The sequence below is a fragment of the Cynocephalus volans genome, chromosome 10, assembly GCF_027409185.1.
Source record: "Cynocephalus volans isolate mCynVol1 chromosome 10, mCynVol1.pri, whole genome shotgun sequence".
Taxonomy (NCBI): Eukaryota; Metazoa; Chordata; class Mammalia; order Dermoptera; family Cynocephalidae; genus Cynocephalus; species Cynocephalus volans.
This window is the reverse complement of record NC_084469.1, coordinates 108716704-108788193: the sequence shown is the minus strand read 5'-3', so window position 1 is coordinate 108788193 and position 71490 is coordinate 108716704. Positions and strand designations below refer to the sequence as shown.

The following is a 71490-nucleotide window of genomic DNA, read 5'->3' as shown; positions in this document are numbered from 1 at the left end:
GGCAGCCCAGTGACGCACACATTTTTAATGCCACTAATATTTTATTTAAAGTACTGTACTAATTATTTTGTTTTTGCGACTATATATATTCCCTTTTGTGTTGAGATATAACACATAGCAAGATGTGTCACATACTTGGGTTTTCAGTGTGTAGACACATTTTTACCTCTGTGTATGCTCAGATCAACATGTCCCTGCCCCTGGGCAGGTTCCCTTGTCCCTTCTCTCAGAGGAAATCGCAATCCTACCAGCTAACACCACTGGTTGGTTTTGCCCATCCTTGAACTTCATATAAGCAGAATCACATGGTGCATCCTGTTTGGGTCCCGGATTCTTTTGTTCAACATCATGGCTTTATGATTCACCCATGTGATTGTGCGCAGTGGTCCTTTATCCTTTTTCGTGGCTGTATACTAGTCTCTTGGGCAACTGCAACACAATGTGTTTCCCCAGCTCTCCTTTTGAAGGGCATTTGTGTTGTTTCCAGAGCGACTAGGACAAAGCTGCACAGAGCATGCCCGTCCAGGTCTGTGGCAGGTGCATGTTTTCACCTCTCGTGGGTGAATGCCAGGGGTGGAATGTGTGCCTTACAGGGGAGGGGACACCCGTGTTCAACTTCAGTAGATGCCACTGGTTGGCCAAGGTGGTTGTACCATTGAACTTCCCAGGCAGCCGGTGAGAGTTCCAGTTGCTCCATGTCCTTGCCGACACTTAGTGTTATCAGACTTTTTAATTTCAGCCCTGCCTGTGAGGCAGTGGTTCATGCACATTCCAACCCCCACTGCAACCCAGACCCTGTGTGCACTGCCAGGCTCCCCGATGGTGAATCCACAGGGGTGTTACCATGCCGTCCTTTCTTCCCTTGGCTTTGAGCAACCATCTCCCTCTACCTTTCCCTCCCACCTCTCTGCCTGCTCCGGCTCCAGCCCCCTCACCTGGGTCCTCATTCTCATTCTTCAAATGCGGATGTCACTCAGGATGGAGTCTCCAGCTGCCTCCAGACTCTCAGGAAATGATGCTAGAGTCTAAGAGGCATCTTCCTCTACTTGCTTCTCCTCCTCACCGCCAGGGGGTGGCCTGTCCTACCTTGGTCAATGTTGGACCCGCTAATCCACGGCACAATCAGGAAATTGAGGCTCACCCTGCCCCATGATGATCCTATGAAACTTTAGCCCTTTCCACCTCCCGGATCTCACCTCCCTCCTGCCCCACTGAACCTAAGCCACCATGTGACACTGCTGGATTAGTCCAGCCTCTGAAAGTTGGCCTTGCTCCCTTCCGTTGACACTTGTACCTTTGTGCAACTCACACCCAAGTGGCACTTCTATGATGACATGGAGCTGGCTTAAAGCATAGGGACTTCCTAGCATTTAGTCCCTGACCAGTCTGCCATCTCCTGACCTCTCCATCCCTGTCCCCAAGCCTCCTTTATAAATAATTCATTTATGCATTAAAGTATCTATGGAGCAACTGCTGTCTACCAAGCTCTGTTCTCAATACAGGGATGCAACTGAACCAGATGGATAAAACCCTAGCCCTGGGGAGCCACAAGGTAGAGGGCAGGGGGGAAAGATGGTCTCAACAGTCACCATCTGGTACAGGGGTATTGAACTGGGCACTGTGAGAACCCGGCCCTGACTTGGGGTGGGAGGACATCCTGGAGAACTCATTGCTGATACTGAGCCTAGGACAGGCAGGGTACAGCAGGATGAGGACCCTGAGCCCTGGGGAAGCGGGTGGGAGCCAGTGGGGCCCTTCAGGGGAGGCGGGCATGCATGAAGCGTGTGTTGGGGAACCATGCAGGGCTTTAGGTCTCACAGCTTCCTCTGGCTGTTGATGGGATAGGGGCAAGCCGGGCAGGAGGGAGGCCAGGGCAGGTTTGCAGGGAGAGAAAATGGGGCCCCAGGCTGGGGTTGTCGGATGATGGAGGGAAGAGGTGAGATCTGGGGTGTGGCCAGAAGGAGCCAAGAAGGCTTGAGCCCAGCAGGGCAGGGGGGGCCAGAGGTCATGGGTGAGAGCAGCTTGGAGGCGCCCCCTCGCTCAGGGCAGTGTAGACATCTGACCAAGGGATTCATTTCCTCAAAAATGCCACAAACGCATGTGCGTGTAAATGGGCACAGCATGCACACGGATATACACAGACACCACACGGAAACACATACAAACACACCAACAACACCCAGAGAGACACACACCACACAGACCACACACAGAGACATACATACCTAAAATACACAGACCACCCGGAGACACACACAGATACACAACACAGACAAATCATATAACACATGGATGCACATACAACACACATACCAACACCCAGAGAGACATGCATATGACACTCAGAGAGACAGAAACACATGCAACACACCATCCCCCAAGCCCAGTCTTCGAAGGCCATGCTCCAGCCGACAACCTGGAAGGCTCATCAGGAATCAGTGCACGGCGGGTCTTCATCATGGACTTCACTGCAATTCCAGCCGAAGGGCGCCTGGTCAGCACAGGGGGCATTTCATCACTGGGGACAGTGGAGGTGGCTTTTCTGAGAAGCCCAGCCCAAGGAGAGAAATTCTTTGCCTATCAAGGGCCATGGGGAATGGGTGACACTCTCAGCCTGCACCAAGAAAGACTCTGGGGAGGGGAGAGAAGGTGGAAGTTTTAAAAAGAAATGTTCCAATAATGAAAATTAAGGCTGGGGGTTGGGGGGATGCGGTGGGGCGATGTGGGGGGGTGGGAGAACTGAAACAGGAGAAAGAGATTGACAGCAAGGGACGCCCCCCTTCTGCAGGCAGGTGGCTCAGAGCCACCGCCACCCAGGCACTGGCCTCTCTGCTCGCCCCCTCGCTGCAGCACTGGGTCCTGCCTCCTGCCTTTGCCTGTACTGTCCCCAGGCCTGGGGCCCACTCCCCCAAATCTCCCCACATGTGGGCCTTTTTAGGGTCTTCACCCCGAAAGGTGACCCTGTCCCCATTAGCAGTCATTCCCTCTTCTACCCTGTCCCCCAGCCCCTGGCAACCTCTGAGCTGCTTTCTGTCTCTATGGATTTGCCTGTTGTAGGCATTTCAGAGCCTGCAGGTCTTGGCTCATTGTCCCCTCCTCGGCAGGGGCCACCAGACCACCCTGACACCCCTCTGGAACCACCCTGCTTGTCTGTCTCTCATCTGTCCCCCTGGCTGCCAGGAGAGTGGATCGGGTGGCTTACTCTCGTCTGTCCTTCTCGTCCAGTGCCTGGAGCCTGGCACGGAAAGGTGCCCAGTAAATATTTGTTGCCTGAATAATCGGTGTCAGTCCCGTCTTATCTAAGAGGCCGTGTTATCAGCCTGGCTTGGGACCAGGCAGCAGCTCAGACTCCAGTTTGCTTTTGGTTTCGCTGTCACTTCTATGAACCACAGTTTTAACAGTTGAACAATGGGGTCTGGGGTGACACTTCTTACAGGAGTCCCAGGAGATACCCCATGGCACATAGGAAGGTGGGACTTGGGAAATCCAAAACAGCCACAGTCATCTCCTCCGGGACTTACACCACTGCCCACCCCTGCATGTGGCCCTTTTGTCCACACTGAGGGAAGAGGGAGCAAAGGGGACCATCAGAACTCTCGGGGTGCTGGCTGGCTCCCCCACCTCGAGCTCTTTCTACAAAGACATCAGTGATAACGTTCTCCCAAAACAGGAACCAGAGGGTTGGGCTGGGTGTTGCAGAAGCCTCCGGTAAGGTTGTCCCCACAGTCCCCGACCCCATGGGCGGCTTCAGGGCCCACTGGGCACAGCCTGGAAAGATTTTTATGTAAAAGTGGCCAATGCAAATCCAGGGGCCCAGGGACCACTTCCCCGTCTACCACTCTGGCCTGGGTTGCAGCCACCTGGGCGCAGCAGGAGGGCCACTGGACACCGGCCACCCCCACTGGGCTGGCTTCCAGCACCCACCCTGCTTAGACTGCTCTGAGCATCCGGCGGCCCAAATCCACCCCCATCGCTGGGCCAGAGGAAGGGGGAGGGGACAGTGTGTGTGGACCCCCATGTCCCCTGGTCTTAAGCAGGAATGATCAAAGCAACTGGCCTTTTTTTTTTTTTTTTGAGATAAAATTCACCATTTTAACAGTTGTAAAGTGTATAATTCAGTGGTTTCTAGCACATTCACAAGGTTGTGAAACCATCACCAGTATCTAATTGCAGAACATTTCATCACCCCAAAAGGAAACCCCGTCCCCATCAGCAGTCACTCTCTAGTCCCTCTCCCCCAGCCCCTGACAACACTAATGTGCTTCTGTCTCTGTGGATGTGTCTGTTCTGGACACTTCATAGAAGCGGAGTCATACACTATGTGGCCTTTGGTGTCTGGCTTCTCTCACTGCGCATCATATTCTCGGGTTTACCCACGTTGTAGCCTGTGTCAGGGCTTCATTCCTTTCCATGGCTGCGTAATATTCCACCATGTGGATGGACCATGTTGTGTTTATCCAGCCTCCAGTTGAAGGGCACTTGGGTTGTTCCCGCTTCTTGGCTATTGTGAATAGCGCTGGTACTAACATCTGTGTACACGTTCACGTACACAAAACTTTTCCTCTCTCTTCAGTCTCTACCTAGGAGTGGAATTGCTGGGCCATGTAGTGACTCTGTGTTTAAGTCTGAGGAATTACCAGACTACTTTCCACAATGACTGTTTTACAATCTCTCTGGCAGTGCAGGAGGGTCTGATTTCTCCACATTCTCACCAACATTTGGTCTTTTCTATCTTTTGATTATAGCCGTCCTAGGGTGATATGCTGTGATATGGAAGCCCTGTTTTACAGAGAGGGAAACTGAGGCTCAAAGAGGTGAACTTGCTTCCCCAGTGTGACTCACCTCCTCAGACTGGAATGCAGAGAGGCACAGGGGTGGGTCACAGGAAAATCAGGGCAGAACGTTCTCCAAACAATTCTCCCCAAACCAGACTTAGAGACCCAGACGAGGAGTTTTGGGCCAGCGGTTGTCCCGTTCAGCTTTCCTTTGCAGGCTCAAGGCCCCAGAGAATCTCCTCCAGGAACCCAAAGAGAACCCCTTAGATGCCCCCAAAGATGGGGTGCTCACCACCTACAGGGCAGCCTGGTGGGACCCTTGCCCCAGACAGCTCCCAGGGTCAGAAGACTCTTCCTCAGGTGGAGCCCCCACTCCCCGCCAGCCTGCCTCTGTCCTGGGGGCTGCTCCTTGGGGAGACCCCCCACTAAGGGTCAGCCTCACAGAGGTCTGAAGACACCACCCAGACCCTACTCAGGCCTTCTCTGGCTTTACAACCAGGTCGCCGGTCAATAAAAGCCCTGTTTTGAAAAGAGGTGAGAGACTAAATGCCATGTAGGATCCTGGATGGGATCCTGGAACAGAAAAAGAGTATCAGTGCAGTGACATTCAAGCAAAGTCTGGCTTTGAGTACATCGTAACGTCACATACCAGCGTTGGTTCCTTAGATCTGACAAATGTACCATGAAAATGTAAGACGTTCACGAGGGTGGGGTGTACGGACGCTCCTTGTCAGGTCTGTGCAACTTTTCTAGACGTCTCAAATTATTGCAGAAGAAAAGTATATTTCAAAAGTTAACTGAACATGGATCCACATCAACTTGCCAAAAACGAGAAACAAAAAACAGTATTCTCAGAGCATCAGACCCAAGTGAGGTCTGGGGACCCACGGCTCTGTCCCCAGCCTGGGCTGCACCTACCGGACTTCTCCAAGGAGCAAACTCTTCAAACCTGGTCTCTGCTGTCGGCTGAGAGGCCCCTGTTGATCCCCCAACTCAAATTAGCCCCCAACACACACCATTGTTCAACTGCTGTGTCCCCAGCCAGGGGTACAGCAGTCAGCAAGTCAGACAAGTATTCCTAACAAACGGGAGAAAAGCAAAAAATATGTAAATATCCAAAATAACACGGAGTAAAATCTTTGTGATGTAAAAAAATGGACCAGTGTAAGTAGGTGGGCGGGGTTAAGAGGGTAATTCTAGCCAGGAAGGTACAAGGAGAACCTCTCTGAAGAGGTGACATTTCAGCTGCGACCACCAGGAGGCAAAGGAGCAGGCCAAAGGAACAGCATTCTCAGCAGAGGGAACAGCCCCTGCAAAGGCTCTGAGGCAGGACTGTGCCTGGTGTGATCATGGAATGGCAGGGAGGCTGCTGTGTTGGGATGGGAGGAGATGGGGTCAGAGGCTGGCTGGGGGCAGACCACTGTGCCTAGTAGGCCTCCATGAGAGGGCTGGGTTTTATTCCAGACGTGCCTGTGGACACGCCCAGAACAGGACCCATCACTCCATAGGTGCTCTGAAAATATTTACTGAAAGAAGACAAACCTATTGCACATCGAGCCCTACCTTTGGAGCCTCAGGGCCTTCCCCTTGGTGGCCGCAGGGTGCAGGGAATTCCAGGCCTTTGTGTGCTGTCCTGAGGAAGCCGGAACAGTGTGAAACCACGTGGAACAGCATAGGTGCTCTGGAACCTGAGGCTCTGTCTCCAGCAGGGGAGTTCTGAGTTGGACTCCTCCTGCCAGCCAGCCTCGAGCGTAACCCCAAGAAGGCCAAACTGCCCCCTCCACACACGCACACATGCTTCCCCTTTGTGGTGACTTGACTTTGTGGCAGATAGAGGGCCACCATCCTGGACAGAGGAACCTGAGCTTCTAGCTTCCTACCAGCCCCCCAAACAACGCACACATTACCTCACTCTGTATTGCCCCAGGCTGAGAGGGGCTCACTCCACTATCCCAGACCCCTGTTTATGAAACAAAGGGTGCTAGAAACCCAGATGGGAGGGGATACCCACTTGGCCAAGCCAGACCCAGGAAGGGGCACAGGTACCGACTGGGCCTCAGTTTCCCCATCTGTGAAATGGACATGTGTGAGAATGACCCACTACTGCTTTCGCTGACCACTGGGGGCGCCCAGCCCCACCCTCCAACCCAGCAGCACATGCGCTGCCCTCTGTTCTGACCTGGCTGGGTACAGTTTGATTCTTACTCTGCTCTCCCGACCTGGCACCACACGTTTGGTGCCTGTGAAAACCACAGCTCGGGGAACTGTTATCTGTTATCGGCGGCAGGGCACGGGTGGTTTTGGGGCCTCTCTGTGCACTTCTCAGAAGAGCTGGCCCATGTCATCATGGGTAGTTGGCTCAAAACAGCCCAGTTATCAGTCCCCCTCATCACGGTCCCCACCGATTAGGGCCAATAAGGCACCAATGACTTGTTTGCGGGACTTATTTTGAAGATTCTCAGCCTGGTGCCTCCTGTTTATGCAGCCAAGGGGTCAGGGCTGGGGACGAGGGGGGCGGAGCTGGGCCTGGGGCTTCCAGGAAGACTTCCTGGAGGAGAGAACGCTGGAAGGGGGTCTCCAGGGAGTGAGTGAGGGTTAGTTGCAGAAGGTGGGGTGAGCGTTCCAGCCAGGAGGACCCTCATGGGCACAGGCTTGGAGGTGAGGCCGGCAGGTTCAGGCTGATGAGCTGGGGTCTGGCTCAAGAGCAGCAGGGACTCGGCGGGGGTTAGGCCAGGGAGGAGGGAGGTTAAGCACAAGGGTGAAGTTCAAATCCCGACTGCCCTGGCCCGGGGATGGGCGGGACACACAGCTGCCACTCTCCGAGCCTCAGTTTTGTCATCTGTGTAATGGGGATGGTGGAAGCACCCACCCTGCGGGGGCGGTGTAAGGATGAAGCGAGATCACTCAATGGGCATGAGGGGAGGCCCAAGCAGGGACAGCCGGGAGGGGGCTGGACAGGACACGCCATCAAGAAACGAGGACAGGGAAGCCCACAGGGACAGAAAGCAGAGTCATGGGTGCTTAGGGCAGGGGGTGGGATGGGGGCAGAGGAGTGACAGCTAAAGGACATAGGTTTCCTTTGAAAAGGGTGATGAGAAAGTTCTAATATTAGATTTGGGGGATGGTCGTATGACTTTGTGAATGTACCAGTAGCCATTGGTTGGACACTTGAGATGGGTGAATTGGGTGGTTGGTTTATTCTATCCCAACAAAACTGTTAAAAAGCAGAACAAAAAAGACTGCAGAGGCCTTTTCCTCCTTAGGGCTGGGAAGCCCAGGAGGCAGCTCCCAACCCCCAGGTAGGGGGCATGGTGGGCGGTGGCTGAAGGAAGGAGGTCGCAAGCTCCCCGCCACCCAAGCTGGGACCTGGAGAGCCCCACTGGGAGCCACGACCGCCCCAGCTGCTCCTCCCCATCTCCTGGTGGGAAGGTGCCAGGGGCCGCCCCTCAGATGTGGCATCAGGCACTGGGCCCCCCACCCGCCCACGACACCAGCCAGGCTGGGGTTTCCTCGCCTTTGCTACCTGTCTACCTGCTAAGCCACTTCCTCTGTGGGCGGCCGCCTGCCCGTCTGTCTGCCGCCTGGCACCTGGCTCCCCCCCTCCTCGCCCACATCCCCCTGCCTGGCTTCCTCGCTAGCAGTCCTCGGAGGCAGACCCTGCCAAGGACCCTCCTTCTCGAAAGAGGGGTCCAAGAGCCAGGGTCAGAGCCCAGCTTTGCCTCTGACCCCCGGGGGTCCTCCAGGAAAGCCAAGCCTCAGTTTTCTCTTCTGAGCAATGGGACTAAAAATGACAACCACACAGGATGGCTGTGAGGCTCAGAGCCTTTGCACTGGCTATTCCTCTGCCATGGACACTGTTCTGGAATCTTCCTGGAAGGCCCCCAGCCCCTCTCACCCTCTGGGAGAAGCCCTCCCTGACCCCCCCCCGTACCTCCACCATATGTACGAGTGAAACCTCTATCTCTCATTTTATTTCATTCTTTCCCCAGCACCTCAGTACCTGGAATTCTATTTTGTGTCTGTTCCCCTGGTTCTTGCTTGTCACCCAAAGACAGGGACTCTGACTGTCCTCGGTGCCCAGTAGGGGCTCTGGATCTGTTCATTCGATGATTTGGGAAGTGAGCCTGGGGAGTTGTACGCACAGACTCAGAGGGAAGATCGAATGTGCTTTTATAGCAAAGTTGACAAGAGGAGGTGAAGAAAAAATTTAGGGGGGTTTTCGAAATAAACCTGAAACCTCAAAGATATTCTCTAATGGGGAGGGGTCAGCTCTCCTCCCCCCACCAGGAGGCAAAGTTTCAGCAACAGGACCCTGGGGACCCTCCCAAGGCCTGCAGCCCCATCGGCCATCCCCTCATGCCTTCAGATGGTCCTAAAACTGGAAGAAATAATTTAAAAAGCTCCCTTCCCTCCAGGTCTGTGTGCACCGCTGCCAGAAGTGCCATCCGTGGAGGTCCAGGGACCATCCCTCAGAGCCTAGGCCAGATCAGAGGAATCACCAGGTGGGGAGCAGGTTGCAAAAACATGGGTCCAAGGGGGGCCTGGGATCCAAGCATTTAGCAAGACTCTGCCCTGTGGGGCTGCTTGGCAACAGGTCTAGGTTTCAACACCAACTCCAGGAAGTCCTCCAGGATTGCTGTGCCCACCCTGGCCAGGCTGGAGGTTCCAGGGGCCCTCCCAAGGTTCCCGCATCCCACCACGCCTGAAACCCCCGGGGCAGTCAGTCGTCAAAGATCTCAGCCCCTTCCCCCACCACCACCCCTGAGCAGTTACAGCTTGTCCCATGGTCAATGGGGACAATTTTGTATCCTGATACACAGCGTTATGAAGAGGGGAGCCAGGTGGGTGTTTTCCCCTGTCTACATCAAGAGAACACAGGAGCCTGGGCTGGGGCAGGAGCCCCTGGAAGACAGGATCCAGGGTCGGTCAAGTGCAAAGCCTCGGCGGCCAGATAAGGCCTGGGTTCGAATCCCAGCTCTGTGAGGAACTCATTTAACACAGGCTTGGCCTGTAGTCGGTACTCAAAAGGTTGACGCTGACTCACGTCAGCATTACCGTCATTCGTGGCAGTATCTGTTAGATGCTCTCTCTTTAGAGTGAGGCCGATCGCCTTAGGGGGAGCTTCAGAGGTAGGAGGTGGATGACGGGCCCCAGGAAGGCGGACACTATGAGGAATTACATCTGGATGCCAGTCTGGAGTTTCTTTCTCTGAGCTGATCTCCTGGTTTCCTGAAGTTTCTGGCAAAGCTCCGCTGACCTCCTCAGCCCCACCTCCTCCCAACCCCTGCCTCGGCTACAGCTCTGAGACCCCATGTCTCCCCAGAAGCCCAGCGTGTCTCCACCCCAGGGCCTTTGCACATGCTGTTCCCTCTGCTTGGAGCTTTCTTCCCCCCAAATCTTCTCAAAGCGCCTTCCCTCACCTCCCGTGGGTCTCAGCTCTAAGGACCCCTCCTCAGAGAGACCCCCCACATCTCTCCAGGGACTAACATGCCCCCAGTCCCTCCCTCTCTTACTGCCTGCCTATGCAGTTCGTCTTTATCACTGCTCGTCATCAAATTGTAGGATTCGATTCCTCGTTTATCTTCTGTCTCTCTCCCCTTGAATGTCAGCTCCAGGAGGCAGGACCGAGTCTGTCCTGTCTATCGCTGTGTCCCCAGGGCCACAGACTGAGCCTGACATAATAGGCGCTCAGTAAACTCAGAGTTGCAGCGGATATCAGCGCACCCTCGGGAGCCTGAGGTCTTTAGACAGGGAGGAGCAGGAACACCAGGCAGCTACCCCAGGCTGCAGATGCAGACACGGAGCAGAGTGCAGGGACAGCAGGACTGTGCCCAGGCCCCTCCCCGCTGCCCCCGATGACCTCTCCTTTCTCAACTTCCTCCTCTGACCCACTTCCCTCCCAGGGCCACCTCGACCCAGGGGAGGGGTGTCAAAAACACTTTTCTGCCCTTGGGTTCATTTTGGCCTCAGCCCAGCCCTGCAGAGGGAGGCGACATGATTCTCCTGTGCAGATGAGGAAGACGGTCAGGCAGCCCAGAGAGGGGAGCTCAAGGCTCCGGGGGCCCCACGGTCCAGGCTGGGCCAGGACGAGGCACCTGTCCCATCTGGGGGTGCCACAAAACTCCATCTTCAAGATAAGGAACATGTAATGCAATAGTTTTTAAAACCGAAGCGCATGCAAAATAAAATCCTGTCTGCAGAGACATTTCAAAGTAGCACAATTTTAAGTAAAGATGGGTCCAACCTAGCACTGGAGGGCTTCTCGCTGTCATCAGCTCATTCCCTGAGGGACACCCAGCTCAACAGGGGCATGATGGCTGGTGCGGCCCCCAGTGAAGTCACTGCTCAAGGAGGAGATTGTTGGAGGCTGCACTGGTGGGATGTGCCCATGAAGGACCCCGGCTGATGGCTCAGAGCCAGTGACCCCCGAGTGTCTCAGGGAGGTCAGCCAAGGTGGGGACAGGAGCAAAATCCAGACTTAGGAAAACTACAGGACAAGGGACCCCAGTTCCTCAACAAAGAGCAAGGGGAGATAAAGAAAGGAGGGAGAAGCTATGGGTTAAAGATACGTAGAGACATTTCAACCAATGCCATGTTGGTTCAGTGAACCAACTGTAAAAAATCCATATATATATAATAGTTTTATTTATATAGAAGACATATTTACATGCGTTATGTCTATTTACATATGTGTATTTACATATATTACACGTATTCACACAAATATATGTAAATTGATGTGTTTACATATATTACATGTATTTATACAAGCACATGTAAATATATGTGTACATTTTATATGTGTATGATATATGTAACTTGTAGTGTGACTATAAATTTACATATGTGATATATGTAAATGTGTGTTATATATGTCAATATAGCCTTACAGTTCTATATAAATAATGAAACATATCAATACAAAAGTATATATTATATTTCATATATACAGTCAATTATTATTCACTGCAAATACAGTCATGTGCCACATAACAACATTTCGAACAAGGAACCACATATATCATGATGGTCCCCTAAGGTTACAAAGGGGCTAAAAATTTCCCATCACCTGGTGACGTCATAGCTGTTGTAACATCAGAGCACACTTTATTTTTATATAAGTTCCGTGCAGCCTAAGTGTACAGTGACTGGAAAGCCTGTAGTCGTGGACAGTATTGTCCTAGACCTCCACATTCACGCACTGACACCCAGAGCACCTCCCAGTCCTGCAGTGTCCACTCATGGTTTTGCCCTATACAGGAGACAGCTTTTTGTCTCTTATACCATATTTTTACTGTACCTTTTCTATGTTTAGGTATGTTTGGATACACAAATACCACTGTGTTACAATCAGCTACAGAATTCAGTGTAGTAAAATGCTGCACAGGTCTGTAGCCCAGGAGCCGTGGGCTACACCGTACAGCCTAGGTGTGTAGTAGTCTGTACCGTTTAGGTGTGTGTAAGTACGCTCTAGGATGTTTGCACAATAATGAAATCACCCAACAGCACATTTCTCAGAGAGTGTCCCCGTCATTAAGTGACACATGACCGTACCAGGCCATTGCTCCCAAAGGACAACAGGACTAGTTTCCTGAGAGGCTCTGGTCACAACATTTCATCAACCGATCAGTACACAACCTTATTTTGGGTGTATTTCTGTTTAAGGACATCTTATTTAATATATATTGCAGATTCATTCACACTGAGCTTGCAGCTTGCAGCCAGCAGCACAAAAACTCACACCTGCTCAAAGCTTCTCTAATGCACGCATTTTCTCCCTGAGGCATGTGGCAGCGCTCTAGTGCTCAGGAACACTGGACAGTGCTTCAGCACCACGCCTGGGGATATTTTAAACAGCGAGATCACAAATAAAAAGCACAAAAATGTGGGAAAATTTGCACTGAATAGATCACAAAAAGACACTTGTTTATAGCTTAAGAGCCGAGTGTAACCTCGTTTGACCTCAGCTGGGAACTAGAATTTTTCACAGCTCTGTGCATGTTGGCGAATTGATTTTAGGATTACAAATAAATTTTAGTGAGTGAATAGGGGAAATTGCAAATATGAAATCTGGGAATAATCAGGATGAATCGCATATATTTGTATGTAATCTATAAATATTATGTAAATATGTATAAATATGCATTTATACATAAATATATGTGTGTGTGTGTTTGAAAGTCAGGGATACTGGATATTCACTGGCTGAGAAAAAATAGAGAATGATTACGTTTTATAAAGGTGAGTATACACTAACTATCCTGATTTGATCATCACGTATTGTACACAGGTATTGATATTCAAATCTGTACCCCACAAATATGTAGTATCAATTATGTTTCAATAAAAAGAAAAAATAGAAAGAGGCAAACGGGTCCCTACCATACCTCAGCCTGACCCTCCCCTTCGATTATCCCTTCCCAGAATTTCTCTGGTCACAGCTGAGACCTCCCCATGCAGAAGACCCTCAGCAAATCCTTAGTGGAAGAGAAAAGGGGCTTGGGATGGCTGACTTCTCCAGGCTCACCCAGAGACACCGAGTGGCAGTTCCGGGATTTGAACCTGGTTCTCCGTCACCAAGCCAATCACTCTCACCCAGGCCTTCTGGAGGCCAAGTCCTCTGGCCACATTCCCGGGATCCTCACGACATCCTTGGCAATGCCACATGCTCCGGGTGATGTCTGAGCCTCAGTTTCTCCCTCTGTAAAACGGAACACGTGGAGCCAATGAATTGAGGATGTTTTGTGTCTAGCATGTGGCAGGCACTCAGGAAATGAGGCATTCTTTTGTAACCCAGATCTCTAGGGTCATCAAACTTCGGGGCGTCATCTTCCCCTTCAGCCTTCAGCAGATTCTGTCCAAAACCCCCATCCTTGTACATCAGCAGCTGCCCCGGTAAGGACAGTGTCCATTCATTTGCTCGCTTACTCAACACGTACTAACAGAGCACCTGCTTGAGCCAGGGCTGGTTCGAGGTGAAACAGGCAGATGGCAAATCCCTGCTCTCCAGGATGCGGAGTATCTGGAAAGCTTAGACATTGCAAGGGAATGGGAAAGGGGACAACCACTTTGGAAAACACTTCGGCAGTTTCTTAAAAAGTGAAACATAGTGGGTGATAAAAATGTCCTGGAGGTAGATGGAATTGAACAGACTAAAGCCTCTGCATTGTTCACTGGAGATGGTGAGTTCAATGTTTTGTGAATTTCACCTGCTTTCAAAAGAGAGCCAAACATGCAGATACGATCGCTTGCTCTGTGGCCTAGAATTCTCACTCATTCTGTGCCTAGAAATGAATTTCCACGAGAACTGAAAGCAGACACGCAAAGGAATGTTCACACCAGCTTTGCTTGTAATCAAGACTGTTAAGAGCAGCTCAGCACCCAGGTCAACAGACTGTGTCCATGCACGCCTGGAAGGCTGGTCAGCCGGGAGCAGGAGCCGTCTATCAACACGTGCAGCAACACGGAAGAATCTCAGACAGAACCTCAGAGGGCAGACAGGTGGGGAGCAAGAGAGCAAACAGTGAAGGCGCGCGGTTGTACTCAGGGTGAGCAGAGATGGCTGCTCCAAGGTGACACTGGAGCAGAGACCCTAAGGAGGTGGGAGAGGAGCCACATGGACTCCTGGAGGAAGCGCCTTCCAGGCAGAGGGAACAGCAAGTGCAAAGGCCCTGAGGCACGAAGATATCCAGAGGCTGGTGTGGCCGAAACAGAATGAGACGGGGGAGAAGTGGGGACATGAGGGTGGAGAGGCCAGAGGGACGGCTATGGTGGTCACGGAGGCCGGGGAAGGAGTGGGAAGACGCAGATTCAGGATGCGTTGTAAAGGCAGAGGCAGCAGGAATATTCCCACAGCCTGGACCAGGGAGTGGGGAAGGACGGGGCCGGGTGCCTGTCCTCAGTGTCTCCAGGGCACCAGACCCCTTTCCACATGGCTGCTTCTCTCTTCAATCCACTTGGCCTCAGGTGGCCCTAGGCCCAAGTCCCAGCTAGCCAAGGCTGTCAGACCGATGTCACCAAGTCTTGGTGACAGACGTTTCTGTGTCCTCCCCAGCTCAAAGCAGAGGCTTTCCCGACAGACACATCCCCTCCTGGGCCCAAACAGCAGCAAGTTTATAAAGTTTTTCTTCTGAATCACTCTATAGCCTGCAGATTATTATTCCAGAAAAGTTAGAATAGTGGCACAAAGAGTTCCTATGTCCCCTCGGCCCACTTCCCCCTCCGGTTAACTTTTTATATGATCATGGCACATTTGTCTCAATTAAGAGGTTCATGTTGGAATAATACTATGAACCAAACTCCAGGCTTTATTAGCGTTTCCCCCGTTTTCCCTTTGCTCTTCCCTCCAGAGCACCCCACGCTCATATGACTTAAAGCTTGGGGTCAGGCACATCAGGACTTCAAGTCTCATCCTGGCTATTCCTGCTGTGTGACCCTGAATAAGTCACTTCACTTCTCTGAGCTTCAGTCTCCTCTTCTGTAAAATGGGGGTAGGCAGTGCCCACCTCCTGAAAGGACGCACCTGGCACCCGGTGGGCATTCCACACATGGCAGCGAATTTTAGTTTTGTGTTTGCCCAGAGACCTCAACATATTCCTGTGGAATAAAGAGCAGACATGGTGCTCCTTTGGCTGAAATGAAACTTGCAGGGTTGGATTTCCCAAAAGGGACACATAGACGGGCCAAGACCCCTTCCAATCCCTGAGCCTGACAGTGGCAGAGGCTGGAGGACACCAGTCTCTTCTCTCCCAGAACCTAAAGGCAGACCCTAAGGGGACATCCACCAAGGACATATGGCCACCTCAGCTGGGTCAGGCCCCTCAGCCACCCTGGATACGGACACTGACCTGAGTCCGCACCACACCAGAGCCTTTTCATTGTGAACCCTGTGGTTGCTGAGACATTGTAATAATAAGGTTGCTGCCAAGTCCTGCCCCACTCTGGGTGGGGTACAAGCTGGGGCCTCCCATATGGCATCTCAGCTTTATAAATGGCCCCAGAGAGCAGCCTCACACCCTCAGTTTGCACTGGAGAAAAGTGAGGCACAGAGAGGGTGAGACACTCACCTGGCATCACCCAGCAGGCTGGCAGAGGGAGCCCTACCCCAGGCATAAACGAAATGTCCGTTCACTTCCAGACACACCTCAGAACATGTTTAAATCCCCAGGACCACTCGGAAGCAAAGAGGGTGGCCATAGCCATCTTCCTTCCGGCGAGGGCAGGCAGCTTCGTCAGAAGGCATCTGAGCACCTACTGTGTGCCAGGGTCTCCGAGGGGGTGGCCCAGGCTCTCAACTTGGTGTTCAAGGCTCCTGCCTGCTTCTCCAGATCCTGCCTGCTGCTTGCTATTTGGCACATCTTCACATCCTCACAGTTTTGTGTATGCAGTTCTCTCTGCCTGGCATGCCCTTTCCCCTGCTCAACTGTCCACATAGAAAACTCCTACTCATCCGTCAAAACCCAATTCAAAAATCCCTCCTCTGTGAGGTCACCCCAGCCTACTCCCATTTACTTATCTATTGACACCACACATTTATGCATGGAGCAGACAGCACAAACCAGGACAACACAGCCCCTCCCCCGTGCAGCCCACAGTCTCACCGATGTCAACCCCCACTGCCATCACAGCCCAATAATTCCGAGCTATTATTTACTGTCTGCATCCCTCAGAACCTGCTCTCCTCTGAGACAATATTTACCCACATAGCATTTACTACAAAGCACAGAATTCTCACTATCATGATATGGAAAAGATACTGTCATCCTATTTTACAGATGAGGAAACTGAGGCTCAGCGAGGTTCAGTGGGTTGCCCAAGCTCATGAAGCTGGTAAGTGGCAGAGCTGGGGTTTGAACACCATCAGCCCTGCTCTAGAGTTCACACCGCACCATTTTCCTGGAAGGGATGGACGTTTATGCTTTCTCAGCCCTGCTGAGCCCCTCCCCAGACCCCCTCCTCTTTATCCTGGTCCCTCCCTGCCCGAGATTTAACAACTCCTCAGCTGTGGTTTGACCAGGGCTCAGCGGGACAGAACCCTCCTCCTCTTTCTGGTCCTAATACCTCTGTCGATGTGGCAGACACGTCCCATTCACGCCTCCCCTCCTGCTGAGTCATATCAGGCCAGGGGAACCTTGGAGTTGTCCTCATAGGTGCTGCTGATATGCTGTGAGCTCGCCCACCTGCTCCTGGACACGTCCTGTCTTTGAACCCAAGGGGAGGGCTGAGATTTTTTTTTTTAAGAAGTGAAATTCATATAACATAAAATTTGCCATTTTAAAGTGCACACTTCTGTGGCAATCAGTACCTTCACAGTGTCGTGCAACCACCACCTCTATCTAGTTTCAGAACATTTTCATCCCCCCAAGAGGACACCCACCCCCATCAGCAGTCACTCCCCATCCCCCCACCCCCAGCCCCTGGCAACCACCAATCCGCTTTCTGTCCCTATAGATGTGCCTGTTCTGGACATTTGTATAAATGGAATCACACACCGTGTGGCCTTTTGTGTCTGGCTTCTCTCAGCATGATATGTCTGACGTTCATCCATGCTGTAGCATGTGTCAGAGCTTCATTCCTTTTTATGGCTGCGTGATATTCCACTGCATGGACGTACAGCATCGTGTTATCTATTCGTGCATGGATGGACATCTGGATTGTCTCCATTCTTTAGCTACTGAGAATAATGCTGCTATGAATATTCACATACAAGAATATGTTTATCAGCACCGCACTCTACCGAGTGAGCCACGGGCTGGCCAAGAATATGTTTAAACACCTGTTTTCATTCTTTGGGGGATACACCTAAGAATGGAATTGCTGGATCATATATGTGATAATTCTGTGTTTAACTTCATGAGGAACCACTAATCTTTAGTGACAACACCATTTTACACTCTCACCAGCAATGGCTCAGTATTGTTGAACCCTGTGACTTTCAAATAACTAGGACCCAAGTTCAACTCTTGCCTCAGCCACTGGGACCATGTGATCCTTTTCCTTCCCATCGTGCATCTCACTTTTTCTGTTAGCAACACCCCATTCTGCTTCTAGGAATCACCTGCCTCGGCCCGGCCAGTGGGGCTGCTGCTCCCAGAGCTCCAGTCTCCCCAGGCTGGGGACGGATTTGGGGAACCAGAGACAGCTCAGAAGATCCCCGGGGACAAGGCGTACCCAGGATCTGAGCGGGGGGAACAGAGAGAAGGCGGCTTTGGCAGCTGCCGAGTCCTCCTGAGCCAGCAAGATTTTAAATATGTTTTTGCACAGAAATAGCAGGATAGACCTTCAAACAGGAATGGAAAAGGACCTGTGTTTAGAGCCGCGAGCTGAGTGTTTAGGCAGCTGGCAACATTTAGCCTGGCACGGACGATCCAGAGCAAGTGTGTGCTTACGGTCATGTTCAAAAATACAGCTTCGAAGCATCAAGCTCAGAGCTGGGCCGCTCGCCCTGTAATTCTTTTTTCCAAATAAAAGGCAGAACTATTTCTGGCTCGGCTTGGGGACTTCTGTGGCCGCCGGAGCTCCAAAGAGGCCAACCTGGAATGTCAGGCACAGCCCCACTGCTTGGGAGTTTACACGACGAGTCTGTCGTTGTATGCTTTTAAATTAAACATCATTCCTATGGGGCCCCTCCGAGGCTGCCTAAACCCGGGACCCCGTAACAGGAGCCCCACGGGCTTGCGGTAAAGCGCCAGGGGCGTGTGATGTTTGGCAGCCTGGCCAACTCTGAGCTATTCGCGGACAGGATTTTAAAAAACAAACAAACCAAACATCCTTTGCTGTTTGCCAAATGTAGCATTTTGCATTTCTATACACAAAGCCCTGGTTTTTAAAAAATAATCTACTTGGTCAGCCATAGAAAGAATGAAGTTCTGATTCATGCTGGCCATTGATACAAAATGTCCAGAACAGGTAAATACAGAGACAGAAGGTAATTTGATGGTTGCCAGGGGCTGGGAGGGGGATGGGGAGTGACTGCTCATGGGGACAGGGTCTCCTTTTGGGGGGATGAAAATGTTGTGGAACTAGAGGTGGCGGTCGCACATCGTTATGGGTGTATCAAACGCGCCACTGAATCATTCACTTTGAAACGGTTAATTGTATGTTATGTGAATTTCACTTTAATTTTGTTTTAAGGTAATAAAACCCGGGGTGCTGTGAAAACAGAGGCTCCCGGTCTCCATCCGCCTGGCCTGCTGGTGACCAGCTAGTGGCCTTGGACCTGCCACTTAATGTTCTCAGAGCTGAATTCCTCACCTGTTCACAGAACGGGGAGGCCGGGCTGGGTCTCAGGAAGGCCACCACCCCTACCTCCAGCTCGCTCCAGGCGACTCTCCCCGACGGCCCCAGTCCCATCCTTTACGGCCACTTTCTCTTGCTCGAGTTTCTTTAGCCTCCCGTGATCAGGAGCGGTTTCTCAGCCTGTCCGGGTCTCTCATGACACGGACGTTCTGGGAGAGCTGGAGGCGGTTGCTTTGCAGCATGTCGCCCAGGGGCCGGCCCTCTGGTTCCTCGAGTGGAGGCTCGGGTTGCGCATCGTGGCAGGATCCGCACAAGCGGCGCTGGGTCTCCCCCGGCGCGCTGTATCGGGGGCAGCTGAGGTCGGCGTGTCCGGGTGCCGGGGATGTGAACGGCCCCCTTGTGGCTCAGGTGGTGGGATCTCGGGTTTTAAAATCTCGCTGAGGGGACTCGGACGTGCAGGCCGAGCTGGAAGCAACTCACTTAAACCTCCTGCTCTTCTCCGCAAAGCCCCACTGGCCCCCGCCTCCGTCCTATTTTGGGTCTCCCTCACCCTGACACCTTGTGTGGCCAGGCGGGAAGAGCCAACAGGGTTCAGCGGTGGCTCAGACCCTTCTCTGACCCTGAGGAGGGAACTGTGGGAGGGCAGAGAGGATGCATTCCCGGAGGCTTCCTGAAGGAGGTGGCCCCTGCGCTGCATCCTGCAAATGAGCTGCCTCAGGGGTCCCAGGATCTTATTAAAAAGTCCATAGGGACTTCGTTCTGAGCTCAGCCAGCGGGACAGCCCAGGGCTCATCAGACATTGGTGGCGGGTTCCCCATGCTGCGGGCAAACACACTCGCGTCCCTGTCATCAGGGAGCAGGCCGCTTGTCCTGCTTTGAAGTTTACGATGGCCAGGCATCGGGATTTGGATGTCTTATTTTATCCCTGCAGCTTTGGAGGCTGAACCACAGGCCAGTGTGTTTGGTGGCTGCCTGGGAGGGGGAGAGACAAGGGAGCTATTTTGGGTTCTGAGGGCTGTAATTTCTGCTGCTCGGAGAGGGCCATGGGGGCAGGGAGCAGCAGGACAGATTTCTGGCTTCCCTCACCGAGCCTCAGTTTACCCACCTGACACGAGTGAGTCATTCACCTCACGTGAGGGCAGTGAGGAGTCGGCACGATGCTGCTGCATATGAAATCCCTTCCCGAGTCGGTCCTCAGTCTGCATCTTGTCGCCTTGTGAGGAGGGGAGGCTTGATTCTCTCCCGGCTCCCATCAAACCAGTCCAGGTGGGGTCGATCAGGGGGTGCCGTTAACCTCCAGCACTGGGCAATGCCTGAAGACATCTTTGGTTGTTGCAACCTGGCGAGGGGTGTGCTCCTGGCATCTGGTGGGTGGAGGCCAGGGACGCTGCTCCACACCCTACGGTGCTCAGGACGCCCCCACCCCAGAGAATCACCCAGCCTCAAATGTCAGCAGTGCTGAGGGTGATACTTTATGTCCCATGTATCTGGACAACTTTTGTATGGGTGGGTTTGTGATTTAAAACATGATTCGATGTTACATGCAAAGGACATGTATTGAGTTCTTTCTAATCATGGTATAAAACTGGGAGCAACTATGGTCTGTCAGTAGGAAAACAGTGCAATACACACTGCAAACATTCATAAAATGGATTATTAAACTGCTTTCATAAAAATGAGGTGGCTCTATAGTGGTGGCTCCCACCCAGAGACATTTGGTAGTATCTAGAGACATCTGTGGTTGTCACAACTGGGGGCTGGGTTGCTCCTGGCATCTGGCAGATGGAGGTCAGGGACATCACTCTATACCTTGACCTACAATGTGGTAGATCCATGCATAGGACAGATCCCAGCCCAGGGAATGATCCAACCCCAAATGTCAGCAGTGCTGAGGGAGAGAAATGAACTAAGGGAACCATCTTCCAAGAGTGGCCTCTTTGCAGGTGACATTTGAGCTGGGATCAGAGCACGCCACCCTGAGCGATCTTTCCAGGCCCACAGTAGATACACACACGCCGGCCCAGAATGACCTGGTGCACTTGAGGAATAACAAGAGATCCCTGGGCTGGGGCCACGGGAGAGGAGTGGCAGGAGGTGACATCCCAAGAGCCAGATCCTGAGGCCTACGATGAGATCCAGCGATACGGCAGAAGGTCCCTCTGGCTGCCCAGTGGAGATCGGGCTGTCAGGGCAGGGGAGGAAGCAAGAAGCTGAGGTTGGCATCCCTGGGCAGAGCTGGAGGGGGGCAGGTGAGAAAATTCTAAGTCTGCAGACTTTTCCCGCGAAGAACCAGATGGGAAACATAGTCGGCTTTGCAGGCCCGAGGGTCTCTGTTGCAAAGACTCCACTTTGCCTCCCTAGCCTGCAAGCAGCCATAGATAAGATGTACCCCAACCGGCATGGCCATGTGCTGAGAAAACTGTATCTGGAGATACCCAAGTTTGAGTTTCGTGGAAACTTCACACACCACAGAATATTATTCTTCTTTTAATCCTTTCTCATGAAAAAACGTAAAAACCACCCTTATCAGGAGGTGATGGCTAAGAGCTACAGGGTTTCGTTTTAGGGTAATGAAAATGTTCTAAAATCGATTTTAGTGATAGATGCACAGCTCTGTAGATACACTAAAAGTCATGAATCGTACACTTTAAATGAATGCAAGCTGTGGTATACTAATTATATCTCAATAAAGCTGCTATAAAAAGAAAATACATAATAGCCAAGAAGTGGATATAACCCAAATGTCCATTGACAGATGAACAAATAAACAAAATGCGTTAGATCCATGCAATGGAATATTATTCTGCCACAAAAAAGAAGGAAATCCTGACACATGCTATAACATGGATGACCCTTGAGGACATGTTCAGTGAAATAAACCAGTCACAAAGAACAAATACCGTAGATTCCACTACATACAGAGGTCCCCAGGGTCGTCACAGTCATAGAGACAGAAAGTAGATGGAGTCTTTGCACATGCTGTTCCCTGCAGGAATCAGACCCTCCTACATTGCCAGTGAAATTGTAAAATGGTCAACATGGAAAATAACTGGTAACTCCTCAGACTTAAACACAGAGTTACTACACGGCCCAGCACTTCCAGTCCTAAATACAGACTCAAGAGAAAGGAAAATTTATGTGTATGTGAACTTGTACATGGACATTCATAGCAGCGCTATTCACAATAGCCAAGAAGCGGGAACAACCCGAATGCCCATCAACTGGTGGCCGAATAAACACATGGTCCATCCACATGGTGGAATATTATGCAGCCATGAAAAGGAACAAAGCCCGGACACATCCTACAACGTGGATAAACCCGAGAATATGATGCGCAGTGAGAGAAGCCAGACACCAAATGCCACATAGTGTATGACTCCACTTCTGTGAAGTGTCCAGAACAGACACATCCACAGAGACAGAAGCACATTAGTGTTGTCAGGGGCTGGGGGAGAGGGACTGGAGAGTGACTGCTGATGGGGACGGGGTTTCCTTTTGGGGTGATGAAATGTTCTGCAATTAGATACTGGTGATGGTTTCACAACCTTGTGAATGTGCTAGAAACCACTGAATTATACACTTTACAACTGTTAAAATGGTGAATTTTATCTCAAATAAAAAGAAAAGGCCAGCCGTTGTGATCATTCCAGCCTAAGACCAGGGGACATAGGGGTCCACACATACTGTCCCCTCCCCCTTCCTCCGCCCCAGTGACAGGGGTGTATTTGGGCCCCTCCTGCCTCTCAGCTCCACTTAGATTCCGTTTTGGAGCTTTCTGCTCCCTGCTCCAGCCTCCCCACTTCCCTATTCCTCTCTCTGGCCCAGTCCTGTCCCCACGGGCTGGAGTGTCCGTGTCTGGCTCTTTCTCCCAAGCCTGGAGCTGAGTCCTCCAGGGGGACCCAGCCACAGGCAGCCCAAAGCCCGCAGGCTTGTTGAATGATTTCCGTAGCCCATGACACTGCAGCCTGGCACAGAGCCTGGCACAGGGAGGCTGGGCTGGGCTGGGCAGGACGAGGCTGGACAGCCAGACTCAGTGTCAGGGAAGCATTAGGAGGACCTCCTGGGCTGGCAGGGCTGGCTACAAAGGGTTAGGCATGAAGGGCTGCAGAAACAAAATAGGGTGACAAGAAATAGCTGCAGGCTTAGAAGCTTCTTAGGATATAAATTTAGATGCAACTCTTAAACTTGACCCTCACTCCTGTGGAGATGAGGCTCCCCACCAAGGCCGCTCAGTGAGGGCTGGGAACTCGGAGGATGGGGGCCGGGGGTAGGCAGAGAGAGGACCTCGTCCCCCAGCACTGACAACAGCATCGCCTCCAACTTCCTTTACAGTCTTCTATAATCCAGCCCCACGTCCCTACATTTCTGCCTCTGACACACTGAACTCCTCCTATTTCCCAAATTTGTCCCATTCTCACCGCCAGGCCTTTGTCTATGCCGTTCTCTCTGCCTGGAATGTCCTCCTGCCTCCCCACACCCCGTGTCCGCTGGGCCGTGCCCCCCACCCCCAGCAGGCCCTGCTCCTCCTCTGGTTGCCCCTGTGCCGACTGGGATCCTTCTTCCCAGCCAGTCCTGACCCTGCAGGACTGGGGGTGTCTGTTTCCCCCAGACTGAGGACCTTCCCCAGCTGGGTCCCGATGCAAAGTATCCCTGTGCCCCCACAAAGCAGTGTCTGGCCTAGAAAGGTGTCAACGATGCTTATCTGGTGACGAGCTCCAGATGCCACAGCTGGTTCCCCAGAAAATGCAACTGGCTTTATGGGGACAGCCCACCCACCCCCCTCTCTCCCATCAGCTCTTCTGAACCCCTCTTGGATTGGCCACCTGAGGGTCCTCCAGCTCTCCCATGTGGGTCCTCTCTGGGCTCCCTGCCTCGGTCAGGACAAGATCCTGGCTCCAGAGGCATCTCCACCATCTGCAGACTTAACCAGGTCTCTCCCCTGCAGTCTTTCCTCTCGAACACTTCTCATGGCTCCCTACTGCCCTCAGAATGAAGTCTGAGCTCTCTTGCTTTTTACACAAAACCCCTAACCCTCCCGGGTCCAAGTTTCCTAAGCTGGAGATAATTGATCCCACCTCACAGCACTGCAGAAGGATTGCATGCAGGGGGAGGTGAGCAGGACCCGGACCATGGAAGGACCCCTGGTCCCTCTGTCACAGACATCTGAGCATTCACTGGGCCAGGCTTCTCAGCCTCAGCACTGAGGACATCCAGGGCCGGATCATGCTCTGCGGTGGGGGAATCCTTCACATTGTAGGATGTTGAGCAGCACCTCTGGCCTCCACCCACTAGATGCCAGTGGCACTCCCCTCCCCAGCTGTGACAACTAAAAAGGTCTCCAGACATTGCCAAATGTCCCCTGGGGTGCAGAACTGTCCCCAGGTGAGAACACTGACACAGGCAAAGTCTTTGGGGGTGGGTGACAAGATCCCATTTGAGGAAAAGCCACAGAGGAAGAGACATTGAAACAGGTGGTGACATCAAAGAAGGGACATTGGTGGGCTTCTGTCCTCAAACGGGAGGCTATGTGGGTTGGGGGTGGGTCTGCTCAAGAGGAGACCACCCAAGTAGGGGCTGGGGCTGGGCTTGCCTTCCTATTCATCTTGTACCTGTGAGACTGTGGGTGAGTCACGTGGCCTCTCCAAGCCTGTTTCCCCATCTGCAAAAGAGAGGCCCTCCTTGTGTGTGAAATTCCTGTGTAACCTTGTGAATGTGCTAGAAACCACTGAATCATACACTTTACAACTGTTAAAATGGTGAATTTTATATATATATTAAAAAAAGGGCCAGCTGCTGTGATCGTTCCTGCTTAAGACCAGGGGACATGGGGGTCCACACACACTGTCCCCTCCCCAATTCCCTCCCCCTTTCTCTGGCCCCGCGATGGGGGTGGATTTGGGCCCCCGGATGCTCAGAGCAGTCTAAGCAGGGTGGGTGCTGGAAGCCAGCCCAGTGGGGGTGGCCGGTGTCCAGTGGCCCTCCTGCTGCGCCCAGGTGGCTGCAACCCAGGCCAGAGTGGTAGAGGGGGAAGTGGTCCCTGGGCCCCTGGATTTGCATTGGCCACTTTTACATAAAAATCTTTCCAGGCTGTGCCCAGTGGGCCCTGAAGCCGGCCATGGGGTCGGGGACTGTGGGGACAACCTTACCGGAGGCTTCTGCAACACCTGGCCCAACCCTCTGGTTCCTGTTTTGGGAGAATGTTATCACTGATGTCTTCTTAGAAAGAGCTCGAGGTGGGGGAGCCAGCCAGTACCCCGAGAGTTCCGATGGTCCCCTTTGCCCCATCTTCCCTCAGTGTGGACAAAAGGGCCACATGCAGGGGTGGGCAGTGGTATAAGTCCCGGGCGAGATGACTGTGGCTGTTTTGGAGCATTTCCCAAGTCCCACCTTTCTATGTGCCATGGGGTATCTCCTGGGACTCCTTTAAGAAGTGTCACCTCAGACCCCATTGTTGAGCTGAGAAAACTGTGGTTCACAGAAGTGACAGCGAAACCAAAAGCGAACTGGAGTCTGAGCTGCTGCCTGGTCCCGAGCCAGGCTGATAACATGCCCTCTTAGATAAGACGGGACTGACACCGATTATTCAGGCAACAAATATTTACTGGGCACCTTTCCGTGCCAGGCTCCAGGCACTGGACGAGAAGGACAGACGAGAGTAAGCCACCCGATCCACTCTCCTGGCAGCCAGGGGGACAGATGAGAGACAGACAAGCAGGGTGATTCCAGAGGGGTGTCAGGGTGGTCTGGTGGCCCCTGCCGAGGAGGGGACAATGAGCCAAGACCTGCAGGCTCTGAAATATCTACAACAGGCAAATCCATAGAGACAGAAAGCAGCTCAGAGGTTGCCAGGGGCTGGGGGACAGGGTAGAAGAGGGAATGACTGCTAATGGGGACAGGGTCGCCTTTCGGGGTGAAGACCCTAAAAAGGCCCACATGTGGGGAGATTAGGGGGAGTGGGCCCCAGGCCTGGGAACAGTACAGGCAAAGGCAGGAGGCAGGATCCAGTGCTGCAGCGAGGGGGCGAGCAGAGAGGCCAGGGCCTGGGTGACGGTGGCTCTGAGCCACCTGCCTGCAGGGGGGGGGCATCCCTTGCTGTGGCTTCCTGTCCTGCCAAGATGTTTCCTGCTGATAGCCAGGCCCAGCAGCCTTATCTGTGACCTCGGGAACACCCAGGGGACAGGCTGTCCTGGCCTGAGCAGGCACTGCAGGGAACCAGGAGGGGTCAGGCTGCAGGTGGCAGGTCATTTGGTATACGCACGATTTTGGAAAGGAGCACTGTACTTGGAGTCTGGCTGCGCGGAATTAAGTGTGGCTCTGGGGGTAGATGGCTGTGGCTTAGAAGGGCCTGAGGGAGTCAGCTCCCTTATCTGCCAAGTGGGGATAACGGTGTCTCCACTTTCATTAAACACTTACTAACCCCCATGCTCCAGCCCGGCTCTCGAGGAGCCCACAGTCTGGAGGAGAAGGTGCTGGACACAGACACCCTCCAGGTCTGCACCATCAGAGCTCGGCTGGAGGGAGGGTGGGGGCTGGGGGAATGCAGGGGGTCTGTCTGGGGGAGCTGCCTGGAGGAGGGACATCACAGCTGGGGTTTAATGGGTATGTAGGAGCTCATCAGGCAGAGGGCGTGGACGGCATTGTCAGGCTGAACGAACAGTGTGTGTGAACGCTGGGAGTCAAAGATGAACTATCCCCATTTCACAGAGAAGAAAACTGAGGCTCTAAGAGGGGATGATGCTGTGGCCCTGAAACTTGGCTTTTCCTCCTGCCCTGGCTGACCAAGACCTGAACTTCTGGGACAGGACACATCAGGGCCTCAAATGTACCCCAGGATCTGGAGAATTCTTTTTTATTTTAAAAATGATTTTATTCAACTGATTAACTTTACATAATAAACTGTATGCCTTTACACATGTAAATATGTATATATATGTATATATGTACGAGCGTTCTTCAAAAAGTTCACAGAAAGGGGCTGGCTGGTTGGCTCAGGTGGTTAGAACGCCACCGTGTAATATCAAGGTCAACGGTTCAGATCCCTGTGCCGGCCAGCCACCAAAAAAACAAAGCAAAAAAGCTCATGGAAAGATTCATATTATCTTTTAATTCTATTTCTTCATGAACTTTTTGAAGTAACCTCTCGTATATACACACACATTTTAAGTTAAAGGAAATAAAATTTATTTTGGAGAATAGCGCTACACTAAATTTGCGTGCACGAATAACGCAGCCCAACATCCTTAACCTGGTATAAGTGGAACGTGTTTTCTTGCCTTCTTAGGTTCTGCAAATCATATGCCTTATAAAACCGATATGCTGAAGTTTAGCACTCGTCACTCATGAGCTCAACTGAGGGAGACCAGAGAGGTCCTTGAAGCCCTGCAGCCGGGGCTGGGGGTCTGATGGGAGAAACAGGGAGGTCCACGTTGGTGGAGCTCAACAACATGATGCTGAGTGCAAGGAGCCAGACACAAAAGGCCACACAGTGTGTGACTGCATTTACATGAAATGTACAGGACAGACACATCCACAGAGACAGACAGCAGATTACTGGTTGTCAGGGCTGGGGGAGGGGCAATGGGGAGTGATTGCTGATGGAGACAGGGTTTCCTCTTGGGGTGATGAGAATGTTCTGGAACTAGATATTAGTGATGGCTGCGCAACCTTGTGTATGTGCTAAATGCCATGGCATTGTATACTTTAAAATGGTAAATTTTATGTTATTTGAATTTTACCTCCATAGAAAAAGATCTTTTAAATGTGTGGCAGTCTCTCAGGGGTAGTTTCTGGGTGGTTTTCTAAATTTTAAATGATGAACTTTTGGGTTACCTGTTTTCTGCTGATCTTGGCTGTGGGTGGGATCAGCTCCCCCATGCCCACGTAGCCAGTGCTTGATGGGGAGCGCCGTTGCTGGATCCGGGCGGGTCTGGTCGCTGCTATAATGACTGATGCAGATGCACACGAGTTCTCCTGGCCTGCCAGGTCCAGTCCTGCACCCTTCTGAGAGATAAGGGCTGTTGTCAGCCCATTTTTCATTTGATGAACTGAGGCTCAGATGCCCCCAGTCCCAGTTGCCGCCCTCAGGTCCAGCTGGCTCCAGCACCCACGTGCTCAGCTCCTCCTAGGTCCCCTTGGCAGATCTGGAGCCTGTGGCTTCTCACTTCCTGAGCAGTGGCTTGGTGGGGGCTGCAATGTGACCACACCCCCCCACACGCCCACTCACGTGGCCAGGCTCCTGCTGCCTGGGGTCTCCTGGGAAACCATGCCAGTTGCAGCCTGTTTCTCTTGGAAGGGAGCAGGGCCAGGGCTGGGATGGGAAATGCTCTCAGCCTCTGAGGGCAGGTGGGGAGGGCGGGGCCCTGCAGGAACAGCCAAGGGGGTGGGAACATTCTGGGCTGCCTGTGGTCTTGGGAGTGGGGACATGCCAGTCCCTGCCTGCCGTGTGACCTGGGCATGTTGTGGCTGCTCTCTGACCTTCCTCAGTTTTCTTCTGTGAAATGGGCTTTGGAAAGGTCACTGTCTCTCATAGTGGACCTGAGGGATGAATGGAACGATGGAGCCACGCAGGCAGGGGTGAAACCCGCTCACCAGAGGTGGGAACAGGAGGGCTATTCAGGTCCTGGATAGAAGGACTGAGAAACACTCTGGGTTCAAAAGCAAACAGTCTACAGTATGGCAGTTACTCAATGAAATTCAGTATAAAATAAATCCGAAATTCAATATATATGATCTGTCCATGCTACATCCGGGCATATATCCAAAAGAATTGAAAGCAGAGTCTCAAATAGATATTTGTACCCCCATGGTCACAGCAGCATGATTCACCATAGACAAAAGGTGGAGGCAACCCAAGCGTCCATCGACGGATGGATGGATACACACAGTGTGGTAGATCCATACAACACAATATTATTCACCCTTAAAAAGGAACGAAATCCAGACACGCTACAACAGGGATGAGCCTCAAAACATTACACTGAGTGAAAGAAGCTGGTCACAGAAGGACAAACACCGTACGATTCCACGTACACGAGGTCCCTGGAGTCATTACAGTCACAGAGACAGAAAGTAGAATAGGGGGTGCCAGGGGCCGGGGAATACAGAGTGAGGAGTGAGTGTTTGATGGGGACAGGGTTTCAGTTTGGGAAAATGAGAACGTTCTAGAGTCGGACGGTGGTGATGGCTGCACGATAACGTGAATGTGCTTAAGGCCACTGAACTGAACACTTAGAAATGGTGAAGATGGTAAATTTTATGTTATGTGCATTTTACTACAATTAAATTTTTTTTTTTTTTTTTTTTACAAAGCAAATAGCCTGATGGTCCCTCCTCTTGGCGCTGTTGTGGGCTCAGTCTTCACTAGAGGAAGTTTTCAGGTGTCTCTTCCCCCTGACCAGAGGACTGTCTTCTCCCTCTGCCCCACCCCGGCAAGCTTCAGCTCATCCTGCAAAACCCAGCCCTGATGCCCCCTCCTCCAGGCAGCCCTCCCTGATCTCCTGGGAAGGTCCTGGCTCTGCCATTGGGCCCCCAACCCTCCCTCCAGCTCGACCCTGATCTCTCAGAGTTGGGTTGTCTGTGTCCGGCTCTGTCAAGCGGTGAGCCTGAGCCAGGATGAGGGGTCTGGAGTGGGGAGCCCTGCTTTGAGGGTGAGAGGGGGATGGGGGGAGAAGGTTGTCGGCTGGAACATGGCCTTCGAAGCCTGGGCCTGGGAGATCGTGTTGTATGTGTCTGTCTCTCTGAGTGTCATATGCATGTCTCTCTGGGTGTTGTGTGTGTGTGTAGTTGTGTTTGATATGTGTATGTTTATGTTGTATGTGCATCCATGTGCTATATGATGTGTCTGTGTTGTGTACGTGTGTGTGTCTTGGGTGGTCTGTGGGTTTTAAGTATGTATGTCTCTGTGTGTGGTCTGTGTGGTGTGTATCTGGGTGTTGTTTGTGTGTTTGTATGTGTTTCCGTGTGCTATCTGTGTGTATCCGTGTGCATGCTATGCCCATGTGCACGCACATGCATATGTGGCATTTTTGAGGAAGTGAATCCCTTGGTCAGATGTCTACACTGCCCCGAGGGCAGGGGGTGCCTCCAAGCTGCTCTCACCCGTGACCTCTGGCACCCCCAGCCCTGCTGGCCTCAAGCCTTCTTGGTTCCTTTTGGCCACACCCCACATCTGACCTTTTCCCTCCATTATCCCACACCCCCAGCCTGGGGCCCCGTTTTCTCTCCCTGCACACCTGCCCTGACCTCCCTCCTGCCCGGCTTGTATTGAGATCATTGCTTGGTAGACAGCAGGTGCTCAATAGATACTTGAATGCATAAATGAATGAATAAAGGAGGCTTGGGGACAGGGCTGGAGAGGTCAGGAGGTGGCAGACTGGTCAGGGATTGAATGCTGGGAAGTCCATATGCTTTAAGCCAGCTCCGTGTCATCATAGAAGTGCCACTTGGGGGTGAGCTGCAAAAGGTACAAGTGTCAAAGAAAGGGAACAAGGCCACAGTGACGTGGTGGCTTAAGTTCAGTGGGGCAGGAGGGAGGTGAGATCTGGGAGGTGGAAAGGGCTAAAGTTTCATAGGATCATCATGGGGCAGGGTGAGCCTCAATTTCCTGATTGTGCTGTGGATTAGCGGGTCCAACATTCACCAAGGTAGGATGGGCCGCCCCCTGGTGGTGAGGAGGAGAAACGAGTAGAGCAAGATGCCCCTTAGACTCTAGCATCATTTCCTGAGAGTCTGGAGGCAGCTGGAGACTCCATCCTGAGTGACATCCGCATTTGAAGAATGAGAACAAGGACCCAGCCGAGGGGCTGGAGCCTGAGCAGGCAGAGAGGTGGGAGGAAAAGGTGGAGGGAGATGGTTGCCCAAAGCCAAGGGAAGAGGAGATGGCATGGTCACACCCCTGTGGATTCACCATCGGGGAGCCTGGCAGTGCACACGGGGTCTGGGTTGCAGTGGGGGTTGGAATGTGCATGAACCAGTGCCTCACAGGCAGGGCTGAAATTAAAAAGTCTGATAACACTAAGTGTCAGCAAGGACGTGGAGCAACTGGAACTCTCACCAGGTGCCTGGGAAGTACAATGGTACGACCACCTTGGCAAACCAGTGGCATCTACTGAAGTTGAACACGGGTGTCCCCTCCCCTGTAAGGCACACATTCCACCCCTGGTATTCACCCATGAGAGGTGAAAACACGCACCTGCCACAGGACCTGGACGGGCAGGCTCTGTGCAGCTTTGTCCTAGTCGCTCTGGACACAACTCAAATCCCCTTCAAATGGAGAGCGGGGAAACACATTGTGTTGCAGTTGCCCAAGGGAGTAGTATACAGCCACGAAAAAGGATAAAGGATCACTGCACACAATCACGTGGGTGAATCATAAAGCCATCATGTTGAACAAAAGAATCCCGGACCCAAACAGGATGTACTATGTGATTCTGCTTATGTGAAGTTCAAGGATGGAAAAAACCAATGAGTGGTGTTAGCTGGTAGGAGTGTGATTTCCTTGAGAGAAGGGACAAGGGAACCTGCCCGGGGAGGGCGGGGGGGGGGGGCATGTTGATCTGAGCATAAGCAGAGGTAAAAATGTATCTACACACTGAAAACCTGAGTATTTGACACATCTTGCTATGTGTTATATCTCAACACAAAGCGAATATATATGGTCGCAAAAACAAAATAATTAGTGCAGTATATAAACACACAAAATATCAGTGGCATTAAAAATGTGTGCGTCACTGGGCTGCCATTAGCTTACTTGGTTACAGCATGTTGCTGATAACACCAAGGTCAAGGGTTCAGATCCCTTTATCAGCCAGCTGCCAAAAACAAACAAAAAAACAAAAAAGAATTTTAAAAAGAAAGACAAAAATGTTGGATGATAAAATGTAAAGCAGGGTGTATACGCTGCTCTGAGGTTGGTGAGGCAGCGATGCTGGGTGGGCTGGGGTCACTGTTGGGAGGGGCCGTGGTAAGTCAGAGTCAAGTGGGGGCTGATGGGAGCAGCACGTTGGTGCAGAGAAAAGGGTTCATCGCAAAGAACTTGCCAGAAATATTTAGGCACTTTTTTCCCAGTTTGGCCACGAGCTACGGCCTTTATCTTTATATATATATATATATATATATATATATATATGTCAGGCTGGCTGGGGAGCTCACAGGCACCACCCTGGGACCAGGGCCCCCAGGGGCCCCACCCACCCTCCATCTGTAGCTCCCCTGTCAGTGGAGGGGTCAGCTGGGCAATGGGGGTGCATTTAGAACCTGTGACCATCCTGAGCCTCAGTTTCCACATCCATCCCAGTTAGGCTGCAATGAAAACCTGAAGGAGGGGTAGCAGGGGTCTGGGGACCCCTGTGCTCAGAGAGGGCCCGAGCCTCCCTTCCCCAGGCCTGTCCCACTAGGTCCCGCTCGCCTCTCTCTTTGGCCTCCTTGCTGGCCTAGTGGGTTCCCAGTCACTGATTTCTGACCCATAGGTGCCCTCTGGTGGCCACAGCTGACAGAGTCCCATGGGCACAGGCACAGATCCCTCGCCCAGCCCAGTACTGCCCTGGATCCTGGAGACAGAGTGGTGACAAACCAGAAGGGGGCCCTGCCCTTGGGGGAGATTCCAGGCAGATGGAGGACACAGGGGAATGTGGAACAAATGACAACTGCATGTAGTGACAAGCTGGAGGGGTGAGGGTTGGGGGGAGAGGTGACATTTGAGTTGGGCCGCAAATGTCAGGAAGGAGGCAGCCAAGGGAAGGGTGCGCCAGGCAGAGGCACCTGCAAGTGCAAAGGCTTCAAGGTGGGAATGAACTGGGGGCAGAGAGATGAGGGTGACAGAAGCAGAGGGAGGAGATGGGGCCAGAGTCCTGGGATGGGGAGCGAGGGTTTTACTCTGAGGGCACTGGGGAACCATGGTAGGATTTTGAGCAGGGGAGGGGCATGGTCTGAATTATAATCTTTATTAAGAGAAGCCTTAGGACATCACCAAACATTGGGGATCATTTTATACTTTATTATATGACCATAAATAAGTAGGTACTTTTGTTTTATGTAATTTTAGACTGTAACATAATGGAGAAAACAGTTATTATTATTTTGTGGCTGGATCGAACCCTGGACCTTTGTGTTATTAGTGCCACGCTCTGACCAACTGAGCTAACGGGTCAGCCCCAGCAATTTGCTCTTTTCATTAACATACTTAATACTATTTTAGCTACCACTGTTGTAAAGCTTTGAAAAGCTTAGGTATGACATCCACACAAGGAGTGTAAAGAGCACAAGTCTTAACTGTGTGGCTTGATGCTTTTCTTTCTCTTTCATATGCCTCAGAGCAGCAGCCAGATCAAAACATAGAACCTTCTCATCACTCTGGAAGGTTCCCTGGTGACCCTTCCTAGTCAATCGCCTCCTGCCCCCAGCACTAACGCCCCTTCTGTCCTCTCTCACCACATACAGTTTCACCTGCTCTCGGACTTGTCATGGGTGGAATCACACAGTGTGTGGCCCTGTACTGGCCACAGCTTTTGCTCATGGTGACAGCCATCCCATGGTGGCGTGGAGCAGGCTTTGTGCTTTTTCATTGCTGTGTGCTATTCTGGTGTGTGCCTTGTCCACCGTATGTGTGTCCTCCTGTTGACGCTCCACTGGGCCGTTTCCAGTCTGGGGCTCTTGTGCATGAGGCTGCTGTGAATGTCTGCATCATGCTTCTGTGTGGACACATGCACACTTGTGTCTTGGGGGTGAGTGCCCAGTGGTGAGACTGCAATGTTACAGGGTAGGTGCATGCTGGGCTTTGATAGAAGCCAGTGAGCACAGCTGTGAGAATACAGCCCAGACTGTTTAGTGAAGGTGCAGAATGTTCGCCTAACTGAATGTACAACAGACTCCACTGACATTTGGGTCGTTTCCCAGTTTTAGTTCTTATAGAGCTGCGGTGAGCATTCTTGAACACGTCTCTGTTCCTGTTTCTGGGGCATCCGTTTCTGGCCCGTCCTGCCCTGTGTGCTTGGGCCGAGAGGGTCCTGGGGACAGAGAAAGCCATCTGCATACTTTCTTGTTTGTCTGATTGAACCCCCATGCGTGGCACTTACTGATGCTTGTTGGTAAATGCTGATCGCTTGTGATGGGGAAGTCACCTCCTTACACTCCTTCATCCACATCTATCAGGGATGTCTGCTGTATCTGCATCCGTCCTCTTTTGCAGTTATCGACACGGTTCAGTTAGGGGACGGGATGGGTTACAAGCATCGAGTCGCCCTCTCTTCCTAGAATAAACCCTGCTTGGTCACAGCATATTACAGCATTGACAGTAGTTCAATTCTCGTTGCTAGTATTTTGTTTACAAGTTTTGCTTCTTGATTCATAAGTAAGATTCATTTGCTGTCTTTAACTGGTTTTGGTATTAAGGTGCTGGCTGCTGAAAACAATGACTTGGGGCATGTCCCATCTTTCTGTTTGTCTTGAATTGTTAAATGAAAGTGGAGTCACATCCAATTTTTAATATGTAAATCTGTTTTTGTTGTTTGTTCTTTTTTGGTGGCTGGCCAGTATGGAAATCTGAACCCTTGACTTCAGTGTTACAATTTGTTAAATTGGGGTAATACGATGTCATACTGTAAAGCACATAAAACATAAATGTACAGTTTAACTGATTTCTCTTGTCTACCCGTTCTACTATTGCTGAGAGAGATGAGTTCAAATCTCTCAGTATGACTAAGGATTTAAGTATTTCTCCTGGTAGTTGTATCAATTTTTGCTTTATGTATTTTGTGGCCATGTTATTAGGTTCACACCAATTTTAAAATGATCTTCCTGGGCCGAGCCTGTGGCGCACTCGGTAGCGTGCTGCGCTAGCAGTGCGGCGACGCTCCCGCCGCGGGTTCGGATCCTATATAGGAATGGCCGGTGCACTCACTGGCTGAGTGCCGGTCACGAAAAAGACAAAAAAAAAAAAAATAAAAAATAAAAAATAAAATAAAATGATCTTCCTGATGAAGTGAATGTTTTATCATTACAATGTGTCCCTCTTTATCTCTCGCAATAATTCTGCCTTAAAGCACATGCTGTCTAACGTTAAAGTCCACTCCAGCTTTCTTTGTTATTTGTATGATGTATTTCCCCCATCTACTTACTTTTAATCTTTCTGCATTTTTATGTTTTTGATGTGTCACTTCTTAATAGCATAGAGTTGGAATTTTAAAAATCCGCTTTGACAAACTGACTTTTAAATGGAACATTTAGTCCATTTACATTTAATGTAATAAATGATGTTCCATTTAAATCTAGAGTTAAATCTGCCATCTCACTTTGTTTCTGTTTTTGCCCTTTCTGTGTTCCCTTTCATCTCCTCTCTGGCCTGAGTTCAGATCATTTGTGGCTTTTAAAAAAATCATTGTTTTCCTTTGAACATTTGGAAGTTACAAGTTTACCTTTACTATTGTAGTGGATCCTAGAGATTAAAATGCACACTTATCAAAATGCAGATTTAATCAATGTTATTTTCTCTCCTCTCAGCCAGTGATGGACTTGGACACTTTCGCTCCACTTACTCCTGCAGACTTGTTTTTCCATTGTATATTTTAATTCCATCACTTAAAAAAAAAAACAACTCCAGAAAATATTTTATACAACCTATGTTTGTCTAGGTTTTCCCATGTATTTACTCCTTTATTTCTTCTTTCATTTGGGATCACTTTCCTTTGGCCTGAAGTACATCATTTAGAATTTTCTTTCGTGTGAGCCTACTGCTGGCAAACCCTTTACAGTTTTGTCTGAAAATTGCTTTTATTTTAACCTCACTCTTCAAATAATATTTCCGTTGGGTATATAATTTGGGTTGGTGGTTTTCTTTCGAGAGCATGTTGAAAATGTCACTCAACTGTTTCCTGTGTTCCTTTGAAAAGTCAGCTGTCTGTCAAGCTGTCATACGTTTGAAGGTAATGTATCTTTTTCTCTGGCTTCTTTGAAGATTTTTTGCCTCTTTTTTACCTTTGAAAATGTTTTACTGAAGTGTAATATATAGGAAAGTAAGCAATCCTTCAGTGCTTGGTGGAATGTCAAGAAAGCACATCCATGTAAGCTGCATTCAGATCAAAAACAACATTCTGTAATATTTTCTAATTTCCATTATATTTCTCCTTTGACACCTGGTGATTTAGAAGTGTGCTTTAAAATCTCTTACTTTAGAGGGCTGGCCCATGGCTCACTTGGGACAGTGTGGTGCTGGTAACACCAAGGGCAAGGGTTCAGATCCCTGTATAGGGATGGCCAGTTAGCTCACTTGGGAGAGCCTGGTGCTGACAGCACCAAGTCAAGGGTTAAGAGCCCCTTACTTGTCATCTTTAAAAAAAGAAAAAAAAAAAAAAAAAAAAAAAGAACTCTTATTTTTGGAAATATTTTTTATAGCAATTCATTTGTTGTTGAATTCTAACTTATTTCTCTTGAGAATACCTTAGAGAATGTGGACTCCAACAATAATTCTTCGGTATTTGTGGAAAATTTTTGGAGGACATATGATGGAGTTTGGATGTATCGTCCTCCCAGAACCCATGTGGAAATCTGATCCCCAATGTGGCAGTGCTGGGAGCTGTTTGAATCATAGGGGCAGATCCCTCATGAATGGATGAATGCTCTCCCTGGGGACTACTACATCTGGTATGTTGACCTTTTTTTTTTTTTTTTTCTTTAAAGTCTAACCTGTCTAATATTAACATAATGAGATTTCTTTTGGCATCATTTACATCTTTGTACTTATATTTTAGGTATGTACCTTATAAACAGAATACAGCCACATTTTGCATTTCAGTTCAACGTGACAATATCTTAAACTAGCAGGCTTGCTTCATTTATATCTGTTGGGATTCCTAATATCTATATTTATTTAAGCAATCTTACTTTGTGCTTTGTACAGCTGGGGGTGGGGGTGTCCCAAAAGTCCTTGTGCAGTTTTAAGTGCTGTATATTATGTAAAAACATTTTTAGGACACCCTGTATTTATCCTGATTTTTCTATGCTTCTTTTTCCTTTCCTTTTTCCTACTGGTTTTAGTTTAGTTTAAACCCTTTCCCAACATGGTCTGGAAGTTACCCATGAATATGTGGCCTTGTTAGACTTTGCCCTCCTTCCAAATGAGGATCTTGGAAGGCATTAATGCCAGTCACCTAGCTACTATTTTGCAGAACACTGTCCAGTACTTCAGCTGTGTCTTATGCCACTACTCCATAGTTGGTCACCATTATTACTGGTGACATAGGTCATGCTACTTTAGACAGTCCCAATGGTTTCCAAGTTTTGTCAGCACTACTTCTCGCATTTCTTTCCTTCCCTCTGCATTGAATCTTTTTCCTTACATACACAAGTTCCTTCAATGAGGGTCTGTTATTGATAAACTTTTCATTTTGTCCTAACTTTTATAGATTGGCTGGCACAGAATTCTACACTAGTCTTCTCTCGGCAATTTGAAGCTATTTCTCATCTTCTGACTTCTGTTGTTCCAGTGGTGAAGACTCTCAATTTTTTGCCTATTTGTTTTTTTTTTTGGTACATTTTCATCTTTCTCCTAGTTCGCTCTCTTCAGCTGCGTCTCGTCTGTATTTTAACACCCTCCAACCAAGCTGTTAAATTCTATGATCATACTTTTTATCTCTCGGAATTCAGATTTTTTCCCAAAGAGGCATTTTTTTAAAAGCAGCACTTAAAAACTACAAAAAGCATCAAGAAGGCATAAAGAATAGCCATAAGGCTACACGCCCTACCTGTGGGGAGAGTTTCTGCCATCTTTGAAAATCAGGAAGGTCCCAAGGTAAGTGCAGTTGCAGCCATGACGGCAGCCTTTGCTGTGGAATCCCAGGCATTCATGTTGGGATCTGAACCGATGATGCTGGGTTCACACACATCAGCAAAGCCAGGAGCTAATGCCCAGTTCTTACCTGGATTTTTGATGGGGTTGCCAGCTCCAGTGACTCCATAACCTCCATCGATTAGTGGCCCTTCAGTTGGAGTAATGGAAATGAGATCATCTTTACTTGCAGGAGGGTCCTCACTACAACCAGTTGTATAAAGATAAAAGTGGAGTCCCACCACTTAGAAGTACATGTGATGACGTTTCCAGCCCAGGACTTGGTCAAAACCTTTACCTTCAAGAAGAGAGCCAAACATTTCAGTAATGTCTTCTTGTTGGAGTTAACGGTAACTACTCCTGGAACAGGGCAAAGTATGTTTAGTCCATCAAATATCGGTCAACCACAAAAGACAATACTGTCTCCTGTTCAGTTGGATCCTTTTTAGACTCAAGGAGATTCTCTGACTTTAGATCACCTTGATGACAGTTGGTTGACTGTGTTTCAATCATCTGCTTCCTATATATTATTAGAATTTGCATGATATGGGAATATCTTAAAACATGGGGTGTCTAACACAGGAAATTGGATGCCTATTTGTTAACAATCTAAACTGCAGGCCTGGAAAGCCTTAAGCAAGATGGGAGAATTTTTGGCAAATCCATTATGATTGTTGCAAAACCACGTATTGATAAAAGTATTGTGGAAAACAGTTGCAGACATGCTTTATCATCTGCATCTGCAGCCTGTACACCACCAGTCAAAACCTTAGGTACACAAACGCATCCTGGAAGTACTATCAGGCTTTCCACCATGAGGCCTCTTGGTACAACAAAGCTTCTTCTTGTGACGTATCAGGTTCTTTCTGACATACTAACACCAAAAAAAAGATAGAAGTCCTGTATCCAAAACAATGGAGTACCTGTTTGGCTAGTAGTATAATAAGATATAAGAGCTCAACCAGTAAGGAGGAGTTTGCTACACGAAAACAGAGTTAGCAGAATCCTGCTGGTTTCCTTTGCCTGGTTATATGACCACTCTTGGCAGCATTAGATAGCTATCTCATAATTCTTTTAAAAGCCTTTTTCTTTAAGGATATAGCCTATTTGTAATTCACACTTTAAAAGATGCTTGAGATATAAAGAAATCCAAAAATCCTTGTAAATAGGATTTTGTGCTGTCATAGTGCATGCTTACGTGCAAAAAACCTCAGCACTGATTACTGTAAATGAAATAATTTGTGGTGAGGCTTTGAGGTCTTCATGAGAAAGTGAGGTAAATTTCATCAATGGAGACTACAGGTGCTTCTATCAAAACACAAAGATTATAATTAGCAATTTGAATTATGGCCTTTTAATTTAGATAGTATTTAGTATTTTAATTATCCTTGTTTGTATATGTCCTGTCATGTCTTTCAGTATTCTAAAACCAAGATTCTTTTTAAAGACCTAATACTAACGGTTCACAATAAAGTTTGTCAACTACATGCACGGGGCTGGGGGGGAGGGGGAGAAGAAAGCACTGAGCACCTCCAAGCTTAAGGAAATTGCCACTAGAGCAGAGGCCCCAGTTGCACCCCCTCCTTGTCTTTGTCCTTGGAAATAACTGGGGCTCTAACTTTTTCTAATTCTCAAGCATCTTGTTAGGCTTTTGTTGCATATTCATAGAGATTTCGAAGCACATAGAATAATACGAGTATTTTCATATTTTATACTAGACTGTTTTCTTTTGTCACCTGCTCTTTTTCACTTAACATTGGTGGTTTTTTGTTTGTTTGTTTTAAAGATGACCAGTAAGGGGATCTTAATCCTTGACTTGGTGTTGTCAGCACCACACTCTCCCAATTGAGCCACGGGCCGGCCTCTCACTTAACATTGTTTAAGATTCATTCTGAATCATATCATTGCTCTAGTTTAATTCATTTTTACTGTTGTAACTGTTGTGTGAATAGACCGCAATCTTCTGTGCTCTCGTAGAGGGATGTCTGCTTGCTTCCCAATCGTTTGCTATCATAAACTGAGCTGCTATGAATGTTACTGTGCACGTGGTATTTCTCCACGTCTATGTGCATAGGCTTCTAGGACTTCCCTCAACTGGAGTTCTGACAGCGAATTCTGACATACACAAAATGATTTCTGGGACGGTTTTCTCAAGTTGCCCACATAAAGCTAGCATGCTCTTGATGTGTAAGAAAGAAGTTAATTCATTACATACAACAGATGCCACAGCACATCAGGGCGTTAATTCTCTTGCAGAACCCCATTTGAGAAGGATCAAAAGTCTGTATGTAGGAATGGGGCTGCTGGTCTGTAGATAAATGCAACTTTTATCTTTGCTAGCCCTGCCAGGTTTTAAAAGTGATTATATCAATATATACAAACACTAGCAGTATCAACATGTTCTGTAGCTCTACTTGGTCACCAATACCTGGTTTTGTCAGACTTAAAAAATTTTTTTTGGCCAATTTGATGAGTGTATAAAATAGCATCTAATTATGTTCTTAGTTTATTTCCTTAATACCTACAAAGTTGAACATCCTTCCATGTTTGCTCTTTGTATGTCATCTTCTGTGTGTTGTTTCTTCACACATATTGCCCATTTTCTATTAGGGTGTTTTTTTTCTATCCGATTTGTGGAAGTTATCTGGATAATTTGTATTCCAATAATTTGCCTTTGCCTTGTTAGATGTTGCAACTTTTTTTTTTTTTTTTTTAAAGATGACCGGTAAAGGGATCTTAACCCTTGACTTGGTGTTGTCAGCACTATGCTCCCCCAAGTGAGCGAACCAGCCATCCCTATATAGGATCCAAACCCGTGGCCATGGTGTTATCAGCATCACACTCTCCCAAGTGAGCCACGGGCCGGCCAAATTTTTTTTTTTTTTTTTTTTTTTGACCGGTAAGGGGATTGCAACCCTCGGCACAGTGTGGTCTGCACCACGCTCAGCCGGTGAGCTCACTGGCCATCCCTATAAAGGATCCGAACCCGCAACCTTGGTGCTACCAGCGCCGCACTCTCCAGAATGAGCCACAGGGCTAGCCTACAACTTTCTAGTCTTAACAGCATTTTGTTCTTTCCTAACTACTCTTTCTTTTGCCTGTAATCATCTAGAGACTTCCTACATATTATGTTTACATGTCTGATAATCCTCATACAAAATCCCCAAGGATCCGATCCTTCCATTTAGTTTGCTCTCATGTGTTTTATAATTTTGGGGTGTGCACTCATGTTCAGGATGGATTACTTGTGAGGATCTTGGGTAACAAGGGTTGAAGTTATGCTCCTCCAGGAAGGTTTTGTGTTGACCATGTCTTGGCTCAGGTGTCTCCAGACCATATAAGTAGTACAGCTGTCCCTTAGTATCTGCAAGGGATTGGTTCCAGAATCCCCCAAGGATACCAAAATCCTTGGATGCTCAAGTCTGTGATGTAAAATGTGGTATTTGCATATAACCTACACACACATCTTCCTGTGTACTTTAAATCATTCTTAGATTATTTACATCACCTGATACAATGTAAGTGCTATGGAAATAGTTGTTATACTGTATTGTTTAGAAAGCAATAATGGGGAAAAAAATCTGTACGTGTTCAGTACAGATGCAACCATCTATCTTTTTTTTCTCAAATATTTTTGATCCATGGTTGGTTGAATCCACAGATATGGAGTGCTGACTGTATACAATTCAGCTCTAAACTAGTTGTGACAAGACTTCAGGGGAGACTGTCTCTTTACCAGATCTCAGGTTAAGAGAGTAAATAGTGCTTTGTACCACCCAGGGCTTGGGGCGGTGGTGGTGGCGGGGTGGGGGGGAAGCAAATATTTTTTCTAGTCTTCTACTGTGAGTATAACTATGACCCTCCAAGGATCTCAGCTTCATGCAAGAGTCTCCATTGTGTTTCACCAAGTTCCACGGGCCCAGAGGCCCATCCACCACTTAGTCCTTAAACGTAAACCCCTTGGTTCCCAAGAGCAACTCCAACATCGGCTCATGCTATTTCTCCAGTGTCCAGTTCCTCCATGTGGGCTCTGCAGGTTTCCCTTGCTTTCCCATGGGCACAACTGTGCACATTTGCTTTATCTTCTGCATTTCTCCATGTCTGTAGTGGGAGGGCTCTCAGGCATACTGGCAAACACATTGCTGGAGACAGACCTGATGCCCTGAGCTCTAGGCTGCCACTCTCTCTGTGCCATGGAGGCTCTGGGTGGGGGGGTGGGAGGTGAGAGCCCACATGGGAACGTGGCCCCCAGGGTAGCAGTGAGGCTGACATATGGGATCAGGCCTAGGGTCTTCCAGAGGGAGGCCATCAGGGCTTGCTGCTGCTGCTGCGGGTGTGGGCAGTGACGGCTTTGGCCTGAGCGCTAGACTGGGCAGCATCGTTTACTGAGTTGGGAAGAGTCCACATAGTGGAGGCCAAGGTTCTACTCGTGTTAAGCTGGATGCCCACAGGACATCCAAGGTGATACGGGACAAGGAGGGAGAAAACACAGCCCTTGAAGGCAAGAGTGGGCTGGCCACGTGGGCACATCAGCACTGGAGGGGGCAGGAAGCACGAGTGCAGGTGCCAGTGGGAAGACGGCCATTTCCTGCCCTCGTGTGAGTTCCCGACAGAGCAGGCAGCCCTGCTCCAACTTCAGTGCACATAAGCATCACCGCGGTGCTTGGTGGCGGGTTTCCCAGGCCCCAGCCTGAGACTCTTCTTCGGCAGGTCGGGGCGGGCCCGCACACCTATATTTCCAGTGAGCACCAAGGGGATCTGGTGCTGCTGGCACGAGGACCACGCCCGAGGTGGCCAGCGGGACAGGGAGAGACGGGGACAAGCTGTTGGCGATGTGAGGGTTGAGCAGGTTGCCAGTCACCTCACAGGAGCAGAGAGCTTGTCTATGCACCTTGTCTGCATGGCCCCTGGAGGGTAGCCCTGTGGTCAGTGCAGTGGAGGCGTCATCCCTGACTCCTTGTCCCCATTTTTCTGCTGGGAGACGGTGGCAACTAGTGGGGTCACATGGAAGGTCAGTGATGGAGCCAGATGAGCCCTGCACCTGTCCGTGGTCACCCAGGAAGAGCCATACCACGCCACATCAGAGGGAAGGCAGGCAGCGTAGTCAACAAATGGTGTTTAATGTAAGAACATGAATCGCCCAGGGTGCTGAGGTGGGTGACCAAGCACAGATGAGGAGGACATGTGCCCCCACCCTCTGGACCCTGGGCAAGAAGAAGGCTGAGGCCAGCGCCCCTCACTGGCCCCCACCACCCTGGTGGGGAAACACTGATCTGGCTGAGTGACAGCGCCTTGTGGCCCAGGCAGGCCCTGGGAAGGTGCCACTGGTGAGGCCTCTAGGACCAGGCCCACGGCCTCCAAGGAGCACCCAACGAGGGCACGCGATTCCTACCCCAGTGTGTCAAAGGGGCCTCTGTGGGCCCCCTGGGGAGGAAAGGGACAAGGGCCAGGCCCATACTAAGTGCTGCCTGAGTGCCCCATGACGTGACAGGACGCGTGGACAGCGGGGACAACGTAAACAGCAACAAACGAACAAAGACAAATCCCAAGGACACCCATAAACCTAGAACATTTCACAAAATGGCAACAAAATGACGCCCCTGCTGGCCCGGCCAGTCCGGCGCTTTCCCTAGGTGGCGCGAGCTGCGTCTAAGCATTGGCTGAGCTTTTGGGTACCTGGGAGCCAAACAGCACAAAAGGCTGCATTTGAGCTCTAGAGGCAGGGAGTCCATGTCCTTCCCCCGGAACTGACTCCAGGGGCAAGGAGAAAAGACTGCTCTAAGATGAGTCTCTTCTGGGAAAAGCGGTCCTGGAAAGGGAGGGGTTCCTGGGTGGAGGCCGGGAGAGTGGCCAGAGTCCAGGGAGTGCCCCTCCATCTGGCAGCTTGGCAGGTGCGTCTCCCTAGTGCTTCCACCAGGGGCCCTGAGGCCAGGGCTGGGGGCTTCGGCTGCGGTGGCGCCTCACTGGGTCCGGAGCTGGTAATCTAGGAGGCAGGAGGAAAGGTCCATCCTTGGCTCTGCACAGGGGAGGGAAGGCACCCCCATCCATCCTGACCCTGGGGCTGTACCGTGGGCCCCTCTGGACTCAGTGCATCCCCCTCCCACAGGTGCGGCTACACTCACCTCCGTTCTGAGTGATGTAACGGACCCAGGGCAGCGCCTGGTAGCCACTCTTCTCAATGATCTTCAGGTAGCGCACCTGGGGCACAGGTACCAGGGCCCTGAGCACACACAGGCTCTCACTCCTCTTGTCCCCCCCAACCTTAATCATTCCTCGGTGGTGCTGGTGGGGAAGGCTGTGATGAGGACTGGGTGAGAGGCCATGGGGGGCAAGGGGATTAATCTGTGTGGATCTCACAGAGGCTGAAGGAGAGCAAGGCCACCTCCAGAAGTGGAAGGAGCCAGGACATGTGCTCATAGACATGGCCCTTTAGCAGATTACTGGAGAAGGGTTCTGGACCCTAAAAGGCCATCTGGTTCTCTGTAACCCTCTCCTCTGCCCATGGGCTTTCCGAGGGGGATTCCAGAGAAACAGGCCCCACACAGAATGTGTGTGGACGCCTGAACTCCAAGCGCTACCTTGGGTAGAATGCGCCTCTGAGGTTTGGGCTGAAGCCCAAGGTCAGGCCTCAGTCGATACAGCTCAGGCTTCTCCCTGTCGGGGCTGGGCTGCTTGTGAGGAGAGGCAGAGCCTGGCAGCACTGTGGGGTCCTGGGACAAGCTGACCACCAAACACACTTTTCTAAGCTGCTCGTGCTGATGTCTGTCACCTGCAGCCCTCTGAGTGCAGGCTGATACCTCTGGGCCCGTCCATCTTGCTCTGGGGCCCTGGCCGTACTGGCTGCACGTACCTGGATGCCGGAAGTAGTGAAGTAGGGGATCTCGAACTTGACACTGATTGGGGGCTTGCCCTCCTTGTCCTCGGCCTCCACGCTGGGCAGGCCAAAGTGGGCTCGCATCAAGTACTCCTTGCCGCCCTGAGGGACAGATGGAAGTGGAGCCTGTCAGGCTGCGGCCCCGCCTCAGCTTGGCCAGTAGTTGCCCCTAGAGAGTGTCCAGAGCTGATCTTGCCAGGCTGTGAGCACTGGTCACCAAGCCCCTTCCTGTGTGGTCTGCAGTCACCCCAACTCTTATCCTACAAGCCCCACAGACCGCCCCCCATGAGTCCTAGCTGGGCAGGTCAGAAGCTGTCCCAGGGAAACTCGCTGAATCCTAAGGAGCAAGAGAGACTTTCACAAGCTCCCAGGGAGAGAAGACTAGTTGTGGCCAAGGAAAACAAAACAGACTGGCCTTGGGGAGGAAGAAAAGCAAGGGAGAGCGTGTAATGACCAATACAGGCAGGGGCTGCCGGGGACAAGAGGGCCCCACCTGCCCGGGCCAGAGGTCCCAATGAACAGCCCCAAATGCCCAATCTCAGGACAGTGTGTGAAAGAAAAGTGAAATGTCACAATGAGGAATGTGAATAGGGAGAGGTGACAAAAGCAGGAGCCCAAGGAGACCATGCTGACTGATGGGATGGCCCCAGGTTCTGCTCCCGAAGGGTGAGTATGGGAAAGCCCCAGAAGCTGAGCAGTGACTCTAGAGATAGGGGTCGGAGCAGACCCAGGAAGGACTGGAACCTGAGTTCTGGCAGTGAGGAGCAGCGGGTCTTGGCCTAGCCATCCTGAGCACCTGGTCTTGCCCTGAGCAGTCAGGGGCACGATCCCAGCTCTGGTCACACCTGGGATAACACACTCTTCGACCCACAGGGCTCAGGCCAAGGTTCAGCAGGAGCTGCTGCCAACCAGGGCTGCTTCAGCGCCAGAGCAGGGGCTGTCCTCACGAGCCTTGGGCAGGAAGGGCAGAGCAGAGCCTCAGTTTCCTTGCCCTCCCCAGGCTGCAGTGAGTGGTCAGTTTCCGCCCATTGCTTCCAGGGCCAGTATGAAGGTGAGGACTTTGCCTGACTTGCTGATGTGTGCTTAATAAAGACTGGGAAGACGGGGGAGAACAGTGTGATATCAGCAGGTGACAAACAAGGCTACAAATGAATTAATTAGCTCTGTTAGCCCATGTACAAAACACTAAACCACACCAAAAACCTGAACCTTACAGGAGACCTAAGGGAAAATGCAAGCAAAAGAGAATGCGGGGAAGCAGGCCCTCCCTGGAACAGTGGGAGTCTGCCCACCCACCTCGTGATGCTCATGTTGATATCAGTAGGTTTAATTCTCCTACTAATGAGAAAGACTTATAGATTGGTTCACAGACCAAAACCTAGTTCTCTGTTGCAAAAGCACAGTAAGAAAGGCTGCAGCAGTAGGAACAACAGTTATTGGTATGTCAGCCAATGGCAAACAAAACAGGGACAAGGGCTGCTGTCACAATGAGGGAGAATTCAGGCCAAGAATTATAGGGACAAAGAAGGACAGGCCACAGTCCCTTTGGCTACAGACCTATAATCCACAGGAAACATATAATAGTTACAGGTATCAATGCACCAAATAACATGGCAGCAACTTTTGTAAAGCAGATGCTAGGAGAGATGTGAAGAGAACCATAGGATGGCCAGGATGAGGGCCCTGAACCAGCTCTGCATCCAGGAGGATGACTTTACAGAAGGGCAGCCCACCTCGTGGGCAAACGTGCTGAATTCTCTACTACGGTAACAGAGGCCTTATCATCTTCTCAAGTACACAGGGGATAGTTACAAACAGTGACCTTTTATTGGTCCACAAAAGACAACCCAATAAATTATAAACAGTTAGAAACAGTACAATTAACATTCTCTCACCCCAAGGCACCAAATCTACAGAGTGAGGGGAAAATGGGGGGGGGGGAAGCCCTTGCACCAGGAAATTTTTTAAAACCCCTCTCTATTAGATTATAGAAGTTCTAAGGAAATACTGACATCAAATATCATATCAGGATCTATGGGTTAAATGGCTAAGGCAGGGCTCAGAGAAACATCTGTGGCTTAAATACTGATATCAATACAAATTTAAAAATAAAAATAAGCAAATTAAACATCTAACTCAAAAAGTTAGAGTCAGAACAAAGAAAGAAGAGATTAAAATTAAAGACTTAGAAAATGGGAAAATAATACCACAAATAAATTAAAAGCAAATCTAGAAAAAAAAATAGACAAACCAGTAGGTACGCTTATCAAGAAAAAAAAGGAAGGCACAAATAGGCAAAATTAGAAATAACAAGAAAGAAAGAACTCTCATAAGAAAAGGAAAAAAGGAGACCACTTTTTGTGAAGACAATTTTCTCACTGGATTAGGACAGACAATTTTCTAGAAAATGTAATTTACCTGACTTCAACAAAACTGACTTTCAAAATAAACTGACTTCAACAAAAACAGAAACTTTAAATGGCCCATTATCCACAGAAAAGAGAGATTAGCAGAGACACAGATGGTTGCACAACCGAATTCTATCAACCCACTTGAGACTAGACAATCCCAAGGCTGCTTCAAATGCTCTGCTTCACTTTCCTGGAGCTGGTGCTGGGTTCTAGAAGCTGTGCTGCTCCAGCCTCAAGGCAGCCTGTGCCCATTGAGGGAAGCTGAATCCTGAGCCTGCCTCGGGGGAGGGCCCTGGCTCCATCCCGGTTCCCTCAGTCAGGGGAAGTCTACTCGCCAGTGGAGGGGGGGCGCCTTCGCTGGGGTGCGTAGGGGACGGAGGGAGGGGGTGCTGCCCTGGGGCTGAACACAGGGGCTGGTTCACAGCGACAGGAAGGTGCAGAGTGGTCCGTGCAGTGAGAGCCAGCTTCTGCCTGCTCCAGCCTTCCCTCCATGCCATCCAGCTCCCTGTCCACCCTCCCTCCTGGCCCTCCCAGAAGCCCTAGGTGTGGAGGACACAGTGGGGAGTGCCACCAGTCTTGAGGCTCAGGGGATCCTACAGCAGCCTGGCTGCCTCACTGAGATGGTGCAGGGAACACGGGGGGTAGATGGACGTCTGGAGGGGGCACCCAGCAGAGAATGGTGCTTACCGGAAAGGACTTGATGGACCATACGATCTCACTGTTCTCAGGGACCCACTTGACGCTCCCCACCGTCGTCTTGAACTTGGGCGAGTCGGCATCGTTGGGCACAGGGATGTGGATCTCCACGTTGTTAGCCGTCGACCGCCGCTTAAACTGGCTCTTCGCCTGCAGACGAGGCCGACACAGGCCAAGGTTTTGAAGGACGAAGGTGAGATAGCCCAGCCCCCTTCCAGAGCCATGTGCCCTCAGCCTGGCCCACAGGTCCTTCTTTCCTCCTCCTGCCACCTGACCTCTGGATACTCCAGATCCTGCCCACACCCTATCTTGTCCCTCAAGACCCTCCCTACACATGATTCCACAAGTTTAATCTCTGCCCTCCTGTCTCTTCAGCCTTGGAGGCTCCCATCCCTCCTGCTGGCCCAGCCCCAGCCTCTGAGGACAATGTCTGTGTCCCCAGAGCCAACCTGGGCTGGGTGGGGTCACTGAGAGGCAGGCCTGCTCCACCTGGTGGGCAGCACCTCCGGGAAGCCTTCCTGGATGCCTGGTCACAGGCCCCTCCCATGGAGGTGGCACCATGTAAGGGCAGCCCCAGTGGAGTCTCCTCTCTGTCCCTAGGACACCTCCTGTACCTGAGCCCACAGTGAGGCATCACAGATGACAGGCCCATGGCACCCCCAGCCCTGGGTCAGGACCCTGTGCCAAAGGCCGTGGACGTCCACAGCCGCCCCCTCCTGCTGGCTGATGCCCTTGCACCTTGATCATGTACTCGATGCGGCTGTGGGAGTGCTTCTCGATCACGGACTCAATCCATATCAGAGGCTTGACCTGTCAGGGAGAGTGGAGACAGTGCTCACACCTGGTTGCATTTTAAGTTTCACAAAGGGGAAACTGAGGCCCAGGGTGAGAAACTATTTGCCCAGGTACAGGCCTAGCACACCACTGCCCGGGGCCCTGGAAGGAGTGCATGGCCAGCATCTGGGTGGGCTGGAGGGCCAGAGCACAGAGGCCGAGGCAGCAAGGGCTGCAGGGCCTTCGAGAGAACACAGAAAGTGTGACTGGGCCTGCCTGGTGAGGCTGCCTGGGAACGAGACACAAGTTGCCAAATGGTTCTGTCCCCTCAGAAAGCTCGGAGCCCTGTGTCCTCAAACATGGTCATTTTGGAGCCGGGACAGCCCACGTAGTCTGGGGGTGCTGACTCTGCACTTGCCCTAGGCTGTGCCTCATAGACGTGAGACCCACCCTGGGGACGGGAAGGTCTTGCCCACGGGGAGGAGGAGGGAGGCTGCCTGGAACCCCATGGCCCCTGGGCCTCCTGGCCACCTGCCACCCAGCGGGCACTCACGTGGGTGTTAAGACGGTAAGACATGAGCTCAAACTCGCCATCGGGTGGGATGAAGGAGATGGTGCGGTCGTTCTCAAAGCGCGAGAGCCGCACGCACTGGTGGAACTTCACGTCCTCCAGCTCCACTGACTTGCTTTTGCCGCCTGAGGGGTGGGGGTGTGTGTGAGGGTAGGATAGAGCCTGGGCCCCCGGGTCCCTCTCAGCAATGCTCCTACTGCCTGGGGCTCTCCCTTGGCAGAGCAGAGCCCCCACCCCACACCTGTGGGAGCATCTTGGGCTGCACATGCCAAGAGGGCCAGGTTCCAAGACAACCTCTGTCACTCCCCAGCCCCTGGGTGCCCATCAAGTCCCGAGTTGGGCATGTGATTCAGGCCCTGCTGGCTGTAGGTCCCCAGGGACAGGTCTGGTCGGCCTGGTCCAAACTGAGTCCCCAGTAGCCAGCCCAGAGCCCAGCCAGGGGAGCTGCTTGGGATGCATTTGCTGAATGCACTTGGCTGGGAGATGGCTTGGGGCTCCCTGAGGGCCCAGTCTCCATTACCCCTTGGATCAGGGTCCAATCTTGGTTTCCCACCCAGAGAGGGTCTGTGTGGGTGGGGCCTTGCCCAGCCCCAGGCAGGGAGCTGCCCTGACTGGACTTATGGCTGAGGAACCTCATGGGCCTAGGAACCTCATTGGCCAAGAGCAGGGGCCTGCCTGGGCCCCCCTGCTCCGTCTTCCAGTGGGCCTGTGATGGGCTGGGAGGTGGGTGCTTGAGTTTGCAAAAGTGGAGCCCCACAACCCTGGACCTTGAGCCCACTCTGCCCCCTGCCCCACCATGGAAGGTTATAGGCTGGGGAGCAACAGCCTGAATCACTGTGTGAGGCTCTCAAATAGCCCAGACCCAGGCTGAGCGGAGGGGAGAACTTGTCCCTGGAGTGATGGGAGAACAAGGCCTGACTCCAGGGTTTTCACTCTGTGTGAGTACTTTCACAGCTGTCTTTTAAAGAATGTGAATTGCTCCTAAACCAGCTTGTTCTTCCCCCAGGCAAACAATCCTCTCAGCTCTAACACTTGAGTCCGGATGAAGCTGTCTACCCTCCATCAGGGGTACTCACGGCCTGTGTTGTCAAAGAGGACCTTGTCGTTGAGGCCCAGGCGCAGCTCGGGCATGCCTGAGAGGAAGACACGCATTTTGATGGAGCCCACGATCTCGCTGCGCAGGACATTGCCATTGGCGCTGACCTGGGGGCGATGGGGCGAGCATGACGGGAGGTCCCCAACTTACCAGCCACTGCCCTTACCTCAAGGCATGACCCTGCCAGCCACCCCACTCTCCAAGCCCTTCTCACCTCCAAGCCCATTTCCCTTGTGAACATCTCCTGAGGTGGGGGAGCCCCAGCTCTGGGCGCAGGCCTCCCTGATCCTCCCATCCACACCCAGCTGCGACTCCCAGGCTCACCCACCCCCATCCAGCCTTCATGCCAGGGCCCTGGGTACACTGAGGCAGGCACTGTGGGCCCCTCTCTAGGCCTCAGGCCATACTGAGGCCCAGCGACACCTGTTGGGACTCGGGTCTAAGGGCTCTCTCTCCTGCATCACTCTCTCCCTCCAGGCAGCTGGTCCCTGTGCTGAGTCTGCTCATGACAGGCTGTGTGCTGGCTCAGGCCAGACTCTACCAGTCCCTGCTCACTTGACCAACAGACCAAGTCGGGCTCTCTTGGGCCAGGCCAGACTTACTTTTCTCTAAATCTGTTTCTCCACCTGTCTTCCTGGGAAGGCCACTGGCCCTCATGCCCCAGGCATGCTACAGACGGAGCTTCCTGGGGCCTGACTCCTCCCTGCTTCCCAGGCTGCCCTGAAGTCTGATAATCCTTGATCCAAAACAACAGTAAACTTAAACAAATGCAGTCACGGTGGCCAACACTGATCGTGCCCTTGCTCTGCACCAGACACTGCTCTCTGCACACCCCTCGACCCCGACGGGGCAGGGACTATGACTTGAGATGACCTGAGGGACGATAACCCATTGTGCAAAAGCAGATGCATCCGAGAGAGAGAATAAATGTCACATCAGGGCAGTGGGCCTACACCTCCCGGCCTGTCTGGAGTAAGCAGGATGCTGGAACACTTCTCTTTGTACCCGTTTTAGAGATGAGGAAACAGAGGCACAGAGGGGTGGCCAGGCCAGTAAGTCAGCCTGAAGGTTACAAACTCACACCCTGGGGTCAGATGCCGGCCCCAGCCATGCTTACGTGGTGGAGGGCCCACGTTTCCTAGGTCTGCAGAGCAGAGGAAACTCCACCCACTCTTTAACGTGAGTGCATAAAATACACCGTGAAGATACACGAAAAGCCCTTTCCCAGTTTGCTACCTCTGAGGGAAGCGGGAAACTGAAGTGTCAAGTGGGTGACAATCCTGAGAAAGGCACGAAACAGCACAAGGCCCTGCATAGTCTGGCTCCGTCACCTCCTGCCCCCAATTCCTGTCACTGTTCCCTGCACACTCCATGCTGGCCACACTGGCCTCACGCTGTCCTCACCCAAGCAGGCAGCTCCCTGCTCTGCAGTACACAATGGCCATCTCCTCCAGGATCCCGAGCACTGGGATCCCACTTGCCTTACTCCGAGGGCCCTCCACACTCCACCCCACTGTGACTGCCCCAAGTCCCCTTCTCTGGGGAGATGGATTGTTCCTGATGGCCCTCTGGAAGTGAACACACACAGTCACGAATGCCGTAAAGGAAGCCCAGGAAGTGGAGCCAAAAAGCTACCCAGATGGCAAAGCTGATCCCAGCCCTGCAGGTGGCAATCAAGACCAGCTTGGCCTTCTCAGCTGACATGTGACTGGCCGCCCAAAGTTGGTGCCCTTCCCAGGGCTGGCAGTGAAGAGATGTTTGGTGAAGGATCGGCAGGCTCCATCCAGATTATCAGAATCTGGAGGCAAATGTTGACCCAGCCACTGGCCCTGCAATCAGACTTAAGGAAGGTGGTGTGCTGACACTGCTCTGTGCTGACCGTGTGCAGGGCATGCACAGCCCGTGGCTGGCACCCCGTACTCCCAGTGCATTCCCGCCCGGCTCTCTAAAAGTTGCTCTTGGGATTTGATGTTCCACCCAGGGCACTCCAGAACCATGCGGACCATGTTCTGGGCTCACTAAACAATCCAGACAAGGGTCCCCAGGCAGGACGGAATGTGGTTTGTGAGGTCACTGTCTTGGCCAGGGCTTGCAAGTAAGAAAGCAAACAGGTCTGCACTGAGTGCACTGGAAGAGTTTTTCTGGGAAGTGCTCTCACTTGGCAATTCTACCTCTGTGACTCAGCCCTCTGGAAATCCTGACCCAGGTAAGGGAGATGCCCCTAGCACGCGTGTGTGCACGTCTGAGGATGAGAGCTGCCTGTGACAGGCAGAAATGTGCACACCTGAGTGACACCGACGACGGGATCGGCAGAACCAACACTGCCCTCCCAAATAATGGGATCGAGGCCAGTGCTGATGTGGAGGAAGCACACTGTGGCAGGTGGGGTCAGTGAGCATTCCCTCTCCCTGCCACTGAACATGACTGTGAACCTGGGCAGAAGGCCCGGTGGCCACTGGAAGACTGTGACAACAGCAGCAGGTTGGCTAGGGAGCATTGTCTCCCCCGTCCCCATGAGAAAGTGCAGCGGAAACCTGGAAGTGAGCACCACAGAGCAGACAGAGCTTGGGAGAGATTCTCGTTTGGCTGTTAAGGCCTTAGGGGCACTCCTGAGGCTCAGAAGGAACCCCTTTCCTGTCCTCTCATGCCTCAGACCACCGCCTGGCACCAGTTGCTATTCTGAGAGGGTGGGGCCGCCATGGTTGCTCTTTCCTCTCCCCTCTCCCTCCACTTGGGCTAGGACACGGGCCCAAAGGCAGACATGCATGGCAGAGTGGGGATCTAGAGTTCCAGGTTTTTGGGCACAGGACCAAAAAAGCCCAGGGAACCAGAAAATATCAGGCAGACAGTGAAGAGCTCAGGAAAAGCATCCCATGAAGCTGTTTATGTCTCCAGAACTCTCCAGAATGGCGCATGTGTGAATCTGATCCTTATACCATTCTCTGATTTACCAGATTTTGCAAACTGAACTAACTGCCCTGGTCCCAGACTGACCACTGGGCAGTGTATATTCAGGAAAGACCTGAATAGCAAATGGCACAAAGCCTTTGAAAACGGAACTGATATTCAGCTCTGTGGGTTGGGGGTTGGAACTTGTGGCCTGCACCTAACCAGATTGACTGCTGGCTAAAACAAAAATATCAACATTTTCTGATAATTTAAATAAGACTTAAGCTCTTATCACATAATATTCAGAAATTCTAGGATCTAATACAAAACTACTCAGCATATGAAGAACCACAAAAATTTCAATTTGCATGGGAAAATACAACCAACATATATCAACGCTGACACAGATGTTTGGATTATCTGACAAAGGCTTTAAACAGCTGTTATGGCTGGCCAGTGAGCTCACCTGGGAGAGTTTGGTGCTGGTAACACCAAGGTCATGGGTTCAGATCCCCATACTGGCCAGCTGCGAGCGCGCGCGCGCACACACACACACACACACACACACACACACACACACACAAACTAAATAAATAAACAGCTATTATAAAAATTGCAAGGCTTGCCAGTTAGCTCAGTTGGTTAGAGTGTGGTGTTATAACACCAAGGTCAAGGTTCAGATCTCTGTGCTGGCCAGCTGCAAAAAAATTTCAAACACACTTGCCACAATATTAAAACAGAAAGTCTCAGCAAAGAAACAGATGAAATGAAGAAGAATCAAATGGAGAAATTTTAGAACTGAAAAATACAATTTAAAAAAACTTGCTGGATAGGCTCAATAGCCAAACAGAGACAACATAGGAAAAGGTCAGTGAACTTGTGAACTGGAAGACAGATCAAGAGAAATTACCCAAGCTGAACAACAGAGAGAAGAAAAGCTGGAATAAAATGAACAGAGCCTCAGGGACCCATGGGACAATAACAAAACATGTAATGTTCATGTTGCTGGAGTCCAGAAAGAAAAGAAAAAGAGCGAAATGACAAAAACATACTTAAGGAAATAATGGCTGAAAACTTCCCAAGTTTGCTGAAAGACATAAATGTACAGATTCAAGAAGCTGAACAAATTCCAAACAACAGAAACCCCAAGATATCCATACCTAGACACATTTTAATCTAACTGCTGGAAACTACAGGCAAAGAAAAAATGTTGAAAGCAGACAGAGGAAAACACCACATTATCCATATGGAAATTAGGATTTGAGGGATTTGCATGACTATGGATTTCTCATCACAAACCACTGATGCCAGAAGGAAGTGGCATAACACTTTTAAAGTGCTAAAAGAAAACTGTCAACCCAGAATTCTATATCCAGTGAAAATATCCTTTAGGAATGAAGGTGAAATATAAAGACATTCTCAGAGGAAGGAAAACCAAGGGAATCTGTAGCCGGTAGACCTGTTCTACAAGAATTTCTAAAAGAAGCTTTTTAGATGGAAGGGAAATGATACCAGAAGGAAATCTGGAAACTCAGGAGCGAAGGAAGAGCAACAGAAATGGTAAATATCTGGGTAAATATGGCAGACTATTCTCCTCATGAGTTCTGTAAATTATGTTTGACAATTAAAAGGAAAAATGTTAACACTGTCTGGTGGGGTATTCAATGTATGTAAGTGTGACATACAGCACAACTCTAGCATAAAGGGACAGTGCAGTTCCCATATTCCAAATGAAGTGGTAACATATTGATTCCAAATAGACTATGAAAAGGTCAGTATGTATTTTATAGCAACCACTAAAAAAAACCATACAAAGAGATATAGTCAAAATCACACTAAGGAAACAAAAATGAAATACTAAAAATGTTCAATAACCCACTGAGAGATGGAAAAAGGAAAACAGAGATGAAACACAGGGGGAACTAGCAGAAAACAAATGATAATATGGCAGACCTTAACCCAAATAAATTGTTACAGTAACTATAAATGGTCTAAACACCAATGAAAAGAGATTGTCAGAATGGATTTTAAAATAACTTAATTACATACTTTCTACAAGAAAAGCACTTTGAATATGTTATAGGTGGTTTAGATATAAAAGGATGGGGAAAATAAATAGAAGGATAGAAAAACACATACCATGCAAGAACTAATACAAAGAACACTGGAGAAGAATGTTGGAAAAATCACACTCTCTGATTTTCAAACTTACTTTTATAAAGTTCCAGTATGTGCATCACTTTTTTGGACAAGACTACAAAGGCACAGGCAACAAAAGCGAAAACAGACAAATGGGACAACATCAAACTAAAAGCCTTCAGCACAGCAAGGGACACAATCAACAAAGTGAAGAGACAACCTGCAGAATGGGAGAAAGTGTTCACAAACTACACATCAGACAAAATCCAGAATATATAAGGAACCCAAACAACTCAACAGCAAAAAATACAAATCACCCAATTAAAAAACAGGCAAAGGAACTGAACAGACGTTTTTCAAAAGAAGACATACAAATGGCCAACAGACATAAAAAAACGCTCAACATCACTGATCATCAGGGAAATGCAAATTAAAACCACAATGAGATACCATCTCACCTCAGAATGACCATTATCAACAAGACAAAAAATAATAAATGCTGGCAAGGATGGAGAGAAGAGGGAACCCACATACATTGTTGGTCGGGATGTAAATTCATATAGCCATTATGGAAAACAGCATGGAGGTTCCTCACAAAACTAAAAATAGATTTATCTTATGACCCAGCAATCCCACTACTAGATATATAACCAAAGGAAATGAAATCAATATATCAAAGAGACGCCTGCACTCCATGTTCATCGAACACTATGTACAAAATAGCTAAGCGATGGAATCAACCTAAGTGTGTCCATCAACAAATGAATGGATTTTAAAGAAGTGGTACATATACACAATGGAATACTATTCAGCCATAAGAAAAATGAAATCCTGTCATTTGCACCAACATGAATGGAACTGGAGATCATCATGTTAAATGAAGTAAGCCAGGCACAGAAAGACAAATACCATATGATGTCACTCATACGTGGAATCTAAAAAAAAAAAAAAAAGGTTCCCATAGATGTAGAAAGTATAATAATAGTTACCAGAGGCCAGGAGGGGAAGGAGAAGAGGGAAATGGGAAGGGAGAGGGGAATTAATGGATACAAAGTTACAGGTAGATAGGAAACATAGGTTCTGGTGTTCTAGGCTAACTAGAGCTAATAATATCATATTGTACATTTCTAAACAGCTAGAAAAGAGGATCTTGACTATAATTACCACAAAGAAGAGATATGTTTTTAGGTGATGGATAAGCTATCTACCTTAAATGAATCATTGTATAATATATGCACACACTGAAACAACACACTGTACCGCACAAATATGTACAATTAAAAATAAAATAAAGGGCTGCCCAGTTAGCTCACTCTGTTAGGATGTGGTGCTGATAACACCAAGGTCAAGGGTTCAGATCCCCGTACTGGCCAGCCCCCCCAAATAAAAACAGATAAAAAATACAATAAAAAGAGTTATAGTAATATCAAGACAGTGTGGTATTGATGAAAGAATACATATACAGATCAATGGAATAGAATAATGTCTAGAAATAGACCTACACAAATATGGCCAACTTATTTTTGACAAAAATGAAAAAGCAACTCAATGTAGAAAGGATAGCCTTCTCAAAACACAGTGTGGAACAACTGCCAAAAATTATTTCACATGCAAAAAATGAACTTGGATATAAACCTTACGCCTTATATAAAATTTAACTCAAAATTGATAATAGATCTAAATGTAAAACTATAAAACTTTTAGAATAAAACTTAGGAGAAAATTGATATGATGTTGGGTTTAGCAATGAGTTCTCAGGTATGGCACCCAAAACACAATCGATTAAAAAAATTGATAACTCCCATACTGGCCAGTCATTGGGGAAAAAAAAAATTGATAACTGGATTTTATCAAAATTAAAAACTTTTGCTCTGTGAAAAACACTGTTAAGGGAATTAAAAGACAAGATATAGACTGGGAGAAAATATCTGCAAGTCACATATCTGACAAAGGACTTCTATCCAGGATACATAAAGGATCTTCAAAGCTCAACAATAAGAAAACAAACCACCCAATTTAAAAATGCTCAAAAGACATGAAGAGACACTTCTCCAAAGAGGATGTACAGATGACAAACAAGTGAAAAGATGCTCAACATCATTAGCTATTAGAGAAATGCAAATTTAAACTACCACGAGACACCACTGCGTACCTATCAGGATGGCAAAAATAAAAGTACTGACCAGGGACGTGGAGCAACCAGAACTCTCAGCCACTGCTGGTGAGAATGCGAGATGGGAACAGGGGGCAGTTGCTTATGAAGTTGAACAGACACTTACCGTGTGACCCAGCCATCCCACTCCTGGGTATTTACCCTAGAGAAATGAAAACTTATGTCCACACGTAAACCTGCACACAAAACGCTTACAGCAACTCTACTCATAATTGCCAAAAACTGGAAAACCCAAATGTCCTTCTTCAGTGGGTGAATGGATAAACAAACTGTGGTTCAGAATATAAAACAGACATTCATAAATATAAAAAGAAACAAACTCTTGACACACATAATGACTGAGATGAACCTCAAAGACATTCTGTCGAGTGAAAGAAGCCAGACTCAAGAGGTCACAAACTATACAATGACATTCACATGATAATCTCAAAAAGACAACTAGGGTGTCATGTGATGCCATTCATACGACAGTCTCAAAAAGACAACACTATAGCGATGATGAATAGATTGATGGTTGCCAGAAGTTGCGGAAGTGGCAGGGAGGGACCACAGAGGGGCAGCACGAGGGAGTTCGGAGGTTCTGTGTCCTGGCTGTGGTGATGGGTACACAAATCTGTACAGTGCTAAAATTCATAGAGAAAAAAGGTCCACTGTACTCAGTGATAATTTAAAAAATAAAATTAAAGGAAACAAACAAACAAAGATATAGAACACCGTAAAATAAAACAAAACACAAAAACCAAAACAACAAGGAGCAGGAGAACCACATCTCATGATCTCGGTGTTACATAGATACACATATACCGCGTATCTATAGGATGAGGTCTGAGAGGGAGATGACAAATGGTTCCTAAAGGAGGTGGCTTTTCCCATTACAGGAGCCCTTTGCTTTCCAGCTTTATACACTGCTTTCTGATTTTTTAAACAATGTGCACGTATTGATTCTAAATCAAAACAAATCTAATAAAGGCAAAGCAGAGCTTACATTTCAATGAACGGCCCAAATTGAACCATGCTGATCTGCTATCTCACGAAACCTCAATTTTCTCAGGGCTTTGCTAGGTTTAAAATTTATTTCTTTTTATTTCTAATGGAGAAGACAAAAGTTTTTAAAAAAGGAGGAAGGAAGGAAGCCTACCAAGAGGTTGACAGACTCGATGACGTCTAAGAACACCTCGTTCTTCCGGTATTTGATGCCCTCAGACCGCCAGGACACTGCGTTGGTGACAGTGGCCGGGGGCCGTGGGGCCCCTGTTTCCAGTTTGTGGCCTTCCTGAGTGATATACCTATGGGGCCACACATTCAGAGTTAAGAGCTGTCGCCTGCACCAACACCACTGCTTCAGTCCCTGACATTTCGGCTGCGTTGGAATGAGGTCCCACCTGATTTGAAAACAGCCCAATTTCAGCAGATTTTAGAAAAGGCAGCCTTTGGTTTTACCTGGGGCTGTTTAATACAAGGCTACCTTAACAATTTCCAAAAACACCAACAGACTCAAGTTACAATGAGCCAAAAGCATTCAGTTTTGGGTGGCCAAGGAGACAAAGTTGGCGAAGAAAATGAGAGCCAGGCATGAGCTGCTCCCCATCCCTGCTGGGCATGCAGATGGGACTGACTCCTGGGAGGGGACCCTGGTGACCCCACTCCCTCTTGGGGAGCAACAGGCACAGTGGTTAGGAACACAGGCTTCTCTGAGCATCCTTTTGCTCCCTGTAAAGTAGGGAGAAGGATCCCAAACCACTGAGAGCAACTTAGTAAAAACCCACACACAGCTGGAGATGGGAGGGTGGACGAGGGCCAACAAGAATACACGTTTGCTTTTGCTGTTTCCAAACCTGATGACATCAGTGTCCTGACACTGCGCAGGCTTGTCCCCCCAGGGCCCCACCCTGCCCACTCACTCCTGCAGGATCTTGCTGTCAGTGGTCTGGGGGTAGCCGAAGTCCATGAGCTCATCCAGCAGCTCGTAGATGATGACGAAGTTGTCGCGTATGCTCTCCTCCTCCAGCTCCTTGAAGTACTCAGAAAACACCTGCGGCAGGGGGCGGGGGCAGGCAAGTTGTTGAGAGGACGGAAGAGGAATGAATGAACTCTTGCACACATTCACGCCCTGCATCCTGACCCTGCCAGTCTGTTCTCCTCCCTACCAGGACAGACTCCCCTAGGCCTGTGGCCTCTCCAGAGCTTCTCCTTAATCCCGACTGTAACTGGCACCCTCCCTGAGCTGCCAGGCTGTACAGCTGTACGAGTACATGCAGGTGCAGCATCCTGATTTCAGGGGAAAGAGGGTTAAGGAAGGGACGCTAAAGGACAAGAGTGGCTTGTTAGAAGCTTTTTCATTAGCACTAGCACCAAAGAAGGGAAGCAGGGTGGGCACTAACACAGAAAGGAAATGTCCACTCTCCGGGGATGAGGACCTTCCCCTTCCTGCATCGGCCCTCTCTGCTCTGTTGATGACCCTGCGTGCTCCAGGCCCGCAATCGCCCCATCCTCAGCTCATATCACACAGGCAGCGCAGCCAGGCTGGCCCTACCCACAATGGCACCCCTGCTGCACAGCTCCTCAGCCTCATGTGGGGCCTTCCCAGGCTCTCCTCCCCCGACAACCTCACAGTTCAGGCCAGCCCCTGTCCCCGAAGTTCTGCACAGGCAGCACCACCTGAGTGATGAAAGCCTTCCTGGGCCCACCCCAGGCCTCCTGGGGCCCATTCCCCACTTGCTTCAACCTCACAGCCCTGTCTCAGCCAGGACCCCAGTGTTCCTCTCCTGGAAGCCTGCAGCAGCCTCCTCACCAGCCTCTCTGATGCCTTCAAGCCAGAGAGGCTGCTTTCAATCAAACCATGTCTTGTCAGTCTCCTGCTTAAACCCCCTGCTCCCTCATCAGACTTGGAATGAAATCCACAGCTCTGCCCAGCCCTGCCCACTCTGCTGACCTCAGCCCCACACTCTGTCCCAGGCACATTTGCCTCTCTGATGCTTCATGATAGCACCACGTATGCTTCTGCCCCAGGGCTTTTGCATGTGCTGTGCTATCTTTCCATCTTGCTGTCAGCCTGGGCTTGGTGTGCGTCAGCCCTCTCCAAGGTAGGCCTTGGGTGTCTGTGCCTTGAGAACCCCTAAGGAGATTCTGAGCTGAGCTCAGCTCTGCCTTGCTGCTGTTCATCCCACCTCCCCAACCCTGACTGTTGGCTGGTCACTCAAAATCCTTCCACAGTTGGCTGGGGGCAAACCTGGCCCTCCCAGGGTCAGGACATACCCCTGCCCCAAGCCCTACCTTCTTCTGTTCACAGGGCAGGGGAGTGACCAAGGCTGTAGAATGCCACAGGCAGGGTGCTGGGGTTTGCCTTTCCCACTTCCTGGGGTTCCAGCCCCAGGACTCCCTGGAGATGCTGCAGCCCATGCTCTGGTGGCCACGTAGGGGAAGGCATGCAAGCAGAACCAGGACAACTGCCACCCACCTCCACAGCCCCTCTAAGTAAGACTCACCTGCACCACCTTATAGAGGAAGGAGAACACCAGTGACACACATGCGTTCTTCTTGGAAGTGGCAACCACTGCATGGCGGCTGCAGTTAAGGAGTGTTCAGAGGCCTGGGCTGCTGCCTCGCAGACCCTGGCTCACAGCATGTCTTGGAGGGACCCCTAACTGGGCTCAGAGCCTCCCCCAGCCCCACTCCCAGGCATTTACTTGGCCTACGGTGGGCTGCCAATTTTCTGGTCCGAGCCAGGCCTGGGGCACAACATTTGCCAGCCAGACATGGTCCTGGCCCCCAGGAAGTACTCGCCAACAGAGAGAATCACAGGGATGGTGGATGCACAGGGAACTGGACTGCTGGGCCAGGGGGCTGCCCTGAGGAAAACAGCCCAGAGAGGGGAGGGGATGCAGCTTATACCAGGAGCAGAAGGCAGGACCCAGCTGACCCTGCTCCTCTAAAGCCAACTGCTTTGTTACCCTGCTGAGGCCCAGGGCTCCCCAGCCGGGCTCCAAGGAAGCAGGCAGGGCCAGTTCTGGCTCCAGCCTTTCCTGGATTCAGAAACACAAGCCTTGGCCCCCAAAGCAAAGCTTCGTAATGGAACCTTGATTTTCTCTCCCGGTTAACGAGGGCCTGTCAGTGGATTCACGGAGGTGATGTGTGTAAAGTGCCTGGCACAGACTCTCCCTCCTGCCATGGAGCCAGCCCCCGCCTCCTGGGGTTAGCGTGTGTAGGGCACTTTCTGTTCCTCTTTCCCTAATGGGCCTCATGCCACAGGGGTGGCTGGTTCCTCCTCTGCAGGCCTGTGCGCTGTGCCCCGGATGTTCCTGTTCATGACACCCCAATGCTGTCTGGCTGTGTGCCCAGGAGGCAGGGCAGGCAGGGACCGTGTCCACCTCATTTCCTGCCTCACTCAGGCACAGCACAGGGCCCAGTCAAGGGAGTGCCGGCCGCCACCCTCCAGCACGGCGACACACCCTCCCAGGTGTTTATAAAGAGGTGCAGTGGATACGTCCGACCTTCTCTTTGGGGCCTTTCTGGAAACTGTCACTTGACAAGAGAACTGGATACCAGGCTGGAGATGAGAGAAAGCTCACTCACCTGGAGAGGTGAGCCCTCACTGTCTCTTCCCTGGCTGCCCTCGGCCCAACTGGAAACTGATCTGACAGCTCTTGCTGAGCTCAGAACACAGGCTCCCCAACCTCCTCCCCACACCTGGGCAGCCATGGCCCAGACCCGGGGCGGCTTCAGAGAACAGCCAACTCCTGGTTACAAGTGGCCTGTGTTACTCTTCAGAGCTCTTGTCAGGGCCTATGGACAGAGGTGAAGTCTAAACAGAGGCCCACCCCAGGAAACCAGACCTATGGGGAGCCAGATGAGGGTCCTGGACCAGCACCCCACACTAGAATGCACATACAATGCCACCAGGGATGATCTTGCTACAATGCAGACTCTGTCTGGGCAGGGCTGGAAGGGCCTGGGAGTCTGTATTTGCAAAAGGCTCCCAGGGGACGCTCTGACCTGTGGATTATGCCTGCACTGGCAGGGTCCTGAGTGTCTCCACAAACACGGGGAAGGGCACAGAGCCCACATCTGCTGGGTGCAACATGTGTGTATCAGCTCAACTGACCCGAATGGTCCTGCAGTGAGGGGTCGTGGCAGAGAGAGACTTGCTGCTAGTCCCACGGCTGCTGGAGCTGGACCAACAATGGGGCTGTCCTCTGCAAAGCCGGACCCTTCCTGAAGTATCGAGGGATCTGAAATGTGCCTGGCAGTCTGACCAAAGCCAGGGAGTGGCCAGTTAGACGCTGTGGATGGGAACTGGCTTGGCAAGGTCTCCACATGGCCCACAAGCAGCGGGCTCTGAGATCTGGGCGGAGGTGTGAGGAATCTCTCCCCTTCTCTGCACCCACCACACCTCCGTGGTCCAGCCACTACCCCTCCCACCTGGACGCTGGCCTCAGCCTCCTCTCTCCCTATGTCCACTCCTGTCCCCTACAGTCTGGTACCCACTCAGCAGCCAGAGACTGCCAGAAAATGCAAATCTGCCTAAAACCCGCCAAGGACTTCCCATCATATTTAAGATGATGTTCTCCGAGACCCCTTAGTGCAGACCCTGCTGACCTCTCCAGCCTTGTTCTGGCCACTAGCCCCCCTCTGGAGCTCCGGCCACCCCCACTGCAGCTTCCAGAACAAGCCTTACTTCCCCCTTCAAGAGCCCTGGCCCAGGTCTAGCATTCCTCATGCCCACTTGCCCCTCTGGCTGGCAGACGCCTGGCCTTCCCACAGTTCTCCCCAGGATGTCACCTTCCTTCCTGGGTCCCTGGGCCACATGAGGTCCCTGTCACACCCTCTCCTCTCCTCATGCTCATTACAACGTCATCGTGTGTTCTTTACCCATCTCCTCAGGCAGCAGGGGGCTCTGGGAGGGCAGCTCTGTCTGACGGCCCCCTGCCCTGTGCCTGAGCCAGCCCTGGTTGTGTGCATGCACATGTAGGTGCACAGGCAGGAGTGCCCGGGAGCTCCTCCTGTGAAGGGATACAATACAGGTTGTTGTGTTTGATCCACATGAAGCGGACGCCCCCGTGGGCCAGGATGGGTGACAGCATCCCCTCCTCCTCCTTCTCCATCAGGATGGGCATGAAGTGCTCCACCTCTGACATGTCCACGTCACCGCGGTAGTTCCGGCAGATGAGCACCTGGGACAGGGTGAAGAAGAGGACAGTTGCCTTCATTTTGGAGTTCTGCAACCCAGGTGCCTGGAGCACAGCTGAGATGTGCCAGCCTGCCTCCCTTGGGGACCCCGATCATGGCCGCTGGCCATGCAAAGGCAGGACCAGAGGCCCTTCTGATCTCTGTCCCCCAGGGAATTCCTCAAGGACCGCATCTCCAAAAGTGAACTTCCACAGGGGCCAGCGAAGTTCTTTGCAGGGTGAAGGCGGGAGGGGGCTTGGGGGCAAGGGTCCAGGACTGAATCGCTCAGAGACACCAGGTTAAGCAATGCCCCACAGGCTCTCAGTGCAGACCTTCTCAGAGCCTTTCCCATACAAACACACCTGCTCTTCTGCCTGTGTTGGGGCACCCGTTCCCTGCTGAGGAACCCACCTGTGGCCTGAAGAACAGAAGCCTTTCAGCTGGTCCCTCTCTTTCCTAGCCTGCCCACTGCTGATGGCAATGTAAAATGGGACAAGCGCTTTGGTAAAGTTTGGCATTTTCTCAAAAAGTGAAACCCAGAGTTACCAAATGACCAGGAATTCCTCTCTCAGGTTTTTACCCAGGAGAAATGAAACCACATGTCCGCATGAAAAATCGCACATGAATGTCTACAGCAGCTTTATCTTAAATAGACCCAGACTGGAAACAACGCCAATGTCCTTCAACAGTTGAACAAAGAAATAAACCAGATCCATGCACATCGTGGAACACTCCCCGGCAATAACAAGGAATGGACTATCGAAATACACAACAGCGTGGAAGAGTCTTAGAATCACTGTGCCGAGCGAAAGAAATCAAAGAAGAGCATATCCTGTACGATGACACTTGTACAGCATCCTGGAAAGTGGTGATGGAAACACACCAGTGGCTGCCTGGGGACAGGGCTGGACAGAGGGCTGGACAACACAGGAGTGCCAGGAAGATTTGGGAGTGATGGAATGTGTGGTAATGGCTTCCCAGGTACACACACAGGGTTCTGATCTCATCAAACTGTATACTTTAAGTAGTGCAGTGTATTACATGTGAATTACACCTCACTGAAGGAACAAAAAGGAATGTGGACACTTGGCCAGCCTGGGTTCGTGCAGAGATGCTGTTCAGAGCTGCTGCAGCTCTCGGGGGTCCATGAGGACAGCTGGCCACGGGACTCAGCACCACACTGAGAATGCCACTGCTAAGCTGACCATCTGGGAACCGCCTGCCTCAGAACCTGTCATTTCATTAAAGACACTGTCTTTACTGTTTCAAGCCAGAGAGCAAGGCAGGGAGGGGAAAGTGTGGGGGATCGGGGGGGGGGGGGGAGAGAGAGAAGGGGAGAGAGAAAGAGAGAGAGAGAGAAAGGGAGAGGGAGAGGGAGGGAGGGAATATTCCTGTCCCAGTTTCTCTTTCATGGCCTGTGGGCAAGAGACCCTGTGCCCTCTCCGAGCTGAGGTTCAGGAGTCCTCTTTGGGACCCAGTAGGTAAGCTCGTGGATACTGGGCCCAGGCTTGGCCGAGGGACTCCCATATAATACCCCCTCTTATATACCTTGCCACCCTCCATAAGGTAGGCCTGTCATTTTTAGAGATGGACAGTGATGCCCATAGAGGTGCAGCCACCTGCCAGGGGTCACACAGTGAGCAACGGTGAGTCAGGATCCCAACCCCAGTTCTCATCTGCTGCAAGGCCACTTCTGCTCGCTAAACACTGCTTTCTTAGGCTTCCCAAAGCCCACTGTCTTCCCCAGGTATCCAATTTCTGGGGCTGCCACTGGCACGGCCAGGAGCTCCATGTCCCCCGAGTGCTCAAAGGAAGACTGAAGAAGAGGACAGGGCTGCACAGGTGGTCGCTCATTCAATAAGCACACACTGTGCACCCCTCTGTGGTAGCACCATTCTGGGCCTGGAGACACAGCAGTAACCAAGACAGACATGGTCCCTGCAGTGGGCCACTTGTTTGGGGGAAACTGAGGGACTCCCAGAAGGCCTGACTTTCAAACTGAGGCCTGAGGGGGACAGGCAGGATGGGGATGGAGGGACCAGCATGGCACAGCCCATGGGGAGACCTGGAGACAGTGGTTAGGTGAAGTGAGGACAGCCTTGGAGTGGAGCTGTGGGCCCCAGATCAGAGGCCAGAGGCAGGAGATGGGGCAGATCAAAGGGAGGCAGGTGACACATTGAGGTGACAGCCCCTCCCTTGCTATTACTCTTGACCCTGCAGGTCCTTCCTCATAAAGTGTGAGAGGGATCTTAAACAGAAGCCAAGTTGGGTCTCTCTCCCCACTGAAACTGCTACTACTCCAGCCTCCAGTGGCACTGAGGACAAACCTCAAGCCCGTCCCCGGCTCACAAGAACCTGCTTAGTCTGGCTTTGCACTGCCTCTCTGAAGACTTTCTGTCCATGCTACCCCAGCTCACTATACTCTGGCCAGCCTGGCCACTTAGCTGGTCTCTGAATGACCCACATCTCTCCCCACCTCAGGGCCTCCGCACTTGTGGTTCCATCTGTCGAGAATGCCCTGCCCTAGCTCTTCTCATTTCTCAAGTCTTGGTTCAGACGATACCTCCTCCAAGAAGTCTTCCCTGCTTGCCCTTTCTACACTGACCCCACTTTATCTTCACCGGCCATGTCACCCGCTGCATTATATGTTTGTGTCCTCGTTTTATTGTCTGACATTCCCTGAGAACAGTGACCACTTCTGACTTGTTCATGGCTGTGTTCCAGCACCTGGAATGGAGTCTGGTCCATAGTAGGTGCTCAGTAAATGTTTGTGGAGTGAACATGGGTGTGAGGAGAAAAAGAAGGCGAGGACAGTGGCCGGGTCTCCGGCCATTGACAGTGGATTGACAGTGGTGTCACTCGCTGAGATGGAGAGAGAGTAGGTCTGGGGGTGATAGGGCATTCATTTTGGGAAATGCTGAGTCTGTGATGGCTGTGGGACCTCCACAGTATTCCAGAGGCCAGCGGATCTCCACATAAGTGCTCTGGACTGCAATACAAATTTGAGTCACTAGCACACTGACATGAATTAAAGCCTGCCTGGTACAAGGAGGCATCAGCCTGTGCCTGAGGAGCTCAACAGCCAAGGGGAGGAAGGAAGAGGAGGGACCAGAAGACACCGGGAGAAACAGGAGGAAAACCAAGAGCATGCAGCAGCCTGGAGCCCAGGGAAGTGCAGAGGAGGAGAGTGGTTAGTGGTGTCAGAAGCTGCTGAGAAGGAGATAAAGTGGAAAAGAGCCCACGGAGGGCTTCCACCAGCTGAATGTGGTCACATGGGTTTCCTTGGTGATCAGAGGCTCTGCCTGGTGATAGATATGTGGCCATACATTTCTGGATGTGCCATTATCTTATTTTTGATTAAAGGCAGTCTGCTCAGGAGGCAAACTTTTGAAATATGAGGTCCCTGGGTAATGGAGGAGCAGAGAGCATCTCAGCTGCCGAGGGAGGGAGGGAGCTGCCCTGGGGAGCTTCCTGAAAGGCAGGTCCGATCGCACTTCTCCTGGGCTATGATCTCCTCATGGTGGCTCCTCCTTCCTGGGATTAAAGTGGTCCCCTTGGTCCCCCTCTCCCATCTGGATATTCTCAACACCCACGGCTGTCCTGATGCCACCCTCCAGGCTCCAGAATGACCCAGGACTTCTCGTTTGCCAGCCCCAGCAAGCTGCCATTAACCCCTTGTACCCACTCCCAGTGGGTGCCTCTTTTCCACCTGTCACCTCGTCATGTTCTTAAGCTCAGCTCCAGCACCATCCTCTTCCAGGGAGACTTTCGTAAACATCTTCCCATCTGCCAGCCAAAAATGAGGTTGAGCAACTGCATTACCTGGGGCCATGACCCTGACCCTGTGGCTGCCTGGATCCAACTGTCTGATAATGTCTCTGCTCCCACATGTCTCTCCTGCTAGACCAAGAGGCCCATGGAGGCTAACATATCGTGGGCCATGGGTGGCGCCAAACCGATCTTATGCACCACTCCGCGAGTCCGCACAATAATCCCATAAAAGCCTCATCTGAACAGTGAGGAAAGTGAGGCTCAGAGAGAAGGCACTTGCCCAAAGTCACACAGATGAGCAGCAGAAATGCATTTTGAGCTCAGCCCTAACTCCACAGCCATAGCGAGAGAGTCAGCACCGACAGACACCCTGTGCCTGGCACACAACTGGGTGCATGTTAGGTGCATGAAATGTTTGCTGAAGGAAGCGAGCTGAGACAGGCAGCCCGCTGGGGACGAGGTGGCCAGGACAGAAGCAAGAACACCGCACCCACCAGCCATGCTTCTCTAAGCAGGGTGTCTTCCCTGCTTCCAAGAAGGCCGGGAAGGAAACCCAGCATTGGGACTCACGAGTTGTTGACTTTGGGTGGTGTCCAAGGTAGGCACCCACTAAAAGGACTTCGGGAAAGTGCTGGGGGTGGGGCAGGAAGGGGCAGCTGCTTCACCTCTCCACTCTCAACTGCTTCTGAGCTAACTCCTGCCTGCCTCACCTAACACCCGAAACCCACGTTTCTCCCACTGATCAAGCTGGACTTGCTTAACGTTGTTGGACCGGTTCTTGCTCTCACATGCAAAAGGCCAGTTACTCACCTTCCACCTGGGATGAACTTGGAGGAAAACAGCAGCCCGCTTCTGAAAGGAGTGGACTAACCCTCCTTTATATCCCTGGTGACGCTGCCTGGGTCCTGGTTATGTCCCACTCCCTCATGTCCCAGCTCAATTTGTCACTCCCCTTAGGGAAAGAAACCCTCTCTCATCCCCCAGCTGAAGGTGACTGCCTCTGTTATATACGCACTGCTCCACCATCGCAAAGGACATCTATTTGTGCTTTGGAGATTACTGTCCATCTCCCCCATTGGGCTGTGAGCTCCGAAAGGACAGGGACTGACTCCATTTTTGCTCACCCAAGGTGGCCCAAGACTTAGCACCCTTCCAGGAACTTAGTCGGTTCTCCCCAAACATCAGCTAAATGGACAAACGATTCTGGGTCGGACTCCTACACCCGCTACTTCTCTGTGGCCGGTGTGACCTTGGGCAGGCTGCTGCACCTCTCTGTGCCTCGTTTCTCCCACCGCCCACCTCGCCTAACTCTTGTCACTCAACGTCAAGATGTGCGTTAGGGAATTCCGACAAGGAGAAAGCGCAGGATGAACAGAAGCGGCTGTGCACAGAGAAGGCGGGACCGCCCCGAGGGCACACTGTCCCCGCCACGCCTCGCTACCTCTGGCCAAGGGTCGCACAGCCCCGGCGCCCGGCTTCTGCTGCGCGCCCTCCCCGTGGCCCCCACGGAGGCCTGAGCCCGGGACCTAGGCGCCAGGGGGAGGGGCGGTGCAGCCGGTTACCTAGCAACATGTGCGGCTGCAGCCCACCGCGTTACCTAGCAACAGGACGGGGCTCCTAGACCAAAGACCCCCCCCCACATCCTGACAGATTACTCAGCAAAAGGGTGGGGCCCTCAGGTGAGGCTTATCTGCCTCCTTGCCTAACACAAGGGTGGGGACCATTGGCCTGTTACCTAGAAACAGGGTGGGTCCCCGAGGGGCCGGCCCCTACCGGTTGCCTGGCAACGGGGAGGGTGGGGACCCCTCCGTACCTTGCCCTTCAGGTCCAGCACGTAGACAGCACTGGCGGACATGGCGGCGGCGGGAAGCCTCGGCAGCGGCAGAGGGCGGCGGCGACGGCGGAGACTGCCGGGCGTTGAGCAAGGCCGGGCGCGACCGGTGACCGTTCGCCTCCACTTCCGGTCCGGGGAGCCACGCGCGGACCGTTATGTCCGGTCGGGGAGGAGCTGCCAGAAATGCGCAGGCGCGGGACGGAGTATGCACAGGCGCAGTATATCCTATGTGACCCTATTTCTCGCCCTCGCTTCAAGCATCCCGGAAGTAAGGTCCCAGAGGGGCGGGGTCGGGCGTGGCAGGTTAAAACAGGGCTCCTCGTGGCTGCCGGGCTGGGCGGTGAGGCCGGCTTAGCTAGAAACCCCCTCATGTGGACCGAGTTGGGTGAGAGAGCCTGGTGGTGGGGTCGATCTGAGGCCCAGCCGTATGGAGCTCACAATTTAGTGGGGCAGTCTAGGAAACAAATATACACTAATGGTCACCAATTGTGATACATTCTAAGGGGAGGGGTAAGGTGGTGATTACTTGGAAAGAGGTCTAACTCTCTGAATGGCAATCAAGCCTTATCAAGTCACCAGCTGTCAGTGTCAACATTTATCTGTGAACGAGCTTGCCTGTTTATTGCCTGTAAAGTTCTCCTGAAAGCCACGCCCCACCGAACCTAGCCGAAAAGCGCGTTTTATATTTGTGGTTAGTGGCCACGTGGGTAACGGAAATAGTGGCTCCTACTACATTTAATTATGTCTAGTTTGCTTTTATGAAGACTTGGGCTGTGGAGAAATGCCTGCATTCTGTCCCAATAAACCATCACAGTTCCCCTGGGGATCCCAACCCTGCAGTATCAGAACCATTTCCCCAGGCTGCCTGCCTCTCACATGTCTTTCATCTTCCCTCCTGTCTCCATTTTGGGGGTGAAAAGATGGTTTTGTAACTGTGATTACATATCGTTTGCTTAGGATAGAGATGTAAGTGTGAGAAGATCCAGAGAACAAAACTGGAATATTTGAAGATTACTAAATGAATCCCGGGCTGGAAGCATTTTTGCACGAAGCACAAAACAAGCAGCCAAGAGGGGTTTTTTGACACAAATTGTCTGGCGAATAAGCTCCGGAAGGAATCTGATGAGACGTCAGGACTGTGACTAACGCTGAGAAAGGATATCAGGGTCTGTTCAGCAAGAGTTAGCAGTGACTTATGTGAAAGAAACCCTATTCTACATAGCATCATACTTTGCCCAATTTATTGCACTGTTTTAGAGAAACATTTTTTAAAGTACAAAACTGAAAATGTTCACCATAGAGAAATTGAGGAAGTGCCAATAAGTATAAGGCAAAAAGAAAAACCACCCAAGAGAGGTGGTGCCTGTCATTACGGAGCATTTCTTTCCAGGCTTGCTCTAGGCATTTTGTTCAGATGTTTAAAATTAGTATCAGGGCTGGCCAGTTAGCTCAGTGGGTTAGAGTGTAGTGCTGATAACACTATGCCCCAGTGTTAATCCCTGTACTGGCCAGCTGCCAATAAATAAATAAATAAAATAAAATCAGTATCAAAGGGAAGGAAGAGATTGGATGAGTCTTTGAGGAAACAGACTCTTAAATGTTACGGGTAGTCACACTAAGCACTGTCTTTACACATATGTTACTTGTAACCCCCTTTTCTCCATATATGGGGGTAATTTTGGCAACATTTGAATTTTATCCTTGGCATTTACATTTAATCAACTTGACCTCTGCAATATCTCAGTAAAGACTGTACTTACCGTGACAGACCTGGCTTTCTCAAACTTTGCCTTGTATTAGTGTCATCTGGGGAGCTCTGAAAAATCCCAGTAACCAAGTCCCATTCCAGGCCAATTAAAACACAATCTCTAGACATGGGTTTCAGGCATCAGTGGTTCTCAACGCTTCCCAGAAGATTCTAATGTGCAGCAGGAATTGAGAACAGCTGTGGTGGACTTTAATAGTGATGACCCCCAAACCACACCTTGTGCTCATGCCCTTGTGTAGTTTGCTCCCATATCTGGTTTAGTTACATGACTTGCTTTGACCAATGAAATAGAATAGGCTATGTAGAGAGATCCTGGCTCCAAACAAGCCAATGCAGGTGCATAAGTGTACTAAACTACACCAACTGGAGCAGAACCATCCAAGTGAGCAGTCTACCTACAGTACTGTGAGAGACAATAAATTCTTGTGGTTTTAAGCCATCATGTTTTGGAGTAGTTTGCTATGCAGGGATAGATAGCTGAAATAATTATCTTCCCACC

General features: G+C 50.7%; 1 protein-coding gene and 1 pseudogene across 1 annotated transcript; one reads left to right on the top strand and one right to left on the bottom strand.

Annotated features, from left to right (window-relative positions):
• The first annotated feature begins 37995 nt into the window (after positions 1–37995).
• Positions 37996–38765, top strand: LOC134389428 (nucleoporin NUP35-like; annotated as a pseudogene).
• Positions 38766–42931: 4166 nt separating this feature from the next.
• On the bottom strand, positions 42932–69345 carry AP1M1 (adaptor related protein complex 1 subunit mu 1). Its single transcript, XM_063110440.1, has 12 exons — positions 69203–69345; positions 63467–63623; positions 60939–61006; positions 59355–59485; positions 58592–58739; positions 50233–50359; positions 49139–49281; positions 48550–48621; positions 47803–47961; positions 44681–44806; positions 43953–44028; positions 42932–43813 (listed from the first exon to the last, which is right to left on the bottom strand). The coding sequence occupies exons 1-12, from the start codon at positions 69242–69244 to the stop codon at positions 43791–43793; spliced, it is 1272 nt and encodes a 423-aa protein (XP_062966510.1). The 5' UTR covers positions 69245–69345; the 3' UTR covers positions 42932–43790.
• Positions 69346–71490: the final 2145 nt, after the last annotated feature.

Bases quoted from the DNA above. Each gene is read 5' to 3' on its own strand.
- AP1M1 (XM_063110440.1), bottom strand. From the start codon at position 69,244: ATGTCCGCCAGTGCTGTCTACGTGCTGGACCTGAAGGGCAAG. The intron at 58,740-59,354 runs GTGAGTGGGCAG...GTGGCCCCATAG, and splicing joins GACAGCAAGATCCTGCAGGA to GTATATCACTCAGGAAGGCC. The intron at 50,360-58,591 runs GTAGGCTTCCTT...CATCGCCCCCAG, and splicing joins TCGAGTCTGTCAACCTCTTG to GTCAGCGCCAATGGCAATGT.